We start from the raw sequence: 72,089 nt of genomic DNA on the forward strand, positions 1-72,089 counted from the left end.
ATTGCTATCTACTTAAAAACTATTTAGCAAAAGCGTTTCCTCACCATCATTTTCATGAATAGGAGAGAAACCTTATGACACTTAGATTTTACGGTGTATGTGTTCCTATCCATGTGAATTTTTCATAACCACAAGAGGAGGTTAGTGACAAATCCAAACTCATATGGACTGAACTTGTGCAGTCTTAACTTCTTGCCACCTGGCAGCACAAGGGCCTTCCATTGCTTCCAGGTTGTTATGCAAACAATTGAGAACTCATAGAGCTCACAAGCATATTCAACTTTAACTGGAATGGGCGTAGAAATAAGAAAATGTCAACTAGATAGGTTACAAACCTTAAGTCGTGTGCTAGTGATAAACAATAGGTTTTATTCTTGATTAGTTCTTGAGACCCTTTTCAAGATCATTAAGACTCCCACTAACCTCTTGTCAAGAACCATTCCTTGACAAAACAAATACTTAACACTTCACACAATTGGTGTTAGTTGGTCTTTGTTTTATCCAAAACATCACAACTTACCAATTTCAAATGCACAAGAGTAAGAAAAAAATTTACTCTACATTTGAAAAGTGTTATAAACCTTCTTAGCATTATGTCACTCAAGGCTCGATCTTGGAGTGTTACTCTAAGACTAAATTTTGGAACGAAGTACGATTTATCTTTTGATTTAACCATTTCAACATTTCATGATTCCTCTTCTTAGTCAAACAAATGCACTAAGATGTCCTTAGAGGATCAATTGTGAAATGGTTTTTACTAATCTTTAAGATGATCATAAACATGATACTGAAGTATTCTCCCATATTTTCAGATTGGAGAAACTTTTATCTTTCTGCCTAATTTGATTCTTCTCATTCGTCCTGCCATACATTTAAACAGTTCCAATGTTTCAGAATTATACATAAACTTGTAAGAAGAACCATATTTACTAAACTTTAGTAAATCATGACGAATAGCGTTATCGTTCTTTGTGGTGGACCTGATCAGCGCACATCCAAGTGTACCCGATCTCCTAGTCTTTCACTTGACTCACATATACATGTGAACAAGGAATTACTCTTAATTTCCCAAAGATGAAAATTCTCATTCATCATACAATACAAGTTGAATGATTCCAAGTTTCTATCCAACTGAAACTTGGGTGATGAGAATATTTCCTAATTTGGTGAATTATTCCACTACCACAAACGAAAGAATCAAATCCATTTTCCAATATTGATATCAATGGAATCATATAAACAACAATTTTTCACAAATGCCATTGTAAGGATACTTAAAATAAATAAAATAAAAAACTTTTCTTTTATTTAAAACTTGCGGAAAAAACTTATCCTTACAATGCAAATGCATATGAAAAACATGTTGTTATTTATTCCTAAGCAATATATCATAACTCTTAAGTAGCAGCTCAAAATTCTGATCTTCTGATCTTCAACTCTTCCTTTAAGCTTCCTTTCTTCGATTCTACAAAACATCAAAATGTGACCTACTCACATCATGTAATAAAAATCTCCAAATAAGAACTTAATAGAGTTAGATAGTGGACTTTACCCGAAGCATAGTCAAATTTATTGACTTTTACCATCCTAGTGAACTTTCAGGTAAATAGGGCAGCTTCGCAACCAATGCCCCTTCCTTTGATAATGGACTCTTTAGTAATGGTACACGAGACTGTCTCAGACTTAGCCTTTCTCTTTACCATTTGGTCAACCTGGTTGACTATGGCCAATCCCTTTCCATTGGGAAGAGAAGACTTTTCTGGACTTCCAATGTTTCCATTGTCCATGTCCATGAAAGTTTGGGAAATAGATCTTCCAATCAAATTTGCTTTACCAATGCCCTAAATCATTGCTGATTATGCAGCAACAAGCAAATAGGTAAGATCATTAAGGGTCATGTCATAGTCTGTTACATAGTAGTCCTTAAAGAACTCACTATGTGACTTAGGAAGTGATTGAAGAACCCAGTCAACAGCCAACTTCCTTGAGACTTTGACACCCAACTCTCCCAGCCTGTCAATATGTGACTTCATCTCCAATATGTGAGTGCACATAGACTTGCCAATAAGGCTTGAGTGACCTTGAACTATTCAAGTCTTTAAACTTGTGAGTTAGGGAGAATTATTGGAGGAGATGGAGAAAGATTGTTCCAAGAGATTTGGGAAGATCATAGTTGTCTGAACTGGACATCTATGTGGGAGAAATTCAAGTTAGTTGATCTAAGTCCTTAATATAACACCCAATATGAAATATTAATGCTAGGACCCAACACAATATTTTATAACTTGGAAGAGGGATGCCGTAATCCAAACTATAAAATATTTGAAGGTAAGCGAATGACGATTCGCCAATTTCGACCATGAAAACCTAATAGGGTTTTAATTGGATTGAAACTCCTATATCTTTTGAGATTCATTGAACTTTTCAATGGCATGTTTAAATCTCGGTTGTGCCCTCTCAAGTTTGTGACTGGGATGCCGAGGATCACAAACAAGGTGTGTATAACCATGCAAATTAACTTGGTAACCTTAATCTTTATCACCTAATCAATGTGTCGGTTACCCACACGCGATCCACCGATATATGATAAACATTAAGTCACCCTTTGCCACTCTTACTAGTCCATGTTAGTGTGCCGGTTACCCACACACGCTCCACCAACGACTTGGTAAGGTACAAAGTGTAATTTCCTGGGTTAGCACCAAATTCACATTTTCCTAAAGTAACTAAGATTGGGAATTTAGTAGAGTTTAGTTACTTTATATTTATCATTATACTTTTAATGAAGGAGAATTAATGTCCTGTCAAACCCGTTCGGCTAACGACCCTCCACCTGTCAAGGAAGCGGTGGGTGAGAGTGGACACCCATTAAACTACCATTTTATAGGCAGTAACCTTATACCCCCTTATAGACCGACTTCGTGAATGAGGCCTACTAATGGTAAGACTGACTTTGTTCTTATACATATATATAACTATTAACTATTAATATTATAATAGTATAAGGGTTGAATTTTAACTTTTAAAATTCTAAGGGTTTAACTTGGAATTTTAATATTTATGGGGGTAAACTTTACAAATTCCAAAACTTGAGGGCAAGTTTTGAAAAATTCAAAAAACTTTTGGTTTCCATAATATATGAGTTTAAAGTAGTTTTAATGAAAAACTCTTCAAGTTTCATAACTTGAGGACAAGTTATGGAAGACTTTAAAACATTTAAAAAATGAGACTCTTCATTTTCATAACTTATGGAAATCTTATGAGTTTTAAAAATCATAAATGAGACTTTTCATATAACTTGAGGACAAGTTACAAAAACACATTTTATGCACAACTTTTAGATCAATTTGGATCGAAAACAAATTATTACATAATTTTTCTATCAGTCTAAACTACCTCATAAGAACAAGATAATTCATATCATCAATCTTCAAGAAATTAGCATGAACATATAAACTAATACAAATCTTTAAATTATGACAATTATCTATTGATTTGGATTAGCATGAACATTACCACATCAAAAACAGGCTTATAAGTTCAAAAAAGCTTAGGGTAATGTTCCTAGTCCAATTTCAGGCTTAAAAGTCGAAAAACTGCACTCTGGAGCACCAACTCGTCAAGTACATGAACTAACTCGGCGAGTTGGTTAGATTTGTACTTGGACTCGGCGAGTCCACCAGTGGACTCGGCGATTCCAAGGCAAAATGCATGCTACTCGACGAGTTTGTCAGTGGACTCGGCGAGTCCACTGTCCAGACAGCCAGAAAATCGATTTTTTCAGCAATTTGCATCAAGTATAATTTAAAACAAGCCTTGGCTCTGATACCACTGATGAGTTTTTGTATACTACAACATCCTATGGTGCACATACAACCCTAAATACCTTGGATCTATCTTTTCACAATTTATACATGCAAATGGTTTCCAAGGCATTAAACCTAAAACTAGCATGCATTTGACATAAACCATATAAGATACTAGTTAGGGTAACACACCTTTAATATAGCTTGAAGTCTTGATGCACTTGGCCTTAAGAGCTTAGCCCCAATAGTGTGGAAGGCTCAAAGGAAGTCACAACACATCATGGACAAGGATGAAACTTGAGAGAGAATTCATACACACCAAAACCGTCCATATCCTCCAAGAATACATTAGTGCTAGTTTTGGCTATGAAGTAACATATTTATATGTGGAATTCCAAAGGTCATGGGTTAACCCAAACCCATACCCATGGGTTTATGATCCATGGTTCATGTAGCCCAACTCTTTATGTATCCATACGTAAACTTGGTCCAATATGGATCATAAGCCCGACACATATAAATATAACTAATTACCATAATTAGTCCCCATAGATTTAATTAGTCTCTTTTGATCACTAAATTAATTCCAAATTAATTCTTGATCAATACTACTTAAAACATATGATTTCATATTAATATATTATAACTTATATATATTAATAAATCATATATAAATCCTTCTCTCAAGATTCTATCCTAACAAAGTGTCCTGATGATATGCAACTCAAATGGACCATGCTACTCTCGGGTCAACTACATACCAATAATAGTTATGGGCTTAGACATCTAATCCAACAAAACAACTGTCAAGGACAATTCACGGTTCGCTAAGGATTGGTCGCTTGTGGGCAGTTGGAAGTATAGTATGGAATGGACCATATTGAAATTTTTATGAATAGATAGGATTCTATTAAGAATGAGTTGTCATATGGCAAATACGGAAATGTTTCCATGATGGGAGTTAGATTTTAAGAAATTATGTGTAGGTTAGAAACTTTTATGCAAGAAGGATGTTCAAAGGAATGTACTTTGAATGTGAGACTTCATATCTATGGAGTTGTCTTGTAATAATCTCCAATAGAGCGCTTTGTAGTATCATTGACAAATTCTTTGTGACTTTGGTGCTGTGAACTACAAAAGGATCATTGCGTAAAATGTTAGAATCCAACACATTCTAATAAGTGGCAAGAATTAGGTATTCTTACACTTGTTATAAGGATTGGGAATTGTGAAATGACTATGATTGGGAATGTGTTCAATGATTCTATTTCACAAAGTAAGGACGATAGGTAAACATAGTGTGCATGCTTGGAGCATGGGATAACTATTGTTTTGATTCAAGTATTAAGTTGATTATTCCAAACATTATACAATGAATAATGTGTAATCAATATGGTGGTTAAATTAAAGGTGTTTTATTTATACTCAAAAGTTTTGACACTATATTGGATTCGATTATTCTTGTGTTTCACTTCGCATGTCTTGACTTCCCGAATAATAATATTATTCAACCATCCACAATCGAATATACGTTGGAAGTAAGTATTGAGGCAAAACTGTCATGAATACGATTGTAGATTGGGTGATGTTTTTAGACATAGCAAAAGTCTGCTGCAGTGTTCATGAGTACTCCTGAAATAAGATTTGAGTATTGGATTAAACCCACACTCACGTGAATCACTTCATGGATTTTATCACGAGTGATTGTGAGACGATAATATCTTATATTCTTGAAACAAAGACATATGATTTGTTGTTTGCAAGTCGGTTACACATTGATAATACGTAAACGCATCAGTAACTTGATGTTATAAAACGTATTGTTGTGTGTGATGTGCTGTGTAAATAGTACAAGCATATGAGTCGAAGTTTGTCCGTTCCTGTAACGACCCGAAAATCATGACCAAAAATTTCGTTTTTAATTTAATAATAAAACCACAAGTGTCAACTATTCATTCAAAACATATCACATACCAGAGTAAACATCCCAGGCTAAAACTCCTTTGGTGTGTGTGCCATGCGATCATCCCGAGCTCTTCCCTCCGCTACCGGAAGTACCTGAAACCAAAACTGAAAAACGTAAGCACGAAGCTTAGTGAGTTCCCCAATCTACCACATACCACATACATAACCACATACTGGGCCCCCGCCCGCTGCATCGGGACTTGCCCGGCATCGGGCCCCGTCAGGCATCAGGCCCCACCTGGCATCGAGCCCCGCTCGGTATACATATCTGTTTCTCTTAGGCCCCCCTGTCTCTGGGCCTCGCCCAGTAAACACATACAAACATATCACATAACACTTGACAAATAGATAAACATACTCTATTATACTCCTATTCCAAGGCCTCGCCTAACTTGGGCCTCACCCCTGTCTTGTTACTGATGAGTCATGGAACCCCGTCCACGCTCCTGCTGGTAGTGAGATACGGGCCCCCGCTCACACTCACCCCCCTCCTAACTCGGCCCTCGCCCCCGCTCTGCTACTAATGAGATACAGAAGCCCATCCATACTCGGATAGTGATGAGATACGGGACGTCGCCCACACTCACCTCCCTACCAGGCACATACAAGTATCACACAGACAACAAGTATAACTAGCATACTAATATTCCTCGGGCCTCGCCCGACAACGGATCGTAATTCGGAACATATATCATAATAATGCATAAGGCTAACCCCTGGGTCTTTCTGCTATACACAAACATAATGGGCCGGCATTGTGGGCGTAGACCCATGCACACAGTGAGGAGACTCACCTTGCACTGCTGAAGTACTGCTGATACCCCTCTAGCTGCTATCCGTCAAGTCCCGAACTGCTGCTCCTTCTGCTCCCCGAGCTACCAACACCAAATATCACTTAGTCCAATACATTAATCCATCTTAGGGTAAAATGACCCTTTTACCCTCTAGTCCCACTCGGTCCATATCTAAAGTCCAAACCATAATGAAAAAGGCCCAACACTAGGTAAGCTTCCCAAGCACACTAGTGGTATACTAATGGCCCAATTTGCTATATTGGGCCCAATCCCTTTATTGGTCCTTCCCCTAAGCCCAGACACATATACTTGGCCCATATTAACTTACTCCTGATGGCCTACCGAGGCCCAATTACTCAAAACCCACACTGGCAGAGTACGCGGGGCGTACTCCTAGGTACGCTAAGCGTACTGGCTGATGGCTTATACGTCGTGCGTTCCTTCTTGTACGCCCAACGTATAGCCCTGTTACGCCACTTTTCCATTAAGTGCTTAATACTCCGATCCAAAGGCTACAAACTCAGATCCAAGTCCTCTTCCATGTCTTAATTCATAAAGTCACTAACTTGGTGACTTGCAAACCACCAAATAAGCCCAAACTCAAAAGGTAACAACATACTTTCATTCCAAGGGCAAGATCTCATGCATGAACACAAATGTGTCCAAAAGGTGGGAACTTTACTGCTTATGGGACTCATATGACTCTAATGGAGGCAACCCTGGACTTAGAAACGTGTTGGAGTCTCAAAGATCCATTCTTGGGACTAAAAGAGTCCATAAACTTGTACTAAGAGAAATCTAGGAGATTAATCATCAAGCTCAAAACTTTGTATCTTGAAAAGGTCCGAAATGAAGCAAATATCCAAGATCTATATCTTCTCCTTTGGTCCACCACTTTCCTTGCTCTTCACTTGTTTGAGAAAATGGCTTTACAACACTAGAATCCTTCTTCCAAGGTCTCCAAGCTCCAAAAACACACAAGGGAGGTTTAGGGTTTCGTGAAAACTGTCTAGGGGTGATAAGGAGGCTGGACTTGAGGGTATAATGTTCTTTATATAGTGGCACACCCTAAATTTAGGGCTTTCTGGACTCTGGGCGTACCTCCAGTACGTTGGGCGTACGCTAAACACACCCGCAATCCTTTCCCTCTATATGTTGGGCGTACCCAGCGAAACACGTGCATGCCTTCTTTGCATGCATGGGTCCTCCTTGCCAAACATTTCCTTTAGGGACCATTATTGGCAATAACTTCAAAGTTTCATAACTCCTTCATTCTAGATCCGTTTCCGATGAACTTTAGATCCACGGAAAGGTGGCGAGAAGCCCTACGTTTCTAGCAACACAACCCGGCCTGAAACCTTCTCGGATAAAACTCAAAGCCCATAAATGAACAAAACGCTCCTAACCTTGGCTTCTGAAATCCATAAATGAACCTTTTCAGAACAGGGTGTTACAACTCTCCCCCACTTAAACTAAACTTCGTCCTCGAAGTCTTTCCTTACTAACATCCAACACCCTATCAATTGATCTGCGGAACGCAACCAATGATTCTACACGCGAACAACATCTCTAAGATACTGAAAGTCGACTAGGTCTTCCATTCAGAAGAAGGCGAACTTTAAAACTTCCGCAAACCCCCAAGCTACTTCGCACACAGGAACCATCACGATAGACACTTCTTCCCGAACACTATGTTGCCTGTTGTCTTCCTTCCGAAAGAACGGGGACCTCCTAGGTCTGAACCCTTCCCTCCATCATCCGGAATTCCGGATTCCCTCCAGAACTGAACCTAATCTCAACTCTCAGTCGCTCCCAGCGACCTCTGAAGAAACTTTGGTTGTCTAAGACTGCTCTAACTACCTCGCCACCCTAGCTCCCTAGGTCCTGGGATCCTCGATTGCCTAACTTGACCCTAAGGTCTCTACCAGGTCCCACCTGTCCTGCTACTAACATACGGGCCTCGCCCACGGGTCTCACCCACTAATTCTTAGAGCGGTCTCTCCCAAGGTCTCACCTCTCTAGGGCTAGGCAGGCCAATTCCCTACTAATATCAACGAACTATCCTTTCCTGATTCCTATCATGCTAACTAGGAAACACGGGCCTCGGCCAACTCCGCTAACTAGGAGATACGGGCCCTCGCCCATACTCCTCTGACTGACTATTCACGAATGATGTGGCTATCCCGCAGTCTTACCACACTCTCCATGCTATCTCTTCTACTGACTACTAATCCAGAACCATCCCATGCCAGTCATTCGCACAATCTACATCCCGACTTACTCGAGTCGCGCTGGCGATCCTCCGACCTGGTTTCCCAAGCCAGCCCTCAACTGTCATAATATACGATCTCAATGTTGGGAAGTTTCTCAAACTCCCAACTCATGCACTCCTCTACCTATACAGCCCCTCGGACTGCTTTCCTTTCCTTCTCGAAGGTCACTAATTTCTCTAGGTTTAGCATGCTACTGCTCCTGAATACTCGGAGGGTGCTCTCCCACTTCGAATCAACTAGCTCCTTACAGATCACTTGCTTGGAAAGGATTCCCAATCCTTCCTTCCATCTATTTACAAATCCGCTGGTATTCCAACGCTTACTGCTGCTAGTGATCCAAGACTCAATACTACCAATCCGAACCACTCTTGAAGATTAACATATCACTTCCTAAGATCCAATCATCCTTGCTACAGCAACCGCATCCCGAGAACCCGCTCTAAAAAGGTAACCTCCTTGAGACACTACTCTAAATTTCCCTGGTATGCAGATGGCATATGATCCGAACACGAAAAGAAATAAAATTCTAACATACATTCACTTAACATAGATGTAGTGCCATAACAATATAATCATGAATAAAAGCTGATAGGAAAGCAAAAAATACATACCTGCAATGTCCGGTGCTGCTCGCGTCTCCACTGAAGACAACTGGAAGGCCCTGCTCCCTACTGCAGGTGCCTCTGCTCGGCGCTGATGGCCGTCGGTGATCCTCATGGTCGCAGGGGCAGGTGCCATCACCTGTCCTGCTGAAAGCAAAGTCGGACACTGAGCCTTCTTGTGGCCCCTCTGACTGCAATGAAAACATATCAGGTCTGATCCTTGAGTGGTGGTAGCAGTACAATCCATGCTGAAATGACCAGTCCGGCCGCACTTGAAGCAGCCATAATCACTACCACTACCACTCTTGCACGCCCCTTCGTGCGTCCTGCCACATTTGCCACAACTAATGTGGCCCTGATAATCCCTTGATCTCACATACGACCCCTTGGGTCTCTTGCTTGAACCTGTGGCTACCTGAACCTACTCCGACTTCCTCTTCATAAGGTGCTCCAGATCGATCTCCCTTTCCCTGGCCCGAGCAATCATATCCTCCAGCGTCTTGCAGTTGGACCTGCTCACAAACTTCCTGATGTCACTCCTCATCATCTCGTGATATCTGGCCTTCTTCATCTCCTCGTCCGCAACATACTGAGGCACGAGAAGAGCCCTCTCCCTAAACTTGGCGGTGATCTCTACCACTGTCTCTGTAGTCTGCCACAAATCCTGAAACTCTCGTGCTAACTGCTGCACCTCAATCACTGGTGCACACTCGGCCCTGAACCTGGTCGAGAAATCACTCCATGTCATCGCGTCCAACGCGGCATCATCCCGAATGGCATGACCAACCTCCTCCCAACAATCCCATGCTCTGTCCTTCAAAAGACAGGAGGCAAGTCGGACCTTGTCCCCCTCGGGACATCGTCTCGTACGGAAAGCGTTGGCAACATCAGCCAACCACCTACCGCTAGCGATGGGGTCCTTGGCCCCATGGTAATCCGGAGCTCCACAAGCTCTAAACTCTCGGAAAGTCAGCGAACGCGCCCCCAACAAAGCCATTACCTCAGTATGAAAAGCTCCCAGCTTCTCATTCAAAAGCTCCAAAACACCCTCCTTGACCGAACCAAAGATCACAAGAGTCTAGTCTAGAATAATGCGCGAAACCTCAGCTGAAATAATCGCTCTCATCCGCTCCTCGAGCTGCTCGGCTCCTGAACCTGAGCCTCATCCCTCTTCGGCGCCTGATCCGCCCACTGGTCTCTCACGCAAAGTCACCATGTTGAAAACATGCCATAACAACCATCAGAATCCACATCACTAACGAGGGATCACACACGCACTACTAGTTTCCTGGTTTTATCTCAGCCCTTCTTGAATCGAGTACAGATCCTCTGCTTTTGGTAGTATGGGCCCCTACTACCTTCCACATCTATCCGTACTTTCCTCAATAGTTGCCTCGACTACACCAAGTCCCTCTCACAGCTACTAACACTGCTCCCAACACTATTCTCATCCTAGGTTTGCCCTAGGGTAACCTCCAACCCGAACCCAGTCCTCAGCTACTGAGGGTATCTTAATAATGCCAATTAGCCACTACCTGAATACCATCACATGTGACGAGGCTTAGATAATCCTTTGAATAAAGGTCTTGTCCCTACAACGGTTAGACTCAAACAAGAGCTGCGCAATAGGGCCAAATCCAGCACTCTGAGATTATTCAACCCTGATCACATGTGACTTGACGTATTCACCTAATGGCTAACTCCAATCACTCAGAGTCCCACAAAGCACAAAGCAAGTAGCATTCAGACAAAAAGGAAAATCTAACCAGAACATAATCAAGCAGTCCTATCCACATATCAGGAATTTGTACTAGCATGCAACTCATAAAGCTCATACACATAAAAACAGGCACATAAGGCATCCTCCTAGATCCTTAGTCCTAAACTAGCATGCAGTTCTAATACACATATCATAACATAAACTTGTATGGGTAATTTGGGAGAAATTACTTGAGATCGGCTGACTGCATGCACCACACCCTTTTTCTCCTTTTTCAAAGTTCTTTTCGTTTTTCAAAATCCTTGTTCCTTTTTCTCAAAGCTCTTTATAAAAGTGATTTTCCTTTAAAAACTTTCATACCAAGTCCCCAGTTTGAGTTCAGACACACCCGAGAGTGTGTCCGAATCCCTCAAACCAAGGCTCTGATACCAACTTGTAACGACCCAAAAATTATGACCAAAAATTTCGTTTTTAATTTAATAATAAAACCACAAGTGTCAACTATTCATTCAAAACATATCGCATCAGAGTATCATGTCTAAAACATTATTTTATTTTATAAGAGTAAACATCCCAGGCTAAAACTCCTTTGGTGTGTGTGTCATGCGATCATCCCGAGCTCTTCTCTCCGCTACCGGAAGTACCGCAAACCTAAACTGAAAACCGTAAGCACGAAGCTTAGTGAGTTCCCCAATATACCACATACCACATATTGGGCCCCCTCCCGCTGCATCGGGACTTGCTCGGCATCGGACTAACTCCGACATCAGGTCCCACTCGGCATCAGGCCCTGCCTGGCATCGAGCCCCTCTTGGTTTACATATCTGTTTCTCTTAGGCCCTGCCTGTCTCTGGGCCTCGCCTACTAAACACATAAAAACATATCACATAGCACTTGACAAATAGCTAAACATACTCTACTATAATCATGTTCCAAGGCCTCGCCTAACTTGGGCCTCGCCCCTGTCCTGTTACTGATGAGTCATGGAACCCCGTCCACGCTCCTGCTGGTAGTGATATACGGTCCCCCGCCCACACTCACCCCCCTCCTAACTCGGGCCTCACCCCCACTCTTCTACTAATGAGATACCGAACCCCGTACATACTCGGATAGTTATGAGATGCGGTACCTCGCCCACACTCACCTCCCTACCAGGCACATACAAGTATCACACAGACAACAAGTATAACTAGCATACTAATATTCCTTGGGCCTCGCCCGGCAACGGATCGTAATCCGAAACATATATCATAATAATGCCTAGGGCTAACCCCCGGGTCTTCCTGCTATCAGTCAAGTCCCGAACTGCTGCTCCTTCAGCTACCCGAGCTACCAACACCAAATATCAGTTAGTCCAATACATTAATCCATCTTAGGGAAAATGATCCTTTTACCCTCTAGTCCCACTCGGTCGATATATAAAGCCCAAACCATAATGAAAAAGGTTGAATAGTAGGTAAGCTTCCTAAGCCCACTAGTGGCCCACTAATGGCCCAATTTGCTATATTGGGCCCAATCCCTTTATTGGGCCTTGCCCTAAGCCTAGACACATATACTTGGCCCATATTAACTGACTCCTGATGGCCCACTAAGGCCCAAAGACCCAAAGTCCAAAGCACAGCTCACACCGAGGGCCAATTACTCAAAACCCAAACTGGCAGAGTACACGGGGCGTACTCCTAGGTATGCTCAGCGTACTGGCTGATGGCTTCTAAGCCGTACGTACGTCCTTGTACACCTAGCGTAGAACGCTGTTTAGCCACTTTTCCATTACGTGCTTAATACTCCGATCCAAAGGCTACAAACTCATATCCAAGTCCTCTTCCATGTCATAAATCATAAAGTCACTAACTTGGTGACTTGCAATCCACCAAATAAGCCAAAACTCAAAAGGGGACAACATACTTTCATTCCAAGGGCTAGATCTCATACATGAACACAAATAAGTCCTAAGGGTTGGAACTTTACTACTTATGGGACTCATATGACTCTAAGGGAGGCAACCCTAGACTTAGAAACGTGCTGGAGTCTCAAATATCCATTTTTGGGACCAAAAGAGTCCATAAACTTGTACTAAGAGAGATCTAAGATATTAATAATCAAGCTCAAAATTTTATACCTTGAAAAGGTCCGAAATGAAGCAAATATCCAAGATCTATATCTTCTCCTTTGGTCCACCACTTTCCTTGCTCTTCACTTGTTTGACAAAAATGGCTTTAAAACACTAGAATCCTTCTTCCAAGGCCTCCAAGCTCCAAAAACACACAAGGGAGGTTTAGGGTTTCGTGAAAACTTTCTAGGGGTGATAAAGAGGTTGGCCTTGAGGGTATAATGTTCCTTATATAGTGGCACACCCTAAATTTAGGGCTTTCTAGACTCTAGGTGTACGCTGGGCGTACGCTAAACACACTCGCGATCCTTTCCCTTTATACGTTGGGCATAACCCAGCTTACGCTGGGCGTACCCAGCCAAACACGTGCATGCCTTCTTTGCATGCATGGGTCCTCCTTGCCAAACATTTCCTTTAAGGACCATTATTGTCAATATCTTCAAAGTGTCATAACTCCTTCATTCTAGATCCGTTTCCGATGAAATTTATATCCACGGAAAGGTGGCGAGAAGCCCTACGCTTCTAACAATACACCCCGGCCCGAAACCTTCTCGGATAAAACTCAAAGCCCATAAATAACCAAAACACCCCTAGCCTTGGCTTCTGAAATCCATAAATGAATCTTTTCAGAACAGTGTGTTACAGTTCCTTTTACCCAATGTGGGATAAAAGAGATATATATGGTCCCCTCGATGATTTAGTGATGAAAACTTTAAAGAGCTTGGCCAAGCCTGGACTGATTTGATTTGTTCAATTAGTCAATCGCCATAAATCGGAAATCGGAAAACAACACATGGACAGAGAGAATGATTAAAATGCATGTCTCATGTCCATACGATATCTTGTAGAATGGAGGAATATATGATCCCTTATCGAAAGGATGCGTTACTGATAAGATCAGAGTTTGACAGCGGCTTTTGAAAGCTACGATTGCTAATCAGGTTCTAAAGTCGTACTTGCAATAATAGTTATTAGACTTATCCAAGTGGGAGACTTTTGGATTAGGTGTCTAAGCCCATAACTATTTTTGGTATGTACTTGATTTGATTATGAGCATGGTCCTTTTGGGTTGCCTTCACTCATGCAACTTGATAGGGTGAAAAGAGGAGAGAGAGTAGAATTTATTATATGAATAATAAATTGGTACTCAAAATGGTTTTATTAATATATTACAAGATTAATATATTATTGGGAAATCATATTATTAATTAGTAATTAATCAAAAGTTAATCAAGTATTAGTTTTAGGATTAAAAGAGACTAATTAATAATTGTGGGGACTGTTATGCAAATCATTGATAGTTGCATAAATGGGTTGACGGACTCCATAGAGTGGAGTGGACAAAATCCTATAGGGAAGCCCTATAGATTTCGTCCATGGGCTCTAAGGAAGGAGTTCATGGGCTTCTTGTTGCAAAGTTAGGTATTAGGGTTTTCACCTGAAAACCCTAGCAGCTACAACTATATATATAGGACCCCATATCTAGGGATTTTCGCCCAATGCTTCTGGCAGTAACCCTCGCCGAAAATCTTTCTCTCCTAAGTCATCTTGTTTCATTGGGTGTTTGTGGTGCAACACTTGGGGCACTAGGCTTTTAGAAGTCAAGATCAAGAAGGATTGTTCTTGATATTGCTACATAACAAATAAAGTAAAGATTCTAACCCTAATCATATGTGATTTTCGAATTGTGTATGCTAGTTCATAGGGTTATTGCTTTAGTATTCATTGTTGTATGTTCAATAGAGAAACACCTAGATCCAAAGCAATTAGGGTTGCATGTACACCATAGGAATGATGTTATGCTCAAAATACATTAGTGGTATGAGAGCCAAAGTTGTTTTTCAATTGAATAGTTGCAAAAGTGAACTAACAAAAGTTCAAAAAGTCGAGCATTTTGTTGTCTGACAGGTCTACTCGTCGAGTCAATGTATGGACTCGAAGACTTGCATGAACTTGACGAGTTCCATAGTGGACTAGACGAGTCCAGTGATCTGCTGCCGGATTTTTCGATTTTTGACCAGTTTTTTGATTTGGATAATTACCATAACTCCTTTTTAATGCCTAAAATCGATTTTTCTGATATGGTAATGAATATCCACATCAAATTGAAGGATAATGGTTAAATTTTAAGATAATTACAAGATTATATGACATATTAATTATTTGAAAATTTTGATTTGAATTATCTTTACCAAATAAAACTGGATTAGGTCAAATTTAGATAAAGATAAAATTATATGATTATTTTATGTTACTGTAAATTTGATCTAGAAGTTTTGAAAAGTTCCAAAATTTACCCTCAAGTTTTGGAATTTTATATTTGATTAAAAAGGTTTTAATTTTGGAATAATAAATTCTAAAACCCTAGTAATTTGAAAATCTTTCAAAAGTGCACCTCTTTGTTTTGTAATTTGAAATTTAATTAAATAGCTTTAAATTTGGAATCTTAAATTTAGAACCTCGACCTTTTGAATAATTCAAATTACACCCTTATGGATCTTATTAAATTAATTAAGTGTTTAATTAAAAGAGAATTAATAAATCCATAATTGTATAGTTTAAACCACTTAGTATTTTAAATGTATAAAATACACCCTTATGCTATATAATATTAAAAGTCTAATATATTATATATGTATAAGTAAAATTCAGTCTTACTGTTCGTAAGCATCATTCACGAAGCTGGTCTATAAGGGGTGTTTAAGGAAGCAACTTGTAAAATGACAGCCATTGGGTATCCACTCTTACCCACCGCACCCTTGGCTAGTGGAGGATCGTTAGCCGAACTAGTAGGATAAGACACAAACTCTCATTAATAAGTATAATGAAATACGAAGTAACAAAACACTTTTATGAATTCCCAAATCTTAGTTACTTTAGGAAAAATGTGAATTTGGTGCTAATCCATGAAATTGCACATTTCACCTTGTTGGTCGTTAGTGGAGCGTGTGTGGTTAAACAGCACACTGATATGGGACTAATGAAGGATGGAAATTGGTAGCTTGTAGATTATCATAGATCAATGGAGCGTGTGTGGTTAACAGGCACATTGATTAGGTGATAAACGTCTTCGAGAGTACCAAGCTAATTTGCATGGTTATTCACACGTTGTTTGTGATCCTCGGCATCCCAGTCACAAATTTGAAGGGCATAATTGAGATTAAACATGCCATTGAAAAGTTCAACGAATCTTAAAAATCTAGGAGTTTCAATTCATTTAAAACCTAATGTTCAGTTTTCGTTTTTTATGGTGGAAACTGGTAAATAGTCATTTACCTACCTTCAAATATTTTACAATTGGATAATGGCATCCCCTTTCTGGCTTTTAGAATATCGTGTTGGATCCTAGCCTTGATATTTCATTTGGGTGTTATATAAAGGACTTAAATGAGCTAACTTGAATTTCGACCTTTTGTAGATGTCAAATTCTAACAACTATGGTCTTCTAGAATCCTTGGGAAAAAGCTTTGCACATGAAGATGACGTTCCATGATTGGATCATGGAAATGGAAATCATTCTTCACTTCCTCCACCTCCTCCAATAGTTTTCCCTAACCCACATGTTCAAAGACTTGAAAAGTTCATGGTCACTCAAGCCCTATTGGCAAGCAAACACGAAGATGGAAAGTCTATATGTGCTCACGTCTTAGGGATGAAGTTGCATATTGACAAGTTGGGAATGTTAGGTGTCGATGCCTCAAGGAAGCTGGTTGTTGACTTGGTTCTTCAATCACTTCCTGACTCATATAGTGAGTTCATAAAAGATTACTATATGAAAGACCACGCCGTTACCCTTATCGATCTCACCTATTTGCTAATTGTTGCTGAATCAACAATGATTTGGCGCACTGGTCTTCTAAATTCATCTGGTAGATCAACCTCCCAAAATTACATGGATATTGATAATGGCAACATTGGAAGTCCAAAGAAGTCTTCTCTTCCCAATGGAAAGGGATCGGCTAAGGTCAAACCGTTTGACCAACTGGTAAAGAGAAAGGGTAAGTCTGAGATTGTCATGTGTGCTATTCTGAAAGAGTATGTTTGTTTCTATTGCCAAGAGAAGGGGCATTGGTTACGAAGCTGCCCTGACTACCTGAGAGATCTAAGAGATGGTAAAATCAAATTGTATGGTTCTACTTCAGGTAAAATCCACTATCTAACTCTATCAAGTTCCTATTTGTAGATTCTTAATACATGATGTGATAAGATTTCATTTTGATGTTTTTGTAGGATCGAAGAAAAGAAAGGAAGCTTAAAAGGAAGTATGAGCTGAGTCTGATCGCGAAGAAATGGATTTCGATCGCATGGTTCGATGATCGGATTTTTGAGCTGATGCTTAGGAGTTAGAATAGATTGCTTAGGAATATTTAGTAACATAGTTTTCATTTTAATTGCATTGTAAGGACAAGTTTTTCCACACTTTTATAAATAAAGAAAAATTTTGATTTGTCTTATTTTATATTTCCTTGCAATGGCATTTGTGAAAATTAATGTTTTTATGTTTCTATTATTAGCAATATTGAAAATGGATGTGATTCTCATCACCCTAGTTTCAATTGGACAGAAACTTGGAATCATGCAACTTGTATTGTGTGATGAATGAGAACCTTCATCTTTGGGAATATAAGACTAATTCCTTTTTCACATATTGATGTGAGTCAAGTGAAGGACTAAAGGATCTGGTACGCATTGATGTGAACTGGTCAAGTCCACCACAAAGAGCGATAAGACTATTCGTCATGATTTTACTAAAAGTTTAGTAAATATGGTTATGGTTACAAGATTAAGTGTAATTCTGAATCATTGGAAAAGTTTCAATGTATGGCAGAACGAATAAGAAGAATCAATTAGGTAGAAAGATAAAAGTTTCTCCAATCTGAAAGTAAAGGAGAATACTTAAGTATTGTGTTTTAATGATCATCTTAGTGATTATAAAACCATATCACAATTGATCCTCCAAGGACACCTTAGTGCATTCGTATGGCTAAGTTGAGGAATCAGAATTGTTGAAATGGTTAAATCAAAAGGTGAATCATACTTCGTTCCAAAATCGAGTCTTAGAGTTATAATCCAAGATTGTGACTTAAGTGACATATCTTAAGAAGGTTTATAACACTCATCAAATGTGGAGTAAAAAATGTTTCTTACTCTTGCACATTTGAAATTGGTAAGTTGTGATGTCTTCGATAAGACAAAGAACAACAAAGACCAATGTGCGAAGTTTTTATCTTGATAAGAATCTATACTAAATCTTGAATATTAGTTTGTCAAGGAATGTTTCTTTTCAAGAGAATATTATATGTCAAGAGGTCAATGGGAGTCTTAAAGATCTTGAAAAGCTTTCAAGAACTAATCAAGATTAAACCTATTATTTATCACTAGCACACGGCTTGAGTTTTTTTAACCTATCGTGTTCACATATTCTTGTTTCTATGCCCATTCCAGTTATAGTTGACTATGCATGTGAGTCATATGAGTTATCATTTGAATGCATAAAGGTAAAGCACCTTGATCAATGAAAGTGCATTGACTAGTATAGGTGAGTTACTAAACAACTTGGAAGACATGGTAGACCCTTATGTCACACCACCAATCCAGAACAGCGGAAACATTTGGGTGTAGATGACGTCATATGTAGTATCACAAAAAGTGCACCATAGTAATCAAAGTAAACACAACCATTACATTGATTAAGTAAAATGTTTACATTTGTTTGATTCGTAATTATATACATCAAAAGTATAACAAAAGTAAAAGATGTAACTCTATACGCTCCGTCTTCTCAAAAATCTGTGCGAGGTACCTGTCTACTGATTTCCTGAGAATACAAGTAGTTTTGAAAGAGTATCAGCATAAAGCTGGTGAGTTCATAAGCATGTTTTTGTAATGAAAATCCTATCATTGAATCTGTAAAATGTTTGTATGCTTCCCAAGAAAATACAATATTTTCTAACATATATGTTTATTACTGTGTTCTTTAGTAGTGTCTAATTTATTAGTTTGAACGTTTGGTTACCACCAGTTGTATTGTATAACGTTGTTTTGAATGAAAAACCCTTTGTATGAAAACCCTGACTATCATCGGTAATGTATAAGATGTTCTCTTTGAAAACCCTGGTTACCAGCAGTAATGTATAGTAGTTTCATCACTTAAAATAAAACTATGAGTTGAAATCCCTGGAATCCTCCAGTTGTATTATGAACTAGTTTTATTAATAAAAATAAAACTAAAGAAGAATGAACTCCCGTAAACAATAAGGTTAGTTTATACTATTATGAGTCATATAACCATGCTTGATATGACCTAGGGACCTTTACGACGTTCTTCAAGTGTCGGATAAATGAAATTTGTCACCCCAGGCATGCCCGCCTAACTGTAGCTAGCAGTTCAGGTGTGGGATTGTAGGTCACGAATAGATCTATTCACAAATCTCACGCTCTCCCTCCAGGAGACTCTGGTTATACTATGATAGGATTTAACCTGTACCCCGAAAAGTACAATTGAAGTGTTGTCTCACAATCCTGTATTAACTAGTTTACGTGTAGTTCTGTATTAATCTACTATATTTAATCCCATGTGTATACTGTATAAGGTAATAATTATACTTAAATAATTATTTAATGTTGTACTCTTGTACTAATGTATATCATAAACTAAATCTGTCATAGTTTATATGTTTTGCTATGTAAAACTCTGAATTCATAAAACTGTGTATTGAAAACCCAAACTATACCTATTATAGTTTGTATGTATGATGTGTACTTGGTTAACGTAGTGATCTGAAAACTATGCAATTTTGACTGTAGATTGAAAAAGTCCATTATGCTCAGCACGTTACAAAAAGGGATAAAATATCTAAATATTTTATAAACATGTGAAAACTGTAAAGTTGTATCAATTGCATCAGTTTGAAATGTGTTGAAATTCTTTTATATGAATGCAAAAAATCATTTGTGTTTGGCTTGTACTCACCCCCTAAAAACTTTTAAAACCATAAAAGCATAGGGGTATGAACTCACTGTTAGTCGTGTGAATAGTCGGACAACAAAAACTGGGAGGAAAGACCCTCGAGTTGATGTACGCGGCACTCAATGGGATCCTAATACAATTAGTACATATATGTATTTTATTAGCGAAACCATTATTTATAGTTTTGGAAAAACACTTGCTTTCGGTTTAGGAATGTTACCGGGACTCGATTGAATCCGAAAAGTGGGTCTGCAGCCAAGATTCACGGTGTGAAGGGGTTTGCAGCCGTGAAGGGTTTCCGGCCGTGAACTTTTCTCTGTCGTGAACAGCCCCTTGAAGGGTTTACGGCCGTGAATGGTGTTCTTGAAGAATCTATGAAGATTTGAAGGGTGTACAGTCGTAAACGGTTTGCGGCCTTTGAAGATTTGAAGATTTGAAGGGTGTACGGCCATAAACTCAAGAACAATGATGTTGGATTCGATGAAAAACGCATTTTAGCTGCTCCAAAACAACTTCTAAAGGTGATTCGTGATGATTTTCGGAAGAAAAGAGGGTGTTTTGAGGTTTACGGTTGAGAGGTAGAGAGAGAGAATGAGAGAATTTTCGGCTAAGAAAGTTTAAATGAAGGCGGGAGTCCCGTATATATAGGCTTGGGGTATGGTCGGTGGTGGGGGCCACCTGGCACTAGCCGTAAACGGGTTTACGGTCGTAAATGGATTTACGGCCGTGAACACCTCTCAGGCCGAAAACTATTGATTCTTCAAAGGAAACTCGGGTTTTTTGCGTGATTTTGGTTCCGACTCTTATATAGAATTTAATTATATATAAATAAATAATTTTCCAAAGTAAAGGAATTTGACGGAACTCAATAAAATTCAAATTTTATTAACTAAAATCGGCTGACGGTAATAGAAAAAGGTTCAGGTTGTCACATCATCCCCCCGTTAGAGGGAATTTCGTCCCGAAAATCAAACATAGAATACAAATCATGGACTCGGAAAGAGATGGGGATACTTCTGTTGCATTGAATCTTCGTGCTCCCAAGTGAATTCAGGTCCTCGCTTGGCATTCCAGCGGACCTTCACTATCGGTATGCGACTTTGTTTCGTTCTTTTGACTTCTCGATCCATGATTTCGACTGGTTCTTCCACGAAATTGAGATTCTCGTTGATCTCGATCTCATCAAGAGGAATCATAAGCATTTCGTTGGATAAACACTTTTTAAGATTCGAGACGTGGAAGACGGGATGAATGTTGCTAAGTTCCTGGGGTAGACGAAGTTTGTATGCTACGGGACCAATCCGAGCGAGGATCTCGAATGGTCCTATGTCTTGGATTCAACTTTCCACGCTTTCCAAAGCATATCATGCCTTTCCATGGTGAGACCTTCAAAAGAACACGGTCACCAACCTGGAACTCCAAGGATTTTCGTCTCTTATCGGCATAGCTCTTTTGCCTATCTCTTGAAGCTTTTAGTCGTTCCCGGATTTGTATGATCTTTTTAGTAGTTTCTCGGATGATTTCTGGTCCAGTGAGACTGCTATCGGGGACTTGACCCTTAACTAGCTGCGTGTCACCCACCTCAGCCCAATACAGAGGGGATCTACATTTACGGCCATAGAGGGCTTCGAAGGGCGCAACCTTGATGTTGGTATTGTATCTGTTGTTGTAGGAAAATTCAACCAAGGGAAAATGTGTGTCCCACGATGTGCCAAAGTCGATGACGCGTGCTCTCAACATGTCTTCCAATGTTTGAATGGTTCTCTCACTTTGCCCATCGGTCTGTGGATGATATGTTGTGCTCATATCCAGCTTAGTTCCCAGAGCCTTCTGTAGTGACTGCCAATATATCGAGGTAAACCTGCTATCCCGATCGGAGATAATGGACACAGGCACACCATACAGGCGGGCTATCTCTCGAATGTAGATTCGTGATATTCTCCCCGTCTTCAAGTTTTCTTTGATCGGCAGGAAATTGGCGGATTTAGTCAATCGATCGATAATTACCCAGATGGCATCGTGCCCACTCGGAGACTTGGGCAACTTAGTGATGAAATCCATCGTAATCCTTTCCCACTTCCAATCAAGTATTTCTGGCCGCTGAAGTAGACCTGAGGGCCTTTGATATTCCACCTTCACCTTGGCGCAAGTCAGGCACTTACCCACGAAGGTAGCGATCTTTGCTTTCATATTCGGCCACCAATAGAGTTGTTTGAGATCCAGATACATCTTATCTGAACCTGGGTGAACGGAGTATCTAGTCTTGTAAGCTTCGTTCATGACAACCTCCCTATAACCGCCGTACTTCGGGGTCCAGATCCAGTTTATGAAATAACAGACTCCGTCTCCCTTGACCTCTAAGTTCTTTTCCATTCCTCTCAAGGCTTCATCCGACATGTTCTCTTGTTTTAAGGCTTATAGCTGAGGGCATCCGCTACAACGTTGGCCTTGCCGGGATGGTAGCGTATTTCTCACTCGTAATCACTGAGTAGCTCTACCCATCGTTGTTGCCTCACGTTCAACTCTTTCTGATCGAAGATATGTTGTAGGCTCTTATGGTCGGTGAGGACAGTACACTTGGTTCCATAGAGATAATGTCTCCAAATCCTTAACGCAAAGACCACTGCTCCCAACTCTAGATCGTGAGTTGTGTAATTGACTTCGTCTGTTTTCAGCTGTCTCGAGGCATAGTCAATAACCTTTCCTCGCTGCATGAGCACACAGCCTAGGCCCGTATTGGATGCATCGCAGTAGACAACAAAGTTCTTCGTTCCTTCAGGCAGAGACAAGATAGGTGTGCTGCATAGGGCCTGCTTCAATGTCAGAAACACAGTGTGTTGCTTTTCTACCCAACAAAAGGGTATACCTTTCTAAGTCAAAGAGGTTAAGGGCTTAGCAATTCTGGAGAAGCTCTGGATAAATCTGCAAATAGTAGCTAGCGAGACCCAAGAATTGACGGATTTCTGTTGGCCTCTTTGGTGCTGACCAATTCTCAATTGCTTTCATTTTTAAAGGGTCCACGTGTATTCCTTCCTCGCTAACCACGGAACCAAGGAAAGTCACTTTCCTGATCTAGAATTCACACTTTGAAAATTTTGCATAAAGTTTCTCCAACCTTAGTGTTTCTAACACTAGCCTCAGGTGTTGCTTATGATCTTCCTCACTCTGAGAGTAGACAAGTATATCATCAATGAACACTATTACAAACTTGTCTAGGAAAGGGCGGCACACCCGATTCATCAGGTCCATGAATAATGCAGGTGCGTTGGTTAGACCAAAGGGCATTACTACAAACTCGTAGTGACCATAGCGAGTTCGGAATGCTGTCTTGGGATCATCACTCCCATGAACTCGCAACTGGTGGTATCCTGATCTCAGGTCTATTTTTGAGAAATAACCGGCTCCTTGGAATTGATCGAAGAGGTCGTCGATTTTGGGTAAGGGATAACGGTTCTTGATGGTAAGCTTTTTCAATTCATCATAATCAATGCACATCCGAAAGGATCCATCTTTCTTCTTCACAAACAAGACCGGGGCTCCCCAGGGTGAGGAACTTGGTCTGACGAATCCCTTGCTGAGCAACTCATTGAGCTGGTTGGATAACTCTTGCATTTCTGCCGGTGCTAAACGTTATGGGGATTTAGCTACGTGAGTAGCTCCAGGAATTAAGTCGATACGGAACTCGACTTGATGCTCGGGAGGGATCCCGGGAAGATCTTCGGGGAAGACATCAGGAAAGTTGCAGACTTCGGGGATGCTCTTGAGGTCCTTAATTTCCTGTTTCTCGTTAACAGCATGGGCTAGGAATGCATGGCACTCCTTCCGCAGATATTTCTGGGCTTGGATGCATGAAATGATACGAAGGTTTGTGCTGAGTTTATCACCGTAGACTATGAGGGCTTCGTTCGAGGGCAGATTGAGGAGAATGGCTTTTTCATAACAAAGGATATCAGCATGATTGGGGCTCAACCAATCAATGCCAATGATGATGTCGAAGCTTTTTATGGAAACTGGAATAAGGTCGATTGGAAAGGAATGGTCGTTTAAGGTAAGAGTACAGCCTATGATTATGTCGTTAGTGCTCTCTTTCTTTCCGTTATACATCTCGACGGTAAATGTTTCGGTTAAAGGTTGGGATTTATGTATGAGAAGATGCTTAAATGAATAACTAACAAAACTTCTCTCCGCACCAGTATCGAAAATAATGCATGCACAAGAGTTGTCGAGTAGGAACGTACCCATAACAACGGTGGGATCAGCAACTGCCTCCTCCTGGCCCATCGCTAGCACTCTCCCTGTGGTACCCCATGTTGTTGCCTTCGGGCATCTCTTGAAGTGCCCAACCTCCCTACAGCCATAACAGGTTTGACCAGCGCCAGCTCCAGGAGCCTGATTGGTTGGTTGGGCTGGTGTCTTACAAAATCGAGATGTGTGTCCCTTCTTACCACAACTATTGCACAACATCTCCCGGCACTGCCCTTGATAATGGAAGTTGCACTTGTCACACTTTGGAAGAGTACCAGCATATCTACTGGCAGGTGCTTGACCTGCGGGAACAGCGGCAGGAGTGGTAGCAGCATGAACTTCCACTACTTATTGTTTCTTGGAGGGCTCCTACGAAGACTGGCCCTTTCACTAGTTCCAAACTTCTTCTTCCCACCACTCGCCTTTCGTGGTTCGGGAGCGGCTGCCACTTCATCAAGATTAACCCCGTGATCTATCAGGGTCTACGCCAGGCACTTGGCGCTATCAAAAGTGGAAGGCTTAGCAGCCAAGACATTTCCTTGAGTTGGGGGCGTAATCCCCAAATGTACCTTTCTATCTTCTTGCTTTCCGGGGTGACCATTCCCGGACATAGAAGAGCCAGACCGAAGAATCTAGCTGTGTAAGTGGCAATGTCGAAACCCTTCATCTTCAGGTTCCAAAGCTCGTGCTCTAATTTCTACATCTCGACCCTTGGGTAGTACTCAACAAGCATGAGTTCCTTCAAACTCTCCGAACCCATGGCATTTGCTACTGGCCAGTTAGAGATTTGACCTGGCTATTCCACCAAGTCAATGCTCTGTCGGTGAAGGTGCAGGCGGCAAACTTCACCTTGCTGGCCTCAGAACATGCATAAATCTCGAAAATTGTTTCGATCTTCTCGAACCACCGGATTAGGGCAACGACTCCTCCATTGCCGTCGAAGCATTTGGGCTTCGCATTCATGAAATACTTGTAGGAACACTCCTTTGGGTGTCCCTGACCACCTTCAATATTACGGGGATCGGGTCCACCTCCTGATCCGCCAGAGCCACCCGGATTTATCTGCGACATTGCAGCAGCCACAGCGGCTGTAACTGCTGCCTGGAACAATGCATTATCGAACTGAGGAGGTGGCGGCGGCGGAGGGTCGTTTTTCTGTTTGTAGGGTCTCTTCATGGGAGGCATCTTTCTCTAAAAGATATAAAGGAAAGAATGACGATAAGCCTCCTATATGATCATGAATCGAAAACTTTTGAGCAAGATCTACCTTAATCCTACAACGATAATAAAGACCTATAATGATAGCTACTAACATTAACAAGGAACTGCAGGTATTTCGTTATAAGGATTTGTACTAGTAGTGATGACTCTGTGCAGTGATATAGTACCATAAAATACTCCTATAGTATTTTAACTATGTGTTTTCATTAGTATAGGATTTGGTGAGTTTTAGACTTGTCGCGACACCACAGTCACTCCCAAACACATGTTGCTCATATCTCGGACAAATATTGTTGATCAGGTCATATTGGCCCCACATATGAGTACATAATTGTCCAAGTTTAACCGTAGTGTCCAACTCGTCCTAAATACTTTTATATAGTTCTTTAGTATGTTATGGCTTCTTTTACGTATGTATACTTGTATACTTCTTGTAAAAATACTTGTATTTTTAAAGTATACTTTTAGCTTCAGAGCATTTCGGCCCCTTTAGTGCTTATAGTTGTATACCATGTAAGGTTCGGTATACTTAGTTCACTATAAACAATAGCTCTGATACCAATCTGTCACACCCTCAAACCAGAACGGCGGAAATATTCGGGGGTGGATGACGTCATATGTAGTATCACAACAATTGCATCATACGTATCAAAGTAAACACAACCATTACATTGATTAAGTAAAATGTTTACATCTGTTTGATTCATAATTATATATATCAAAAGTATAACAAAAGTAAAAAATGTGACTCTATACCCTCCGTCTTCTCAAAAATTTGTGCGAGGTACGTGTCTACTGATTTCTGGAGAATACAAGCAGTTTTGAAAGAGTATCAGCATAAAGCTAGTGAGTTCATAAGCATGTTTTTGTAATGAAAATCCTGTCATTGCATCTGTAAAATGTTTGTATGCTTCCCAAGAAAATCCAATATTTTCTAACATATATTTTTATTATTGTGTTCTGTAGTAGTGTAGAATGTATTAGTTTGTACGTCTGGTTACCAGCAGCTGTATTGTATAACGTTGTTTTGAATGAAAAACCCTTTGTATGAAAACCCTCACTATCACCAGTAATGTATAAGATGTTATGTTTGAAAACCCTGGTTACCACCAGTGATGTATAGTAGTTTCATCACTTAAAATAAAACTATGAGTTGAAATCCTTGGAATCCTCCAGTTGTATTATGAACTAGTTTTATTAATAAAAATAAAACTAAAAAAGAATGAAATACCGTAAACAATAAGGTTAGTTTATACTATTGTGAGTCGTATAACCATGCTTGATATGACCTAGTGACCTTTACGACGTTCTTCAAGTGTCGGATAAATGACATTTGTCACCCCAGGCATGCCTTCCTAACTTAGCAAGCAGTTCAGGTGTGGGATTGTCGGTCCCGAATATATCTATTCACAAATCTCACTCTCTCCCTCCAGGAGACTCAGGTTATACTATGATAGGATTTAACCTGTACCCCGGAAGGTACAATTGAAGTGTTGTCTCACAATCCTGTTTTAACTAGTTTACGTGTAGTTATGTATTGATCTACTGTATTTAATCCCGTGTGTATACTGTATAAGGTAATAATTATACTTAAATAATTATTAAATGTTGTACTCTTGTAGTAATGTATATCATAAACTAAATCTGTAATAGTTTATATGTTTTGCTATGTAAAACTCTGAATTCATAAAACTGTGTATTGAAAACCCAAACTATACCTATTATACTTTGTATGTATGATGTGTACTTGGTTTATGTAGTGATTTGAAAACTATGCAATTTCGACTGTAGATTGAAAAAGTCCATTATGCTCAGCACCTTACAAAAGGGATAAAATATCTAAATATTTTATAAACATGTGAAAATTGTAAAGTTGTATCAATTGCATCAGTTTTAAATGTGTTGAAATTCTTTTATATGAATGCACAAAATCATTTCTGTTTGGCTTGTACTCTCCCCCTGAAAACATTTAAAATCATAAAAGCATAGGGGTATGAACTCACCGTTAGTCGTGTGAGTAGTCGGACAGCGAAAACTGGGAGTGAAGACCCTCGAGTTGATGTACGGGACTCGATTGAATCGGAAAAGTGGGTCTGCAACCAAGATTCACAGTGTGAAGGAGTTTGCGGCCGTGAAGGGTTTCCGGCTGTGAACTGTTCTCGGCCGTGAACATCCCCTTGAAGGGTTTACGGTCGTGAACGGTGTTCTTGAAGAATATATGAAGATTTGAAGGGTGTACGGCCGTAAACGGTTTGCGGCCTTTAAATATTTGAAGATTTGAAGGGTGTACGGCCGTAAACTCAAGAACAATGATGTTGGATTCGATGAAAAACGCGTTTTAGCTGCTCCAAAACAACTTCCAAAGGTGATTCTTGATGATTTTCGGAAGAAAGGAGGGTGTTTTGAGGTTTACGATTGAGAGGTAGAGAGAGAAAATGAGAGAGTTTTTGACTAAGAAAGTTCAAATGAAGGTGGGAGTCCCGTATATATAGGCTGGGGGTATGGTCGGTGGTGGGGGCCACCTGGCATTAGCCGTAAACGGGTTTACGGCCGTGAACACCTCTCAGGCCGAAAACTATTGATTCTTCAAAGGAAACTCAGCTTTTTCTTGTGATTTTGGCTCCGACTCTTATATAGAAATTAATTATATATAACTAAATGATTTTCCAAACTAAAGGAATTTGACGGAACTCAATAAAATTCAAATTTTATAAACGGAAATCGGCTAACGGTAACGGAAAAAGGTTCGGGTTGTTACACCTTGTGCTCCAAGGTGGCAAGAAATTAAGATTGAGCAAGTTCAGTCCATATGAGTTTGGATTTGTCACAAACATTGTCTTGTGATTATGGTTATGACAAATTTACATGGATAGAAACACATACACCATAAAATCTAAGCGACAAGGTTTCTCTCCACTTCATGAAAATAAGTGTGAGGAAACGCTTTCACTAACTGGATTTTAAAGAGTTAGCAATTGTGATATTTGCATTCTCAAATTCGATTATGATTACGGAATCCCTCTTCATAAGTTCGAATTGTAAGAAATGGCAAATAGTTTGAACATTCGGAACTTACTGTCGTCAGTTCTGAAAAGGTTTAGACACACATATGGGCTTTCTTATAAAAGTTGTATGGGCTTAGATAAAGGTTTATCGAAGCATCTCGTGTCATAAATCTGAACATTGGTAAGAAAGGCAATAAGTATTGATTTGTAGAGGTTCAGCTGATTTCTGAATACATGTCAAAGCTACTGGAAACATAAGTGTTATGCTAGTAAGGATATAATTATTGTGCTAGTGGGAGCATAATTATTATGGTAAGTATTGCAAGGTAGCAATATTATGTATAGGAGACAAAGTTTTGATTTGCAAAGTTGTAGAGTTTGAAAATTTGTTTCGCTATAGTAAGGGAGAAAAACTCATACTTCATTTTAAATCTAAAAGCTTAGATTGAGATTTTAATCAAATTTAGTCAATGATATATATGAATACCATGTTGGAGTGCTTCAACATTGGAAATTATATATATGGAAATATTATAGCAAGGGATTGGTCAAGTATCATGTCTTTATGTAAGACATTATAAATCGTATCCCATACACTTCTCGTACAGGATCAATTGCATATACAGTAATATTCGACCGTTTTGTCTATTTCAAAATGTCCGGGGCATTAAGAGGGAAAATGACTAGAACAAGACATGACTAAGGTAGTTAAACAACTGTCAAGGACAATCCAAGGTTCGCTAAGGATTGATCACTTGTGGGCAGTTGGAAGTATAGTATGGAATGAACCTTATTGACATTGTTATGAATAGATAGGATTCTATTAAGAATGAGTTCTCATATGGAAAATATGGAAATGTTTCCATGATGGGAGTTGGATATTAAGAATTTATGAATAGATAGGATTCTATTAAGAATGAGTTCTCAAAGGAATGTACTTTGAATGTGAGACTTCATATCTATGGAGTTGTCTTGTAACAATCTCCAATAGAGAGCTTTGTAATATCATTGACAAAGTCTTTGTGACTTTGGTGCTGTGAAATTACAAATGGATCATTGCGTAAAATGTTAGAATCTAACACATTCTAATAAGTGGCAAGAATTAGGTATTCTTACATTTGTGATAAGGATTGGGAATTGTGAAATGAGTATCATTGGGAATGTGTTCAATTGATCTATTTCACAAAGTAAGGACCATAGGTAAACATAGTGTGCATGCTTGGAGCATGGGATAACTATTGTTTTGATTCAAGTATGAAGTTGATTATTCGAAACATTATACAATGAATAATGTGTAATCAATATGGTGATTAAATTAAAGGTGGTTTATTTATATTCAAAAGCTTTGAGACCATATTGGATTCGATTATTCTTATGTTTCACTTCGCATGTTTTGACTTCCCGAATAATAAGATTATTCAACCATCCACAGTCGAATATACGTTGGAAGTAAGTATTGAGGCAAGACTGTCATGAATCTGTCTGTAGATTGTCTGAAGTGTTTAGATATAGCAAAAGTCTGCTGCAGTGTTCATGAGTACTCCTGAAATAAGATTTGAGTATTGGATTAAACCCACACTCATGTGAATCACTTCATGGATTTTATCACGAGTGATTGTGAGATGATAATATCTTATATTCTTGAAACAGAGACATATGATTTGTTATTTATAAGTCGGTTTTGTATTGAGAATACGTAAACGCATCAGTAACTTGATGTTATAAAACGTATTGTTGTGTGTGATTTGATGAGTAAATAGCACAAGCATATGAGTCAAAGTTTATCTGTTCCTTTTACCCAATGTGGGATAAAAGAGATATATGTGGGCCCCTCAATGATTTAGTGATGACAACCTTAAAGCGCTTGGCCAAGCCTGGACTGCTTTGATTTGTTCAATTTGTCAGTCGTCATAAATCGGAAATCGGGAAACAACACATGGACAGAGAGAATGATTAAAATCCATGTCTCATGTCCATACGATATCTTCTAGAATGGAGGAATATATGATCCCTTATCTAAAGGACGCGTTACTGATAAGATCAGAGAATGATTAAAATCCATGTCTCATGTCCATACGATATCTTCTGAAGTCGTACTTGCAATAATAGTTATTAGACTTATCCAAGTGGGTGACTGTTGGATTAGGTGTCTAAGCCCATAACTATTTTTGGTATGTACATGATTTGATTATGAGCATGGTCCTTTTGGGTTGCCTTCACTCATGCAACTTGATAGGATGAGAAGAGGAGAGAGAGTAGAATTTATTATATGAATAATAAATTGGTACTCAAAATGGTTTTATTAATATATTACAAGATTAATATATTATTTGGAAATCATATTATTAATTAGTAATTAATCAGAAATTAATCAAGTATTAGTTTTGAGATTAAATGAGACTAATTACTAATTGGGGGACTGTTATGCAAATCATTGATAGTTGCATAAATGGGCTGATGGACTCCATAAAGTCGAGTGGACAAAATCCTATAGGGAAGCCCTATAGATTTCGTCCATGGCCTCTAAGGAACGAGTTCATGGGCTGCTTGTTGCCTAAGTTAGGTATTAGGGTTTCCACCTGAAAACCCTAGCACCCACAGCTATGTATAGGACCCCATATCAAGGTATTTTCACCCAATGCTTCTGGGAAGTAACCCTAGCCGAAAATCCTTCTCTCCTAAGTCAGCTTGTTGCATTGGGTGTTTGTGAGTCCATTAGAGGTGCAACACTTGGGGGACTAGGCTATCAGAAGTCAAGATCAAGAAGAATTGTTCTTGTTATTGCTACATAACAAGTAAGGTAAAGATTCTAACCCTAATCATATGTGATTTTCGAATTATGTATGCTAGTTCATAGGGTTATTGCTCTAGTATTCATAGTTGTATGTTCAATAGAGAAAACCCAAGATCCAAAGCAATTAGGGTTGCATGAACACCATAGGAATGATGTTATGCTCAAAACCCATCAATGGTATCAGAGCCTAAGTCGTTTTTCAATTGAATAGATGCAAAAGTGAACTGCCAAAAGATCAAAAAGTCGAGAATTTTGTTGTCTAACAGGTCTACTCGACGAGTCCATGTATAGACTCGACGAGTTCCATGAACTTGACGAGTTCCATAGTGGACTCGACGAGTCCAGTGATCTGCTGCCCAATTTTTCGATTTTTGACCAGTTTCTTGATTTGGATAATTACCATAACTCATTTTTAATGCCTAAAATCGATTTTTCTGATATGGTAATGAATATCCTCATCAAATTGAAGGATAATGGTCAAATTTAAAATAATTACAAGATTATATGACATATTAATTATTTATAAAATTTGATTTGAATTATCTTTACCAAATAAAATTGGATTAGATCAAATTTTAGATAAAGATAAAATTATATGATTATTTTAAATTATTGTAAGTTTGATCTAGATGTTTTGAAAAGTTTCAAAATTTGCCCTCAAGTTTTGGTATTTTATATTTGATTAAAAAGGTTTTAATTTTGGAATAATAAATTCTAAAACTCTAGTAATTTGAAAAAGTTTCAAAAGTGCACCTCTTGGTTTTGTAATTTGAAATTAAATTAAATAGCTTTAAATTTGGAATCTTAAATTTAGAACCTTGACCTTTTGAATAGTTCATATTACACCCTTATGGATCTTTTTAAATTAATTAAGTGTTTAAATAAAAGAGAATTAATAAATCCATAATTGTCTAGTTTAAACCACTTAGTATTTTAAATGTATAAAATACACCCTTATACTATATAAAATTAAAAGGCTAACATATTATATATGTATAAGTAAAAGAGAGTCTTACCGTTTGTAGGCCTCATTCACGGTCCTGTAAAATGACAGCCATTGGGTCTCCACTCTTACCCACCGCACCCTGGACTAGTGGAGGGTCGTTAGCCGAACGGGTAGGATATGACACAAACTCTCATTAATAAGTATAATGAAATACGAAGTAACTAAACACTTTTATGAATTCCCAAGTCTTAGTTACTTTAGGAAAAATGTGAATTTGGTGCTAATCCATGAAATTTCACATTGCACCTTGTTGGTCGTTCGTGGAGCGTGTGTGGTTAACCGGCACACTAATATATGACTAATGAAGGATGACAATGGGTAGCTCATAGATTATCATAGATCAATGGAGTGTGTGTGGTTAACTGGCACATTGATTAGGTGATAAAAGTCTTCGAGAGTACCAAGCTAATTTGCATGGTTATTCACACCTTGTTTGTGACCCTCGGCATCCCAGTCACAAACTTGAAGGGCATAATCTAGATTAAACATGCCATTGAAAAGTTCAATGAATCTCAAAATATCTAGGAGTTTCAATTCATTTAAAACCTAATGTTCAGTTTTCGTTTTTCATGGTGGAAATTGGTAAATCGTCATTTACCTACCTTCAAATATTTTACAACTGGATTACGACATCCTTCTTCCGAATTGTAGAATATCGTGTTGGATCCTAGCCTTGATATTTCATTTGGGTGTTATATTAAGGACTTAAATCAAGTGACTTGAATTTCTCCCTTTTGTAGATGTCAAATTCTAACAACTATAGTCTTCTTGAATCACAGGGAAAAAGCTTTCCACATGAAGATGATGTTCCACGATTGGATCATGGAAATGGAAATCATTCTTCACTTCCTCCACCTCGTGAAGTGATTGAAATTGATTTGAGAAATTGTAAACTTATGGGAGAAATAATCTCATAATTAAGTATGAAAAAGGGTCTGGAGAATGATCAGTTAAAATGACCCATTAATATTTGAGTAAATAATTCAAGTAAATGATTAGACTGAATTGAGTGAATGATCTGTGTGATTGAGTGAGATTGAACATAATGATTAATATTGATCAGGGTGATTGATTTGACTGGTTGATTATTCTGAGTAATTTAAGTGATTCAATCGTGTGATTTATAGTGATCGAAGAGATAGATATGAATGATTGATATTGACCGGGGTAATTGAAATTAATCTGAATAATTGTTATCGATCGGAGTGACTGATTACAATAATTAATTTGAGTGGATTATATGAGATATTGACCAATTTATATAAGAAATTAAATTTAACAATAGATCATTAATAAGAATAATTCGAGTGATTAACCCAAATGATTTATAGATATTCGAGTGAATTAACTACATTGTAAGTACCATAGGGGATAACAAGATTAATTTGAGTATTATGAGAACTAGTAGAACAAGTGAAGTGAGTGATAGCACATTAGATGTGATTCGCCATGGATCAATATGTGAACTCTTTAATCGATATTCATTATGTAAAAGACTTAATAAATTTCTAGTTTACATGTCTAATAATTAGCAGTGTTGTAAAAATCCCGACTAGGTCCCGATTAATCCCTAGACGCTACTCGACCGATTAGAGGGAGCCTAGCGATTAATCCCTGCATACACAATGAGTGAAGCAGAAGAAACTGATGAAATTTTAACACTTTGAAGAAATTATATCTGAATAGAAACTATTTAAGGTATGATTAGTCTTTTATTAATCATATTAACCTATTTTGTTATGATATTAGTGGTATTTATGAACTTTTATATGATATTAGTCATATTTAATTTTTAAAAATTTAATAAATTAGCAATTAATGGTCCCCGATTAATCTCCCCTTAGCCGATTAATCCCTTAACCCCAGCCCACTGACTAGCTAACGTCAATCAATTTTTACAACCTTGATAATTAGTAATACACGTGTAGCTTAGAAACGATATATAAGTCGAGTACCAGTCGATAATTGAGAAAATTCTAACAGAAATAGATGACTTTAAATGATAATATATGAACTATTACCGATTGTGAATTAATAGTAGAAATATTGATTGATTTTGATAATTGAGAAAAATGTTAATGATTAAGAGGAGTATCGATTTTTTAATGGTCAGACTATTTTTCCCTAGAAATTGAAATTGATCATTGCCAAAGAGTTAGATAAAAAGGAGAGCAAATTAAAGACAAAAGAAGTGTCGAAATATATGATGAGTTGAGATGAATGAATAATTATAGTTTGAGACTCTGACTAATGAGTAATTGGAGCAGATTTGATAAAAGTATTAATTTAAACGACTTACAAGTATTTTATGATATAAGAAAAAAGACTTAGTTGATATACGCTTACTTAGTGAGATTCCTAGGACGGAATCGTTTAAGAGGAGAGAACTTGTACTTGTCTTTCATGACCAAGTATCATTTCAGAAGATATAAAATGATACGAGGCGAGAAAGAGAAATAGAGTGTGGAGATAGTTTAAATTGAGAAATAATATTTAGCAAAGTATAATTGTGGAATGTTGTAGAGCTTGTTGTGAGGATTTTGTGGTTATAAAGATCGTCGAAAACGGAGTTCGTATGAGAAATTTATGGCCATTTGAAGTTTAGATGAAAGTACACTGCTATTATGAGAAAGTCAACAAAAGTCAAGTCAAAGGTCAACTTTTGATGCCAACGACATGGAATAGAAGGTCACGATGTGGCAATGTGTGAGAGTCACTAAGACACGTGTCAAATGAAGAGTGACATATGGAAATTAATTCCCCCACGGTGTGGCATTGAAGGCCACGACGTGACACCTGATGAGTCAATTATGACACAGGGCAGAAGAGTGTGATACGTGGCAAAATATGAAGGCCACGACGTGGCGATGCCCAGGGTATAAAAACGAGTGTCATGTATCATTTGGGGAGTTTTGGCACGTGATCGTCGATGCTGATTGGGAGCCGTTCTCGGGAGATTATACTAGAGATGTTATATTATTATACGTGTGACACGGGGCCGAGTACGAAATGCATTGAGGTATCTTTTACCCCTTTAATTTATGATTTCGATATGTTATATTTATTAAGGTATATTTGACCCGAAAATAGGTTACAGGTATTCGTGATATGCTGCTGTTACGAACTTGTTAGTAAGATTAGTGAGTAAATCTTACGATTAAAGATTTAGTTGAGACTGTAAGGGTTATAAACCCTAATATTTGTAGAATACATGTTATGATAGATTTAACTAATGGCTTAAAGGTTAAGCATATTATGTTAATAATATGATATTTGATTAGCTTGGGGACAAGAAGTCATTGAGGGTAGCTAGTAGTGAGTTATGACAAGTTTTAAGAAACTCGTTATTTAATGATTAGGTGCTACCACAAGACGAGTTGATAGGCAGCGAAGGATTGAACATGGAACTAGAATAAGTTTGTTGACTAACCAAGTGTGTAACACTACTCTAACATCCATTGATATGTTATACATGATATACATTATATGATTTAAATGATTAATCATTAATAAGTAATTAATTGATAATTAATAGATTAATTATTTCGAGAGAATAATATATGGTTGTAGGATTGATCTTAATTGAGAAACAAATTATTAACAGAAAGATAATTTATAAATGAGAGATAGATATTTGATAAAATAGTTTATAATTGAGAGATGAATTACATTAAAGATAGACCATTTATGAGTAATTGTGATATATGTGATATACGATGTATGAGTTATACAAAGATCTGGATAACTGATTATTGCTAAGAAATTATTCATTATTATGAGTTAAATCATTATTGAGAAATATATTATAAATGATAAATTAATTATGATTAACAAATAGATCATGTTTGTCACACCCCAAAACCGGAACGGCGGAAGCGTTCTGGGACGGAGGACGTCATGTTTAGTATCACAAGACATGCATCATAGTAAGCAAAGTAATAAACAACCATTTCATTAGAAAGAAAGTGTTTACAAAGTATGCGATTCACATAATATAGAATACATAGCAAATAACAAAAAGACATGAAGCTATACTGCTCCATCTTCTAAATCCGAGTGCGCGAACCTGTCTACTGGTCTCCTGAGAATACAAGTTATTTTGGAAGCGTAGATCAGCATTTAAGCTGGTGAGTTCATAAGATTTTAGTGATGTAGTAAGTAGTAAGAAAGTTTGTAGAAAGTTGTAGTAAGTTGTAGTAAGTTCTTTTTGAAAAAGGTTTGCCTGTTCCTCCAGAAAATCATATATTTCCTACTTTGATGAAAGATAAGTAAAAATGACTCTACAGTCCTTTCTATGAGTATTAAATGGATACAAGTTATATAAAACCCAGAGTAAATAAACAATCGGTTGTGTGTATCTGCCCTAATCCCACAACCAAACAAGGAACAGGAAATGAGGCGGAAGACACACATCTCATTGTTTGTTAGATCATCGTTGTATATAACCCCTGCGTATTCACTCGGTACTCACGGAGTTAACTGTAATAGTTCCTTTATATTTGATGAAAAGATTCTTTAAGAAAAAACTTATTTCTTATAATAAAATGATAAGCACAGTAGTTCCTTTTATAATCACTTAGTTTATACTAGTTATATATAATCTAATATCGAACAGATAGTTAATTGTGTGAATCTGCCCTAAACCCACAACCAAACAAGGAACAGGGAATGAGGCGGAAGGCACACATCCAACTACCTATCGGATATTAATTATATATAACCCTAGTGTATAAACTAAGGTATCATAGAATTAACCACCTAAGGTCCTTTAAGTTTTACTGGTTTAATAAAATGGATTAAACCCTTTACTGGTTAAGTTTCTAGTTTTCTATTCCAAAAGTTATTCATTTGAAAAGTATGTTTTGTACTAGAAAACGGTGCATTGAATTAGTGTCCTATGACCTGACCCATACATGGTACCCCTTATGATTACTTGGTGTATACGAAACATATATATAGCTAAGCTCAGATAGATAGTAGGCTGGGTGTATCTGCTTTAAGCCCACAACCAAACAAGGAACAGGAAATGAAGCGGAAAGCACACATCCTACTACCTGTCGGACCCGATTAATATATATCCCTAAATGTATACAATAAGGAATCATAAAGTTAGCATTATAGATCCCTTTCTACTGAATGTACTAGACTCGACTGTTCTGTGTGTCGTTTGTAAAATGTAAGTTTTCCCTAGTTTATAACTATCTTGACTCGAAAATAGTGTGTATTAGCTTTCAAGTGGAACTGTCACTTACTGAAAGTAATGGGAATTTATAAGTACACAGTTGTCTTTTGAATTGACATTCTATAGTACTAATTACCTTAAAACATGTTTGTTTTAGTAAGGTCATAATGTGAAGGCTAGTACCCATACTATACGCTCTCCCTGTCAAGAGATTCTGGGAACCAAACGCGACTGCAGCAAACAATTGCTAGTCGTGTAATTCACATTAAAGTTATGTGATCATGTATACCCAATTTAACTATCACCTTTTGTTAAGAACAATGAGTTAGTGATTCATTGGTATAATTAGATCCTGTAGTGTTCTCATGTTATATCATCTTAGTATATTCGTTCTGTTATAGTGTATAGTGTATAGTATGCCTCTCTGATGTATTGTATCTACCTCCTTGTTTCTCTTTATGTTATCGTGTATTGTATCTACCTCCCTGTTTCTCTTTATGTTATCGTGTATGAACTGAACCTCTAAACTATACCCCTTATAGTTTACTAGTATTTTACTTGAACTGATATTGAAAAGACTCATTTTTCTACTAAGTTATGCTTGTACTTTAAAAACGGAGTTTTGTTAAACTATAAAGTAACATAACTTTAAAAGAGTTTTTGAAATGTTTTGACTACTTATAAATGACATAAGTAATCTTTTGAAAATGTTTATAACAAACAATTACACAATTATCATTGTGTTCAACTTGTATTCCCCCCCTTGAAAGCATTTAAAACAGTTTAAAAGATTCTTTACAGGGTATGAACTCACCTTATATGGGTGATTCAATCGAATATGCGCGTAAGGATGAGAAGTTCCACGAAGGAAGTTCCGAGACACAACAAGTCCTAAATGACATATGATGACATATATTGGCATGAATATAGTGTTTATAAACAACTATATGAAAGGAAACACCCCTAGGGACTGGGAAACACTTGGACCAAGTGTTAGAATCACATGTGATTCATCTAAGGGATGTTCAAGGCCAATGAATGGTGTTTACGGACATGGGTTTATGGCCATGGAGCTTTGGGCCGTAAACTCATGGTAAAAGGTGTATAAGAGGGTGTTTGAATGCTTGGGAAGCTTGAGGGACTATTGCTCTACAAGAAGATGAGCAAAACCAACTTTCTAGAAGGTGTTGAGGTGTTTACGGCCACACTAAAAAGTGTATGGCCGTAAACTCTCCCAATGGTCTCATTTAGGGTCTTAAAGGCAAGGAGTTTCAAAGGCTCAAGTGTCCCAAAGGTTAGCTAGTGTCTAGAAGTGTTTAGGGCTCAAAACTTGGCCATAATTAGGGTTTACGGCCAAGGGAGATGCTCTTTGGCCGTAAACTCTCATTGATGTTGAGTTTTGATGATGTTTCAAGGCTATGATCTAGTGTTTAACAAGGCTAACTAGAAGATAGATGGAATACTCACACTTTTGAGGCCCTTAGATGAGTTTACGGCCACCAAGAACAAGTGGGTGTTCTTGGTGTTCTTGGTGAAAGATGAAGATCTAGCAAAAATTTGATTTCCATGGATGAAATCGAAGGGTGATTCATGAGAAGAAGGATAACAACAAGTAGAGGGAAAGAATCACTTACTTTTTGGAAGATCGGGAATGAAAATCTCGATGATACTTGACAGAGAATGGGAGTGTTCTTGAGGTGGAAGTGTGAGAATGAAGGAAAAGTGAAGGAAATGGAGACTTATAGGGGAGTTTACGGCCAACCATGACTTTATGGCCGTAAACTCATGTACTTTGGCCGTGAACTCCTTTTTGGTGGTGCTAAGTCTTGAATGTTGCACAGTGTCTCTAGCAGGTACATTCTAACACTCATTCCTCAAGTGTACTAGGCTTAAAACCCAATAGAATCACCCTTAACAAGGCTAGAAGGCAAAAATATTTTCGGGTTGTCACAATGTTAGATAAATTATTCATGAACACGTGATAGATTAGGATAAAGAGATTAATTCCTATTGAAAGAGATATATCTTAATAGATAGAATTATTAATATTAGGAAAGATAAATTATGATAGTGTGGGACATTGATAAATATATTGTAGATTGAGAGATAAATCATGAGAGAGAGAGAGAGAGAGAAAAGAGAGAGAGAGAGAGAGAGAGAGAGAAATAAGAGAGAGATAAAGAAAGAAAGAAAGAAAGAAAGAAAGAAAAAGAGAGATCATTGATTGGGGAATGATCACGATTAAGAAATAGATTAATAAGAGAGAGATAGATTATTAACTGAGGAGGAGATTCTGAATAAGAATTAGATTATCACGGAGAGATTAGTTATGATAACACCGCTAATTACATTAATTAATTGTTAACTAAGTGAGAAATAAGTTATAATGTGATTTATATGATATAATTTATTATGTTTTTAGTAGCTATTATTCACTAATCTGTGAGGCTTGTGTTATTATGATGATTTGTTTTGCAAGTTTATATTTGTGACGCCCGGCTCGATCCTATACTTGAGGCCAATGTGATTCTTGTGATAACTACTTGTATTTCAGAGTACTAATGTACACCAAGACTATTGTAAACTTTTAAATGATAAATGAAATTTTTTGGTTATACCTGGTATGGAATCCTAGGCATTACAAATTTGTTCTTGGTGACTTAGTTCGTGGTCTTCTGATACTCAAATTTAAAAAGGGAAAATGACTTAAAAGGTTAACGAAGTTCCAAAAATGTATAAAAAAGGCCACTGTCTTTTTTTAGTACACAAAATACCATTAAAGTATATTTTTTGTACACGGAATACCAACGAAGTATAAATGTTTTCAAATAAAACCTTATGGTAACTGGTTACCTGAGGTAAACAGAAAAATGGCTTAAAAAGGTAACGAAGTTGCCAAAATGTTCAAAAAATACCATTGAAGTATACCGTTTGTACACAGAATACCAGTGAAGTACATATTTTAGTACAAAAAAATACCAATGAAGTTTCCAAAACGTACAAAAAAATATCATTATTGTTTTTACAGAGCACCTTTTGTTAACTTTGTTGTTTCCAAATTGTATAGAACACGATCATCGAAGATTATTCACCATCGTACCTATTCACACCAGTTGTGTACTCTATTTCATTGCTCCACTCGATAGTTTGTATCTAAATACAATTACACAAAAATACATAACTAAGAATACATCAATTAGGATGCAAGTCGTTCAAGCGCTCCAACACATACTCTCTAATTTGACTACAAATCGTCATCAAATCAGCCACATGATGTTGAGTGTTCCTGACCATTCATCTCTCACTGGTCCCAGAGAATTAAACGCAACTCCTACTCTATACATCTACATTTAGGAATTCCCATGACATAATGTCACACTCGTTTCACCTTTGTATCTCTCTTATTTCACAACACTAATGAACGGCTAACCTTGATGTATAATATGTGTATCTATATAATATACATATGTTTTAGGTTTAAGACATATAATGTGACCGGGAAGCAATAATGTTTAACTAAGTTTATTACCCACTAACTTCTGATGTTACCACAAGAATGATCGAGTGAGGGAATGAAAGAGATGGCACAACTATTGTGAACTGATATGACGGTGCATGATCTTCGGTGACTGTGTTCTACATAATCTGACAACAACGAAGTTAACAAAAAGTGTGATATTTTTTGAACATTTTGGAAACTTCGTTATGCTTTTAAGTCATTTTTCCATTTACATGAATTACCTGGTACTTCGTTGGTATTCTGTATACGACGGTTTTATTTGAATGAATGTGTACTTCGTTGGTATTCTGCATACAAATAGTATACTTTAATGGTATTTTTTTGTACTAAAAAAAACAAAGATAATTTTTGAACATTTTAGAAAACGGGTAACCTGATGGTTATCTACAATAGTCGGTTCAATGGTACTTTGTGTACTAAAAAAAGACAATGGTCTTTTTTGTATATTTTTGAAACTTCGTTACCTTTTTAACTAATTTTCCCTTGTTGTATTGATTAAAACCTACTCTCCACCACCTCTGCTACCAAATTATCGCACCACTGTCATCACCACCGCTTCTTTACTCTCTCTCTCTCTCTCTCTCTCTCTCTCTCTCTCTCTCTCTCTCTCTCTCTCTCTCTCTCTCTCTCTCTCTCTCTCTCTCTCTCAATAACTTCCGACAAACACCAAACTGTTTTCCTTTTCTCTTATTTTTTTTGTTTAGGATTCTCATTGGAGCCGTTGGCACCAATGAACAAGGTCATTCTTATGAACACTCTAGATGATGCTAAATAATCAAATCTCACAAAGGTATTAAAGATCTATTAATTTTATCCACTTATTTCTTTATATTTGTGGAAATTTAATCTCAATAGTTTTCAAAACTGATTATACAACTACCTTCATAATTTTCCCCTCGATTATGGTGTACATTGGGAAATTGGTTTAACCTATATGGAGCTGATTTCTGAGATTGACTCATTTGTTAGCTACAAACTAACAACTTGTTGGCTATACGACGAGCTGATGTATCATAAGTTTTGAAACATCGAATGCATGTATAATCTTAAATTAAATGGTTTCTACTCCTTTTTTCCAATATATGGCGCTATATTCGTAAAGGATCTCAACAATTGATTGCCTTTAATGAGTTATTGGACAATTAGAGAAAAAAAATTACAAAAAGAGAGGTGTACAAATGGAGAATGCGTTAATTCTTCATGTATAACTATTTCATACACTTCAAAGCACAAGTTGGTAACTTTAAAGAGACCAGATAGATGTGCATAAATGAACAATTCATTAGCATCGTGGGTAGATGATAATTTTTATCCTAAAAATTAGAATCAAACTATTTGTTTTATCCTTTTTCTTTATCGTTAAGTCCATTTCAATGAATGTTTCCAACCCTATCTAACGTCCCAATAATTACTCTCTCAAAGGGGTTTTCACAACATCTTGATTTACCGTTTATATTCATTCCATCTCTATATTTGGATTTTTCTAGTTGATTGATTGTAAATTGAATGCTGAAAGGTTGTAAGGTGCTAATTTATTTTTAACTTTTAAAAGTTGATAGAGGATCGGGGGAACTAATAAGTCTTGAGATGAATCCAAGCAAGCTGTAAGAAGCTCTTTGTCATTCTGAAACAACACAAGCAAGGGAAGTAGAAAAGGTAGCAAAACAAGCTTATAAAGAGAAATAACATGTTGTGAAGCTTATCTTTAAACAAACATCTCAATTAGTATATAATTACTATATGAGAACATATGAATTAAAAATTAAATAAAAAAATTGTGCTAACTTCGTTTGGAATCTGTGGACATCTTCTCATCATAAATCCCTCCTAGTAGGGGTGGTGGGTTCATATAATTGGAAACACTCCATTTAAAATGTAGTAATAAAATAATAAATTCGGAACCCCAAGATGTAAATTTATATTTTATATTATTTTAAAATGGCCCTAAAATCCATAATATTGAGCGGGGTGTTTGTTTCGGAGAGCCAAACGATATAATTTAGAATTTCAGGGGTTAAATTGTAAGTTCCAGATTGGCTTTGTAAAGATTTTCAGAAGTCAAGGGGTGTTTGGTAAGTATTGGACCTGAATTTAAATGGATTTTGTATTTGAGGGTTAAAAAGGTAAATTATAGAATTACTTTGAAAGAAAAAGGAAAGGTGGGACTATTTTCGTCATTATGGAAATAAGTTTAAGGAGACCGGGTATATAAACCTGTCACCCCGGTAAACCTAACCCTAGGAACCTTACTCCAGCCGCCACCTTCACCTTTCACTCCCTCCGGCACCGCCACCTTATAACCCCTAACCACTGCCTGCCGCCACAAGGGTGGCTGGGTGTGTGTATGTGATATTTGTGTGTGTGTTCATTTGGTTAATTCGTTGTAATATTGTATTTTGATTGGAATAATTAAGAAAAACCCGTCACTACCGCCGTGAGGTGGTGGCCGCCGCCGTGAGCCGCCATTGACCACCACTACCCGAGGTAGTAGTGGGTGGTGCCTAACTTAATTAATAATTAATTAACCTAAAAACTTAACAAATGGGCAAGTTTGATCGCGACTGGGATGGAGACCCTAATTAGGGTTTAGAAAACCCTAATATTGGATATATGGGTTTTGGATTGTCGGGACCCGCATTTTGGATGACTGGATTGGGATTATGAATTAATGCCGACCACATTGTATGTATGGACTAGTGGAGTGGTGGACTTAATGGATTAAGTCATTAACGGGTTAAGTAGGAACACTTAACCCTAATCTTCATTTTATATAAGTCCCGAATTCGCTTGTGTATCAATCAGATCCGCTTGATGGTGGGGAATCCCGATCAAACGGATGATGCAAGAGCAGATGAAGAAGAAGGAGAAGAATAATAATATGAATCCCAATGTATTGATGAATAGAATGATGCTCCTTTACATGAGATTCACACACACTAACACACACTTAAGCTCTTTTCTCTCTCTTAGCCGTGAACTCTCCTAACCCCCTATGACCTCACTACTAACACTTATATATATGGCACATGGGCCGTGAACCACTTCACAGCCGTAAACACCCATCATGGTCGTAAACACAACTGCAAAAACATATTACATGACCAAAAACTAATAACCCCTAGAAAAGTAAAGTATAAACCATATTTTTGACCCAACAATCTCTCCCTTGGTTTATAGCTTTCTTTTCTAACTGACCCAACAAACTCCCCCTAAAAAGGTAGCTGACTTTTCTTTTTAATCTTCATTGTGAGCTTGGCTTCAACATTAATCTTCAAATTCTTCACAACTTCAAGATGAACGTTATGAATCTTCACTGAATGACTTCATGTTGAGTAGTTGGGCTTTTCTTCAAAATTTGACTATGAACGCACTTTGGGTGAGGAGGCTTGATGTATTGATTCTTCAAAGATAGCGTTTTCAGCTTGAGAATCTTCAGAGAGAATATCAGAGAGAAATAATCTTCTGGATCACTTCAGTAGGTACAAGATAGCAGCAAATTGATTGAGGAGGCTTCAATGCAACTTGTCACATAATCTCAAAGTCAGCTTGACCTTGCTTCTGGGGTTAAAAGATTGAAAGTTGAAAGAATAGTCTTCATTTCTTGCTCATTCAAATGAGAATTCTTTGATGATCACGGATGAAGCCTTGACTCAGAAAATCTCGATACAGTCTCCATGAGTCTCATCTACATCTGAATTCACTTTTCAAGACAAAACAAAACTAAAATAAAACTTAGCACACAATATTTTTGTATTTTTCATATTTTCTGAAAATTAAAACAGAAACAAAAATATTTTTGGATTTTTGTTTTTTTCTGAACAATAAATAAAACAGAAATAACACTATTTTTGGATTTTTAATTTTCTGATTTTTGTGAGATTTTTTAATTTTCTGATTTTTTGTTTGATTTTTGAATTTTTTTTTCTTTTTAATTCTCCCCCTAAATTTGTGCATAGAGGAAAACAATGAACAAATTTAACAAAAACAAAAATATTTGGGATCAAAGTTGTGAGACAGTCTTAACTTTGTTTATCGGTACCTTCACCTTCATGAATAGATCTGGTCAATTGCTGGTATTGTGGTCCACTTAAACACGAAGAATATTACCAAACTTTTCTAAATAAACCATTTAGTTGACGACGACCACGGGTATTGTTGTCCACTTAAATTAAGCAGCGAGATCTACAGACAACCTCTTAAGGGTTCAATTTTAGTTGCACTATAACGTGTTCCCCACTTCCCGATATACCCTGATTATCAAGAACTTCTAAAGAACTCCTTACTTTAGGTGAATAGACTATTCTTAAGAAGGCAGTCAGATTTAGAAATAGGTGTATATGTTGTGTCCCAGGTTGGATCTCTTTCAATCACGCAGAGGGGACAACATATGGCTAACTAGGATAGAGGGATTGAGAGGTAGAATATTGCATATGCTGTGTTCCAGGTCAGATCATTTCACTCACGCAGAGGAGACAACATATGACTAACAGATAAAAAGAATTGCATAGATAAAGAGGTGTATAGAAATGAGTTGCATATGTTGCATTCCAGGTCAAATCTCTTCCAATCATGCAGAGGAAGCAATATATGACTGACAGATAGAAAGCAAGAAAATAATTTCCTACAGACCTACTTTATCAGAACCCCCCAGTCGCCCTATCAGAACCAGAATTAAGGACAAAATTTCGTACATCAAGGAAAACTTAAGCCACAGTTCTAGATGCGTATTAATTTAGTGTATCCCATGGGTTCCCATGTTTATATCACTGCTCAATCTACCTGAGCGTCGTATGGTCAGTCCAAACGATCATATCTAAATCCTCACTGTCAAATCCTTCGTACGTACCAGCACATTAAACACAGAGTCTAGACAATTCAGATTCAGTCCCTTACACATGTTTAGACTGCCCGTTATCACTTTCTTGATATCACTTCCCAATCAACACCTACCAAAGAAAAACTATAAGAAAGAAAAAAAATGATTTCAAAATGAATCAGTTTAAGATAAACTCAGGAGTATCGAGAAGAAAACTCAAACCGTAAGTCACCGATTGAATTTGTATCCAGAAGGTCTGAGAACAGCACGCATAATCTCATAACAGATCCGAAAATTCTTCACATCTTTAAGCACAAAACCCATGAGTGATGCTTTCCTTTCTTTCTTTCCCGCAAAGGACACATACTCTCAAACAAAGTTCTGAATGTTGTAAAGTTGAGAGATGCCTCCTATCATGTGCCTGGAACAACCACTATCAACAAACTGAAGTCTGATGATATTGTTGGATTAGGTGTCTAAGTTCCTAACTATTTCTCGAATGTACTTGACCCAATTAGCATGGTCCATTTGAGTTGCATGGCATCATGCATTTGGATAGACTAAAAAAGAGAGAAATAACACTTAAGGTTTATTAATATATTATAAGTTCTAAGATATTAATAATATTATTTAATTAGTATTGATCAAGAATTAATTTGGAATTAATTAAGTGATTAAAAGAAGACTAATTAAATATATCGGTTGATTATGTAAATCACCTATACTTGTATAGTGGGCTAATGCTCCATGGATTATCAAGTTGGGCTAAAACCCATAGGATGCTCCATGGTGGTTATAGAACCCATGGGTCATGGAAATGAAAAGTCATGACAATTAGGGTTTACATGGTGTAACCCTAATTGTAACACACTATATAAGCCTCATGTTATTCACCAAAATCGGTCACTAAGCATACAAGTGAGGGCTAGCCGATTTCTAAGTGTTCTTCATTTCTCTCTAAGTTATTCCAAGTGCATTTGGTGTTGTGTGAGACATTTGAGGCATCACACTTGAGGTGCTAGGCTCACAAGGTTTATCAAGGAATCCAAACTACTACAAGGTATGATTTCTTAATATCTTTTATGATTAGAAGTTACCCATGTATGCTAGATAGGTTATGAACCTTGGAAAATCAATTTTGCATGTACCATAGATAAAACATAGATCCAAGGTTTCTAGGGTTGCATGTACACCATAGGAGTGTTAGAATGCTCAAAACCCTTCAGTGGTAGCAGAGACTAGGCTTGTTTGTTTGATACTTGATGCAAAATTGTGAAAAAACTCAGTTTTTCTGCACTCTGCAGCATGAACTCGCCGAGTCCATGGGGGGACTCGACGAGTCCATGAGGAAACTCATCCTACTCGTCGAGTAGGTTAATTCACTCAACGAGTAGGAGCCCCTAAATGCAGATTTTCGAGTTTTGCTGCTGGAAATGGACTAGAAACATTACCCTAAATTGTTTTGGTGTTTTAAAACTTGTTTTAGATGGTGTAATGATTGTTCTAATCCATTTACAATGGCTAATATCAAAATTTCATGTTTATATGTGTTCATTTGTTCTTGAAATTTTGATAGGAATATTCATGTTCTTATGAGTTCTTGATAGATCATAGGAATTACTTGTTAAAATTATTTAATGTTTAATTCATGATCATTATGTGTTTTAATGGAATCCATAATTTGTCCTCAAGTTATGGATTACCAAAAGTCTTTCTTTTAAAGTCCATTAAAGAAACACATAGGTTACATAAAATAAAAAGTCACTCATTTTATTAAACCATTAACTCATAAGTTATGAAAGATGAAAAGTTTTGAAAGTTACAAAACTTTCCCTCAAGTTTTGGAACATGTAAAGTTAGTCTAAAAAAATTTAGTTCCAACCCCTAGAAATTTAAAAGTTAAAATTCAAACCTTATACTTTATAATATTATGAGTTTAATAATAATTATATATGTATAAGATCAAGTCGTTTTACCGTTAGTAGGCCTCATTGACGAAGTCGGTCTATAAGGGGGTATAAGGTTGTTGCCTATAAAATGGCAGCTTAATGGGTGTCCACTCTCACCCACCGCTTCCTTGATCGGTGGAGGGTCGTTAGCCGAACGGGTAAGACAAGGACTTTAAATCTTCATTAAAAGTATGATGAATATAAAGTAACTAATTTTTTTTTATAAATTCCCAATATTAGTTACTTTAGGAAAATGTGAATAAGGTGCTAACCCATGAAATTACACTTTGCACTTTGATTAAGTCGTTAGTGGAGCGTGTGTGGTTAACCGGCACACTAACATGGACTTAACAAGGTAGGCAAAGGGTAACTTAATATTTATCATAGTATCGGTGGAGCGCGTGTGGTTAACCGGCACATCGATTGAGGGGTAAATATTAAGTGTACCAAGTAATTTGCATGGTTACTTCACACCTTGTTTTGTGATCCTCGGCATCCCAGTCACAAAACCTGAAGGGCACACTCGAGATTGAAACATGCCATTGAAAAGTACAATGAATCTCAAAGAATCTAGGAGTTTCAAAACCAATTAAAACCTAATAATTTATTTCGTTTTTCATGGTGGAAATTGGTGAATCGTCATTCACCTACCTTCAAATATTTTATAGCTTGGATTACGGCATCCCTCTTCTAAGTTATAAAATATTGTGTTGGGTCCTAGCCTTAATATTACATTTGGGTGTTTTATTAAGGACTATCTTTATATCTAATCTAAACTTGTCTTTCTTCTTTTCAGATGTCTTCCAACAATGTTGCTTCTGGATCAAACCCTACCGGCTCCTTCTCTCTCATGAACCTTTGTGGGAGAGTTATCTTTGATGGATCCAACTTTATGGATTGGATCAGGAACATCAGGATGGTCACTCGGTATGAGGACAAAGAATATGTCCTCGACAAGGAGCTTAAAGAACTCGAGTCGTCTGCTACTCCTGAGGAGATCGCTGAATATCAGGCCCATGAAAGAGATGCTACTAAAGTGGCATACGTCATGTTGGCCAATGTGACAGCCGAGCTCCAAAAGTCCTATGAGGACTACTATCCTTTTGATATGCACCAAGATTTGATGGACCGATACCATCAGAGTGCTCGTCAAGAGCGATGTGAAATCATCTCCTCCATGATAACAACCAGCATGAAGGATGGTGAACCCATCACAGGCCACATGCAGAAAATACAAATGTATGTGGACCGTTTGCTGAAATTGAATGTGAACTTCCCCGAGGAGTTGGCAATAGATATCATTTTTCACTCCTTACCTTCGTGTTATGATCAATTCCGCATGACATACCACATGAACAAGGAGGAAGTTAGCCTCAGCAAACTTCAAGGACTCTTGAAGACCCGCGAAAGTGGTCTTAAGGGTAAATCGGTTGTTACCACTCCTACTCCAAACTCCACCCCTGTCTTGGCAATCGGGAAAGGTAGAGTAAAGAAGAGGAAGAACCCTTTGAATGGTACCAAGGGAAAGTCCCTTGATGACTCCTCTTCAAGTGGAACCAAGAAAGGTTCGTCACTCTTTGTGACAACCCGAAATTTTTTGCTTTAAAGCCATTCAATTCAATCAAAGTCAGACTCACTCCTGCTATCTTTTAGCACTGTTTGGAGTCTGTTTGAGTTTTTGGAGCCCAATACACTCAAGGAATGAGTGTTAGGAAGTACCTGCTAGAGCCAATGAACAACATACAAGCCTTAACCATCACCACCAAGAGTTCACGGCCACAACACTTAGAGTTTACGGCCGTAAACTCCAAGTGGGCCGTAAACTCACCCCTATACATAAAAGTCTTGGCCATTTCTTCCATTCTTTCCTACCTTGGCCGATTTTCTTCCATTCTCTCTCAAGTATCATCCAACTTTTCATCTTAGATCTTCAAAAGTGTAAGTGTTCTATCCCTTGATTATTTGATACACCTTCTTAACTAGCTTCATTCATTGATTTCATCCATGGAAATCAACTTTTGACTACATCTTCAACTTTCACCAATAACACCAAGAACACAGACTAGTGTTTTGGCCCGAAATCAACTCTTTTAGCTTCCATATCGTAAGTATCCCTTCATTATACTTCATATCTACTAGGAAGCCTTGAAATACACCATCGAAACATGCTTTCCCCATGAAGATCATGAGTTTACGGCCCAAGATCTCCCTTGGACGTAAACTCCATATTGATGCATGTTTGGACCTTAAACTCTTGTAATGACCAATCCTTAGACCTTCGACCCTCATTGGATGTTGTAGGATCTTAAAACACACACATATGTATAATTGACCATGAGTTTACGACCGTAAACTCCCTTGGCCGTAAACCCATGGCCGTAAACTCCAAGTTAGTGCCATTCACTTTCCTTTGATGAATCACATGTGATTCAACACTTCAAGCCAATGTTCCTTAGTCCCTTAGGTTGTTTTCCCTTCATGATTAGTTGTATTATAGACTAATTATATACATATATGTAAAAATATATGTCATTTAGGAATCACTTGTGTATCGGAACTTCATTCGTGGAACTTCTCATCCCTACTAGAATCATTTGGATCACCAATAATAAGGTGAGTTCATACCCCTACATTTTATCACTTTTCACTATTTTAAGGGGGGGAATACAAGTCTAAACACAAGTAATTGTGTTTATTATAAATAAAACTCTTTTAAATGTTGTAAATGACATCAAGTCATCAAAAATACTTTTAAACTCTTTTAAATGTTGTAGATGACATCAAGTCATCAAAATGCTGTTAAACACTTTTAAATATTATAAAATGCTTTTAAATGTTTTATAAAATCTTTTAACTTATATTGTGTATAATTGATGTCTATGTAGATATAGTTATATAAGTAGTGTTTAAAGGACTTAGGACTGACTACCAGCTCTATTTCCTTTTCCTTGTTTGGATGTGGGCTTAGAGTATGGTTGTTTGTCCGAATGTCGTTTAAATATTAATTATATATTATGTATATGTATGTAGATATAAAAGTTCTAGAAGTAAGTTTAATACCTTGGGTAGCAATGGTATTCTTTCGTGTTAAGTCAGTTTAGTTCAGTTCGGTTCAGTCAGTCAGTTACACAGAACTTACTAGTAAACTATAGGGAGTATAGTTTAGAGAGTCAATGCCCCTTACTTGGTAGATCAATTCTTATCACTTGGTAGCTCATTGAAGTCATAGCAATACATAGAGATATAATACTTGTTAGTCTTATCTATTCAGAAAATACCAACAGGATTACGAACTAAATCTAAGGAACTCAAAAAGGTACATCTTTCGATGTACCACAAACCAGATGTAAAAGGGGTACCCGGGCACGGTCCTGTACCTTCAGTTAACATGGGTATGCGAGCATAGTACCACGACACCAATCATAGGTGGGTACGCGCGCATAGTACCAACACCTAAGTATAACAAGAACATAGGTAGTAGTTCCTGTGATTGCTTAGTATATGCACATATGATATGTACAATGAGAAACTGAGAGACGGTTGAATGTGTGAACTCTGTTTTGCTTTCCTTTTCCTTGTTTGGATGTGGGGGTAGGACAGGATCGCACAATCAACTGTCCGCCCGTTTCTGATTATGTATAATAAGTATGTACTAAGTGAATCACAGGATAATTTTTTCAAAGAGTATTCAAAATACTATTTAGAGGAAGAAAACGATCGTACTATAGTCTTTTCATAGTATACTTATTATACTATGAAGTGAGACTGAACTTGCTATTTTAATAGCATAATATCCAACACAAGAATGGTTTTATGAGATATAAAACTAAGTATGCTATTCCATAGTATATTTATACATTCGTTAAGTCGTAATTTTGGAGAGTTACAAGCTAACTATTCCATAAGACAGTACGCCAACCTTCAGTATAACGGTTTTCGGAGATAAAACCACAGTTCGATAACAGTTAGGGAATATGGGTTTTCCTAGGATCAATGGTAACATTTTCTAGGTATTCTAGTAACACTTACTAGGTATTCTAGTTCATTATAAAGGATTCGTAAGAAGGTTAATATTATGATTTCCTCGCTTATACATTCCCGAGTTATATATAATGAAGATCTGATAGACAATAGAATGTGAGATTTCTAACTTAGTTTCTTTTCCTTGTTTGGATGTGAAACTAGGGTAGAACCCCACAATTTATTATCCGCCCAATCTTGATTATATCATAACGTGTATAAGCTATGTTTTCATGGATATTAACTCATCACTTAGTCAGAATCAGTATAACATAGATTACTTTTAATTGGAACTATAATCCTTTAGTTTATACGCTAGGGTTATATATAATGAAGACTAGATAGATTGGAGAATGTGTGAACTCAGTTTTACTTTCCTTTTCCTTGTTTGGATGTGGGGGTACGATCGAATCACACAATCGACTATCCGTCTCGTATTGATTATATGTAATTAGTATAAACTAAATGATTATAGAGGGAATTGTTTCAGTATCACTTTACTTTAAGAAAATATAGGTTTTTCTTGTCGATCTTTCAAACTTGTTCAATTATCAAAGAAGTTTCTTACTTTAAACTAAACCTTATGCACTCACCAGCTTTATAGCTGATACTCGCTTTCAAAATACTTGTATTCACAGGAATATATTATGACAGGTACCCACACCGGAGTTCATGAAGACAGAGCTGTAGTTTCTTGTCTTAGCTTTTGATACTATTATACTATAACAACATGTAATGTTTTGAACCCGATGTAATCACTTTTACATTTATACTAAAAAATGTTGTTGCTTTACTTACTATTATTCAATTGTTGTGATACTATATATGTTGTCCTCCACCCCCGAACGTTTCCGCCGTTCCGGTTTTGGGGTGTGACAGATTGGTATCAAAGCATTGTTTATAGTGAACTAAGTATATCAACCTATAAAAGATATACAACTATAAATACAATGGGGCTGAAGTGCTCTATCTAAAAGTATACTTATAAATATATCAATATTATCCAGAAGTATACATGCTCACATATATACATACTAGAACAAGTATCACAATTAGAAAAGAACAAAAGTATTTAATTGTTGGACACAACAGTCAAACCTGGGCAGTTATGTAATCATATATGGGATGAATATAGCCTGATCAACTATATTTATTAGAGATATGGTGAACGTGTGTTCAGGAATGATAGTGGTGTTGCGACAAACCTAAAACTTACCAAATTCTAGGTCCAAAGATTTCTTTAGAAGAAAACGTAAAGTAAAATACTATAGGGGTATTTTAAGATACTATCCAATAACAATACTAAGAGTGTACAATAACAAGAAACTTAAGAAACAAACACAAAACAGAGATACTATATGAGTATCTTAAATAAATATAATTAATTACGTGAGAATTAAAAGACCCTTACTGATCGGTCTATAATTGCAGAGTGTATACATCATAGAGTTATATATAATAAAGATCTCATAGACTTAGAATGTGTGGTTTCGCTTCACTTCCTTTTCCTTGTTTGGATGTGGATTTAGAGTAGTATCACATATCCGAATGTCTATTCGATCCGAGTTATATATAATTTGTATACCCTAGGTGATTATAGAAAGATTCAATAAGGATCTCAAGTTAAAAATTAGTACTAGAAATAGATTAAGTATTCTCATAGATACTTTAGACATTCCCATTCTCGCACCGACAACTTAGCTAGAGACACCACCTCACTAGGACAGTCAACAGAGGAGTCAAGGAGGAACAAGGAGGAAACCACTCGCGAGTCATGCGAGGTGGCAGAAAACCTTACGCGTCGCCCTAATAGCTAATGGACCAATACAACCTAGTGAGTAAGTGAATACACTACTCACACTATATGGTAGGCTTAAAGTCTTTATAATTACAACTCGTAAGTTTCAGTGAATCAGTTCATAGGATTTCAGTTAGGGATAACCACAACCATAAATTCATAAGTCTATCGACCTCTGTTATGAATTGTTTGCATGCCACTCAAAAAATCTAGTGCAGTTAACATTTGACTGGACTTCGTTCCTGAAAACTTATCCCTATTTTATCTTTTCATCTATTTAGATAAAAGATGGCTCCCAGAAGAAATCCTAGACGCTTTAACACCCCTACTGCACCAACTCCACCACCACAATTCGATGCTGCAATATTACAAGCAGCAGTCACTGCTACAGTATCCGCAGCCATGGAATGCTACAACGCGACAGTTATCAACGAGTCGGGTGACGGTGTTATCACCCATAACCATGTGCATAAGAGGGGATGTTCCTATAAGGAATTTTGGAATTGCAAACCTAAAGCTTTCGATGGGACGAAAGGAGTCCTTACTATGATGCAGTGGTTTGAGAAGACAGAATCAGTCTTCGAAATCTGCGAATGCCCAGAAAGGATCAGAGTGAAGTTTGCTGCTTGCACTTTCACGGAAAGAGCCCTCACATGGTGGAACAGCCATGTGCAGTCACTGGGTCTTACAGTGGCAAATTCAATGGGTTGGGAGAACATGAAAGAACTGATGAGGGAAGAATATTGCCCCAGAGGCGAGATACAAAAGCTAGAGGAAGAGCTTTGGAATCTCTCAATGGTTGGGTCTGAAATAGTGACCTACACTAATAGATTTAGTGAGCTAGCGGCACTATGCCCAGAGATGGTTACTCCCGAGAGCAAGAAAATAGAGAGATATATCTGGGGATTATCTCCTCCAACGCAGGGAGATGTTTTATCATCGAATCCCATCACTTTTGATAGTGCCAAACGCTTGGCACAGAGGCTTGTTGACCATGATGCCGGTGAAAGCATGATTACCCCGATTTCTGAATCTTCAAAGGGGAATGCCTGCAAGCGAAAGTCTGGGAATGATAAGAAAAGGGAATGAACACAAAAGGTGAAGATTTATGCTGCTACAACTCCTGTCAACCCAGCAACTGCCAATAATTATGCTGGAACACTTCCGAAGTGTGACAGGTGCCCATTTCATCACACCGGAGCGTGCCGTGAGATGCATTGTAAAAATTGCAACAGAAAGGGGCACACTGCTCGTTTCTGTAGAGCACCGGCACAGCCTATCTCCCAAGTCCCTGCCGCCGGATTTAGCCAGGCTTGCTATGGGTGTGGCGAAACGCGACACATGAAGAGGGATTGCCCAATAACAAGGAACTCTGGCGCAGACGGAAGGATACCGATGATCACCGCCGCAGGAGAGACTACTCCGGATCCACGTTGAAATTCTGGTATGTTCCGTAGCGAAAATGTTAGACTTATGAACTTTTAAAAACTAGTGCAACTCGAGTCATATCTTTTGCGAGATCCCATCAGTGTTAGGGACTCTCGTGCTGCTTGTACTTGCTTTTTGCAGTATACTTTGTTCGCAGCTGTAGTATCATAGATAAAACTAATGTACTAAAACTCTTTCATGGGTTGCACTGTTGTGTTTTTGGTAATACCTTTCTGAAATAGTCTAACGCCAGCTATTCCGAGTAGTCCGACATTGTCATTTGACCTGAGTCGATTCGATCCTCACAGTGCCAGTTTCGTGCAAAAATTCTTTTCCCCGTAATCGACTTTCTAGCGAAGCCATCGTTCCAGAACTCCGAGGTACTCATTCGTAGAGTGCCTTATGTTTCGTAACTTTCCTGAAGTAACCACAACAAACCTCCCCAGAATAACACTCGTACAGTACGTCAAGTTCAATACCAAGGACCCATACGGCTAATCTATCGCTGAAGAATGTATACACAAGGGTGGTACATAATCAAGGTTCTACAGGCTTAGAATTGATGATTCCGCTTTAACTTCTTTTCCTTGTTTGGATGTGAGCTTAGAGAAGAATCATTTATTCGATTGCCTTTTCAATCTTAGTTATATACGACTCATATACATGAGGCTGCGATTTATGAACCCAGTGTGAGTTCTATTATGAACTTTAGGACGGAGACTGCTCAAGACTACGAGTGATCGTGATGCCATGCGAATAAACTCAGAAGCCAATCTTAGACCTTCCCACCAATCAGGACAAGGGATGCAGATGGAACGGAAGTACCTATCCTTTTCATGATTCATGAGTATTCACTTTCGAATCTGAATTGCGGGACGAAATTCCCACTAACAGGGGGATGATGTGACAACCCGAAAATTTTTGCTTTAAAAGCCATTCAATTCAATCAAAGTCAGACTCACTCCTACTATCTTTTAGCACTGTTTAGTGTCTGTTTGAGTGTTCGGAGCCCAATACACTCAAGGAATGAGTGTTAGGAAGTACCTGCTAGAGCCAATGAACAACATACAAGCCTTAACCATCACCACCAAGAGTTCACGGCCACAACACTTAGAGTTTACGGCCGTAAACACCAAGTGGGCCGTAAACTCACCCCTATACATAAAAGTATTGGCCATTTCTTCCATTCTTTCCTTCCTTGGCCGATTTTCTTCCATTCTCTCTCAAGTAACATCCAACTTTTCATCTTAGATCTTCAAAAGTGTAAGTGTTCTATCCCTTAATTATTTGATACACCTTCTTAACTAGCTTCATTCATTGATTTCATCCATGGAAATCAACTTTTGACTAGATCTTCAACTTTCACCAAGAACACCAAGAACACACACTAGTGTTTTGGCCCGAAATCAACTCTTTTAGCTTCCATATCGTAAGTATCCCTTCATTATACTTCATATCTACTAGGAAGCCTTGAAATACACCATCTAAACATGCTTTCCCCATGAAGATCATGAGTTTACCGCCCGAGATCTTCCTTGGCCGTAAACTCCATATTGATGCATGTTTGGACCTTAAACTCTTGTAATGACCAAGCCTTAGACCTTGGACCCTCATTGGATGTTGTAGGATCTTAAAACACACACATATGTATAATTGACCATGAGTTTACGACCGTAAACTCCCTTGGCCGTAAACCCATGGCCGTAAACTCCAAGTTAGTGCCATTCACTTTCCTTTGATGAATCACATGTGATTCAACACTTCAAGCCAATGTTCCTTAGTCCCTTAGGTTGTTTTCCCTTCATGATTAGTTGTATTATAGACTAATTATATACATATATGTAAAAATATATGTCATTTAGGAATCAATTGTGTATCGAAACTTCATTCGTGGAACTTCTCATCCCTACTAGAATCATTTGGATCACCAATCATAACGTGAGTTCATACCCCTACATTTTATCACTTTTCACTGTTTTAAGGGGGGAATACAAGTCTAAACACAAGTAATTGTGTTTATTATAAATAAAACTCTTTTAAATGTTGTAAATGACATCAAGTCATCAAAAATACTTTTAAACTCTTTTAAATGTTGTAGATGACATCAAGTCATCAAAATGCTGTTAAACACTTTTAAATATTGTAAAATGCTTTTAAATGTTTTATAAAATCTTTTAACTTATATTGTGTATAATTGATGTCTATGTAGATATAGTTGTATAAGTAGTGTTTAAAGGACTTAGGACTGACTACCAGCTCTATTTCCTTTTCCTTGTTTGGATGTGGGCTTAGAGTAAGGTTGTTTGTCCGAATGTCGTTTAAATATTAATTATATATTATGTATATGTATGTAGATATAAAAGTTCTAGAAGTCAGTTTAATACCTTGGGTAGCAATGGTATTCTTTCGTGTTAAGTCAGTTCAGTTCAGTTCGGTTCAGTCAGTCAGTTACACAGAACTTACTAGTAAACTATAGGGAGTATAGTTTAGAGAGTCAATGCTCCTTACTTGGTAGATCAATTCTTATCACTTGGTAGCTCATTGAAGTCATAGCAATACATAGAGATATAATACTTGTTAGGCTTATCTATTCAGAAAATACGAACAGGATTACGAACTAAATCTAAGGAACTCAAAAAGGTACATCTTTCGATGTACCATAAACCAGATGTAAAAGGGGTACACGGGCACGGTCCTGTACCTTCAGTTAACATGGGTATGCGAGCATAGTACCACGACACCAATCATAGGTGGGTACGCGCGCATAGTACCAACACCCAAACATAACAAGAACATAGGTAGTAGTTCCTGTGATTGCTTAGTATATGCACATAAGATATGTACAATGAGAAACTGATAGATGGTTGAATGTGTGAACTCTGTTTTGCTTTCCTTTTCCTTGTTTGGATGTGGCGGTAGGACCGGATCGCACACCAACTGTCCGCCCATTTCTGATTATGTATAATAAGTATGTACTAAGTGAATCACAGGATAATCTTTTCAAAGAGTATTCAAAATACTATTCAGAGGAACATAACGATCGTACTATAGTCTTTTCATAGTATACTTATTATACTATGAAGTGAGACTGAACTTGCTATTTTAATAGCATAATATCCAACACAAGAATGGTTTTATGAGATATAAAACTAAGTATGCTATTCCATAGTATATTTATACATTCGTTAAGTCGTAATTTTGGAGAGTTACAAGCTAACTATTCCATAACACAGTACGCCAACCTTCAGTATAACGGTTTTCGGAGATAAAACCACAGTTCGATAACAGTTAGGGAATATGAGTTTTCCTAGGATCAATGGTAACATTTTCTAGGTATTCTAGTAACACTTACTAGGTATTCTAGTTCATTATAAAGGATTCGTAAGAAGGTTAATATTATGATTTCCTCGCTTATACATTCCCGAGTTATATATAATGAAGATCTGGTAGACAATAGAATGTGAGATTTCTAACTTAGTTTCTTTTCCTTGTTTGGATGTGAAACTAGGGTACAACCCCACAATTTATTATCCGCCCAATCTTGATTATATCATAACGTGTATAAGCTAAGTTTTCATGGATATTAACTCATCACTTGGTCAGAATCAGTATAACATAGATTACTTTTAATTGGAACTATAATCCTTTAGTTTATACGCTAGGGTTATATATAATGAAGACTAGATAGATTGGAAAATGTGTGAACTCAGTTTTAGTTTCCTTTTCCTTGTTTCGATGTGGGGGTACGACCGAATCACACAATCGACTATCCGTCTCGTATTGATTATATGTAATTAGTATAAACTAAATGATTATAGAGGGAATTGTTTTAGTATCACTTTACTTTAAGAAAATATAGGTTTTTCTTGTCGATCTTTCAAACTTGTTCAAATATCAAAGAAGTTTCTTACTTTAAACTAAACCTTATTCACTCACCAGCTTTATAGCTGATACTCGCTTTCAAAATACTTGTATTCTCATGAATATATTAAGACAGGTACCCACACCGGAGTTCATGAAGACGGAGCTGTAGTTTCTCGTCTTATCTTTTGATACTATTATACTATAACAACATGTAATGTTTTGAACCCGATGTAATCACTTTTACATTTATACTAAAGAATGTTGTTGCTTTGCTTACTATTATTCAATTGTTGTGATACTACATATGATGTCCACCACCCCCGAACGTTTCCGCCGTTCTAGTTTTGGGGTGTGACACTCTTTCTTCCGAACCAAAAGAGGCTGAATGCTTCTATTGCCATGAAAAGTCGCACTGGAAGCGAAACTGCCCAAAGTACCAACAAGATGTTAAGGATGGGAAAGTAAAACCCAACCATGCAGGTATTTACACTATATTGTCTAATCACTCACCCTATTCTAATTCTTGGGTCCTTGATACAGGTTGTGGTATTCACATATGTTGTGATTTGCAGGGACTAAGAAGAAGTGAGAATATGGAGCATGGAAAGATAAAATTGATCATGGGAAATAGGAAAGTTACACCTGTCACCAAGATTGGCGTTTATTCTTTGTTGCTAAGTAGTGGGTTAACATTAGATTTGAATAAATGTTCTTACTCGTCTGAAATGGCGAGAAATATTATTTCCTTTCATGGTTTGTACAAACAAGGTTTTACCTTTTCATGTGATAATGATAGTGGTGGTATTAATGCTTTCTTTAATAATGTCTTTTATTTTAAAGCATTACCTTGTGATGGTGTATATGAAACTGTGTCGGTTGTGGATAACCTAGGAAATAATGTATTGTGCATCGATTCATCCACTAGCTTGGATAAAGCGTCTTTATGGCACTGTCGTCTTAGACATGTAAGCAAGAAACTCCAAAAGGATGGAGTCTTGGAGTCATTTGACCTAAAGTTAGATGATAGTTGTGAATCTTGTTTGCTTGGGAAAATGACAAAGTCACCCATCAGTGGTACTTGTGCTAGGGGTGAGGGTTTGTTGGACCTCATACATACTGATGTGTGTGGACCCTTCAGAACCGCCACAAGAGATGCTAACCGCGTCTATGTGACTTTTACTGATGATTTGAGTAGATATGGATATGTCTACTTAATCAAGCATAAGTCAGAGACCTTTGAAAGATTCAAAGAGTTGAAGCAGGAAGTGGAGAATCAGTTGGGCAGGAACATTAAGATGCTTTGATCCGATCGAGGTGGTGAGTACCTTAGTACAGAGTTCCTTGACTATCTTAAGGAATGTGGGATTATCTCACAATTGACACCTCCCAGGACACCACAGCTAAATGGTGTGGCTGAAAGGTGCAATCGAACCTTGTTGGATATGGTTCGTTCCATGATGAGTCGAGCTCCGCTACCAATCTCATTCTGGGGGTATGCCTTAGAGACTGCCGCCCATATCCTTAATCAAGTCCCTACAAAGAAGGTTGCCAAACACCTCACGAGATGTGGACTGGAAAACTTCCCAATCTAGACCACATCAAGATTTGGGGTTGCGAGGCTTTTGTGAGACGCGAGTCTCACGATAAGCTCAAACCTCGAAGTAAGAGGTGTGTTTTCATCGGCTACCCACATAGATCCTTTGGTTACCTCTTCTACAGACCTAGTGATAATGTGGTCTTTGTAGCAAGGAGAGGAGTCTTTCGCGAGAGAGAATTCTTGAGCCAAAGAAACAGTGGGAGGCAAATTGACCTTGAAGAAATTCAAGAGTCAAGTGGTGAAGGAACCTCAAACCCTAGCAATCAACCTGAGGAGGAAACGCATGTTGATCCGACAGAAGACTCTGTACCTCTGAGGCGTTCCACGAGAGTTAGGAATACACATGAGCATTACTATGGTTTCCATATTACTGCGGAAGGTGATACACTTATCAGTGTAGCACACTGGTGAGTTTGGATGAACCTAACGGCTACACGGAAGCCATGGCAGTCCCTGAGGCTGCTAAATGGAAAGAGGCTATGGACAGCGAGGTACAATCCATGTATAAAAATCAAGTTTGGAACTTGGTTGACAATCTACCAGGTCGCGAGACAGTCGGGTGCAAATGGATCTTCAAGAAGAAAACCGACATGGATGGTAATTTACACACTTATAAGGCGCGACTGGTTGCAAAGGGCTTTTCTCAAACTCCGAGAGTTGATTATGATGAGACCTTTTCACCAGTAGCGAAGATTAAGTCTATTAGGGTTATGTTAGCCATTACTGCATTTCATGATTATGAAATATGGCAAATGGATGTAAAAACCGCTTTCCTTATTAGAAAGTTGGCTAAGGATGTTTACATGAGTCAGCCAGAGGGTTTTGTCAGTACAGAGTACCCTAATAGAGTGTGTAAGTTTGAGAAATCCATTTATGGATTAAAGCAAGCACCTCGCAGATGAATCTTGTGTATATGTCAAGGCTAGTGGGAGTGTTGTCAGCTTTTTGGTATTGTATGTGGATGACATACTACTCATAGGAAATGACATCCCAACTCTGCAGGAAGTTAAATCCTGGCTTGGGAAGTGTTTCGCTATGAAGGACCTTAGAGAAGCTGCCTATATCCTAGGGATAAGGATTCTGAGAGACCGGAGTAAAAGACTAATTGGACTTAGTCAGAGTGCCAACTTGGATAAAGTGTTGAATAGGTTCAGCATGCAGAATTCCAAGAAAGGAGAGTTACCAATCCAGAGTAACGCCAGATTGAGTAAGACTCAGAGCCCGAGTACAGAGGCTGAGATAGCATAAATGAGTCGAGTACCTTATGCTTCCGCTGTAGGCTCGATCATATATGCTATGACTTGTACTCATCCTAATGTGGCCTTTGCGTTGAGCATGGTCAGCAGATATCAGGGGAACCCTGGCAAGCCTCACTCGACTGCGGTAAAGAACATTCTCAAGTACCTGCGAAGGACTAAGGATTGGGTCCTTACCCTCGGTGGGAGTGATGACTTGAGAGTATTGGGGTATAGTGATGCTAGCTTTCAGACTGATAGGGATAATTTCCGCTCTCAGTCAGGCTGTGTCTTTACCTTAAACGGAGGAGCAATTTCTAGGAAAAGTTCCAAGCAGGAGACAATAGCTGATTCAACTTGCGAATCAGAGTATATAGCGGCAAGCGAGGCAGCGAAGGAGCCTATATGGCTAAAGAACTTCATTGGAGACCTTGGATTTGTACCAGCTATAAAAGAGCCTATCGAGATTTTCTGTGATAGTGAAAGTGCAGTTGCCTTAGCCAAGGAACCAAGGGATCACGGGAGATCCAGACACATCGACAGAAAATACCATTTCATCAGACATCGAATAGAAGAAGGACTCCTCATGGCAAAGAGGGTATCATCGGATGAGAACCCGGCAGATCCCCTCACGAAGGGACTGGGTAGGGTTAAGCATCTCCAGCATGCTAGGCGCATAGTGCTGAAGGATGATATTAGTTTTAGTAGTTAGATAGCTTTGAAATGTTTAAAGTGTAATTGACATTTTATGATGAATAAAAATTGTATTTATTTAAGAGTAAAGTGTTGCTATCTTTTGTCGATCGTTTACTATCGTTTTATTTTGCATGTTTTGACTTCCAGTTAATTATGTTATGTTATTTCTGTTGGATTAATGTCTAAGTCCATAACTATAATTGGTAAGACTTGACCCGACCCGGCATGGTCCATTTGGGTTGCATGGCATCATGCATTTGGATAGACTATAATGAGAGAAATAACACTTAAGGTTGGTTAATATATTATAAGTTCTAATATATTAATAAGGTTATTTAATTAGTATTGATCAAGAATTAATTTGGAATTAATTAAGTGATCAAAAGGAGACTAATTAAATATATGGGTTGATTGTGTAAATCATTCATTCTTATATATGTGGGCTTATGATCCAAGATTCCTTATGTTGGACTAAGTCCATGGGGTGACCCATGGATACTCCATGGAGGTTAAAATCCATGGAGCATAACGAATGGGTAAAGTTATGAGTTACATGGTGTAACCCTAATAGCCACCATATAAAAGAATCCCATGGCTCAAGAAATCGTGCACTAATGTGTGAGTGTGAGGGCTAGACGATTTTAAGGAGTGTTCAAGTTTCTCTCAAGTTATTCCAAGTGTATTTGGTGTTGTGTGAACCATTTGAGGTGTCACACTTGGGGCACTAGGCACTCAAGCTTCATGAAGACATTCTACATCAAAGAGTTATGTATTCTATCTTGTTATATTTATTATTTTGTATGCTAGATTAGGATAATACCTTGGATGTTCATAATTGTATGTATAATAGAGAAAACATAGATCCAAGGTATTTAGGGTTGCATGTACACTTAGGAGTGTTAGAATGCTCATAACCCAACAGTGGTATCAGAGCCTAGGCTTGTTTTCTTGTTATACTTGCAAAAGTAGCTGAAAAATCGAGTTGGATGCATATATTCGATTGTTTTGGCTGGAATTGGACTAGGAACATTACCCTAAGATGTTTTTGGACTTATAAACTTGTTTTTGATGTGGTAATGTTCATGCTAATCCAATTTCTAAGATAATTGTCATAATTTCAAGATTTGTATTAGTTTGTATGTTCATGCTAATTTCTTGAAGATTGATGATTTGAATTATCTTGTTCTTATGAGGTTCTTAGATTAATAGAAAAGTTGTGTGAAATAGTTGTTTTCAATCCATTTTAATCTAAGAGTTGATTCCAAAGTGTGTTTTTGTAACTTGTCCTCAAGTTATATGAAAAGTCACATTTAAGAATCATAAAACTCATAAAAGTTGGCAAAGGTTACAAAATGAAGAGTCTAGTTCTAATTAAATGGTTTTATGACTCCATAACTTGTCCTCAAGTTATGGAGGTTCAAGAGTCTCTTCATTAAATTAAAAAAAAAAGTGTAACCTTAATTAGTTTCATAAGTTACAATAAAAAAAAGTTATTTTTTTTTTATTAATTAGTTTAAAGTTTTCCATAACTTGTCCTCAAGATATGGAACTTGAAGAGTGTTTTTTTTTTTTTTTTTTTTTTTTTTTTTTTTTTTTTTTATTAAAACTACTTTAAACTCATAAGTTATGGAATTAATTAGTTTTGAATAGTTTCAAAACTTGCCCTCAAGTTTTGGAATTTGAAAAGTTTTCACTTATGAATACTTTAATTCCAAGTTAGCCCTTAGAATTTTAAAAGTTAAAATTCAACCCTTATACTTTATAATATTATAAGTTAATAATATTTATATATATGTATAAGAGTAAAGTCAGTCTTACCGTTACTAGGCCTCATTCACGAAGCCGGTCTATAAGGGGGGTATAAGGTTACTGCCTATAAAATGGCAGTTTAATGGGTGTCCACTCTCACCCACCGCTTCCTTGACTGGTGGAGGGTCGTTAGCCGAACGGGTAGGACAAGGACTATAATTCTCCTTTCATTAAAAGTATTAATGATAAATACTAAGTAACTAAACTCTTATTAATACCCAATCTTAGTTACTTAGGAAAATGTGAATTTGGTGCTAACCCATGAAATTACACTTTGCACTTTGCTTAAGTCGTTAGTGGAGCGTGTGTGGTTAACCGGCACACTAATCTGGACTTAACAAGGTAGGCAAAGGGTAACTTAATATTTATCATAGTATCGGTGGAGCGTGTGTGGTTAACCGGCACACTGATTAAGGGGTAAATATTAAGGGTACCAAGTATATTTGTATGGTTATTCACACCTTGTTTTGTGATCCTCGGCATCCCAGTCACAAAACCTGAAGGGCACACTCGAGATTGAAACATGCCTTTGAACAGTTCAATGAATCTCAAAGATCTAGGACTTTCAAATCCAATTAAAACCTAATAAATTATTTCGTTTTTCATGGTGGAAATTGGTGAATCGTCATTCACCTACCTTCAAATATTTTATAGCTTGGATTACGGCATCCCTCTTCTAAGTTATAAAATAGTTTGTTGGGTCCTAGCCTTAATATTTCATATTGGGTGTCATATTAAGGACTTTAAATCAACTATCTTGAATATCTCCCAAAAAGATGTCTGGTCTAGACATTTATGATCTTCCCAAATCTCTTGAAACAAGCTTTCCTAAATGAAGATGATGTCCCATGGATATCATACTTCTTTCACCTCCTCCAATTATTCTCCCTAACCCACAAGTTCCTAAAAAGTTGAAGGTCACTCAAGCCCTATTGGCAAGGCAAGGTCTAGGTGTGATCACATCTTGGAGATGTAGTCACATGTTGACAAGTCGGGAGAGTTGGGTGTCAAAGTCTTGAGAAAGTTGGTGGCTCAACTACTTTCTAAGTCACATAGTGAGTTCTTTTGGGAATCCTATGAAACAGACTAACACAAGACCCTTAATGATCTTATCTATTTGCTAAGATCAACTTCCTAAAACGCTATGGACATTGACAATGACGACATTGGATATCCAGTAAAGCTCTCTCTTCCCAATGGAAAGGGATCGGCCATAGTCAACTCGATTGACCCAATGGTAAAGAGAGAGGCGAAGTCTGAGATAGTCCCATTATCAAGGGTCCATAGGTAACTATTGCCAAAGGAAGGGGCATTGGTTACGAAGCTTCCAAATTTACCTAAGGATGTTAAAGTCAATAAGTTTGGCTCTACTTCAGGTAAAGTCCATTGTCTAACTCTATTAAGTACATGCTGATTCTGATCGCGAAGATGGATTTCAATCGCATGGTTCGGTGATCAGAATTTTGGGCTATTACTTAAGAGTTATGATATTTATATTGCTTAGGAATAGATAACAACAAGGTTTTCATATGGATTGTAAGGATAAGTTTTTCCGTAAAGTTTTAAAATAAAAGAAAAAGGTTTTGATTTTATTTATTTTAAGTATCCTTACAATGGCATTTGTGAAAAGTTGTTGCTTATAAGATTCCATTGATAGCAATATTGGAAAAATGGATTTGATTCTTTCGGTTGTGGTAGTGTCTAATATTACCAAATAAGGAAAGATTCTCATCACCCAAGGTTCAATTGGACCGAAACTTGGAATCATGCAAGTTGTATAGTATGATGAATGAGAACTTTCAGCTTGGAAAATTAAGACTAATTCCTTATGTGAATAAGGAAAGGACTAAAGGTTCGAGTACACATTCTTGTGCACTGGTCAAGTCCGCCACAAAAGATCAAGAAGACTATTTGTCATGATTTACTTAAGTTCAGTAAATATGGTTATACTTATAAGTTTAAGTATAAGTCTGTAGCATTGGAGAAGTTTCAATGTGAGACAGAACGAATAAGAAGAATCAAAGTATGGCAGAAAGATAAAAGTTTCTCAAATCTGAAAAGATGGGAGAGTACTTTAGTATCATGTTTATGATCATCTTAATGATTAAGATACCATATCACAATTGGTCCTCTAAAGTCATCTTAGTGCATTCTTATGACTAAGAAGAGGAGTCATGAATTGTTGAAATGGTTAAATCAAAAAGACGAGTCATACTTCGTTCCAAAACAATTCTTAGAGTCATACTCCAAGATTGTAACTTGAGTGACATATCTTAAAGAGGGTTTGTTAACACTAGTCAAATGTAAGAGTAAAAGGTTATCTGCTCTTGTACATTTGAAATTGGTAAGTTGTGATGTTTTGGATAAAACAGAGACCAACTTAGGCCAATTGTGTAAAGTGTTAGTCTTGATAAAGAATCCGCACTATCTCTTGAATATTTGACAAGGGAGTCTTATATGTCAAGAGGACAGTGGGAGTCTTAAAGCTCTTGAAAGTTTCAAGACTTAATCAAGAATAAAACCTAAAGTCCTTCACTAGCACACGACTTGAGGTTTATAACCTATCGTGTTGAAATTTTTGTGCCTATTCAAGTTGGCTTTGCATAGGAGTTCTGAGAGTTCTCAATTGGTTGCACAACTACTTGGAAGCAATGGCAGGCCTTGTACTGCCAGGTGGCAAGAAGTTAAGATTGCATAAGTTCAGTCCATATGAGTTTGGATTTGTCATTATCCTTGTCTTGTGACTATGGTTTTGACGATTCACATGGATAAGAACACATACACCATAAAATCTAAGGGTCATAAGGTTTCTCTCCGATTCATGAAAATGATGGTGAGGAAACACTTCCACCAAGTAGATTTGAAGCAGATGGCAAAAGGTCTAAACAATTGAGACTATGATTACGGCATCCCTTTTCATAGTTCTGAAATTGTTTAGACACACATGCATGCTATCTAAGGAAAGGTGTATGATTTTGATAAAGTTTTATCAAAGCATCTCGTATCAGAAATCTGAACTTTGGTAAGGAAGTCAATAAAGTATTGATTTCTAGAAGTCCAGCTGATTTCTGAGTACATGTCAAAGCTAGTGGGAGCATAAGTATTATGCTAATAATCATCATGTTAGTGGGAGCATGATAATTATTGTTAGTGTTGCAAGTTAGCAATGTTAATTATAGAAAACAAAAGTTTCAATTCGTGTGGCTGCAGGGATTGAAAAAGTTGTTTTGCTATAATTAAGGGAGAGGAAATTATACTTCATTTCAATTCTAAAAGCTTAGATTGAGATTTTAATCGTATTTAATCAAGGATATATATATATATGAATTTCATGTTGGAATGGCTCAACATAAGGAAATTCTATATATGGGTCCATTATTTGCGTTCTAAAATTCGATTATGATTACAGCATCCTTTTTCATAATCTAAATTTTGAGAACTTGGCAAATTGAAATGGAAATATTATAGCAAAAGACTGGTTTAGTCTTTATGTGAGACATCATGAATCGTGTCCCATATACTTCGGATATAGGATCGATTACATGTGCTATATTCATCCTTTCTAAAATTTTCCAAATGCCTAGGGCATTATGAAGGGAAAAGGTCTAGAATTGGATATGACTAAAATGATTAAGCAATTGTCGAGGACAATCTAAGGTTTACCAAAGATTGGTTGCTCAAGGACAGTTGGAAGTATAATGTTAATTCTGGAAGGACCATATTGACATAATCTGTAAGGAGGTAACTCTTGTTCAGAAGTGATAGTCAAAATAGAATATGGAAATGTTTCAAAGTTAGAAATTATTCAATCTGTGTAAGATTAGGAAACTTAATGAAAGAAGGATGTTTCCAAGGAGCTGATCTCCTTTGGAATGCTCTGTAATGATTGTTGTCAAGTCTTTCTGACTTCGTGCATAATCATTAAGAGGATCAATGCATATAAGTTTAGAATCTAACAGATTTCAGTAAATGGCATGAATTTGGAATTCTTGCATTTGCAGTAAGGATTTGGGACTGTGAAAAGAGGATCATTGGAGTGATGTTCAATTGATCTATTTTACAAAGTAAAGATCATAGACAAACATAGTATGCATACTTGGTGTATGGCATGACTAGTGTTTAGAAAACATAGTGTACATGCTTGGAGCATGGGACAACTATTGTTTTAAATTCAAGTATAAAGTTGATAAAACCGAAACAATGAATAATGAGTAATCAGTATGGTGATAAATAAAAGTGTTTATTTATATTCATAGGGTTTGATACCATATTTGATTCATTTATTCTTGTGTTTCACTTTGCATGTTTTGACTTCCAGAATAACTAAGTCGCTCTTCCTGAATGATTAAGTTATTCAAACCATCCACAGTCGGTCATATGTTGGAAGTAGATATGAATCAAGACTGTCATGGGTTGGTTTGTAGAGGTCCAAGTTGGTGGACAAAGTGGTGCTACAACACTCATGAGTGCTCATAAGTTCTGAGTATTGAATTCAACCCGCGCTCATTTGAATCACTTCATGGATTTTATCACGAGTGATCATGAGACGATAATATCTTATATTCTTCAAACCTAGAGATATGAGTTGTTACTATGAGTTGGTTATACATTGATTGCACGAAAACGCATTGGTAACTCGATGTTATAAAACGTGCCTTTGTGTATGATTCAACAAGTAGTTGAACAAGCCATATGAGTCGAAGTTTATCCATTCCTTTTACCTTCGGGATAAAAGCGATATATGTGGGCCCCTCGATGATTTAAAGATGATACATGTGAGTGCTTGGCCAAGCCAGGACTGATTTGATTTGTTCAATCAGTCAGTCATCATGAATCGGAAATCGGGAAACAACAAATGGACAGAGAGAATGATTGATAATCCATGTCTTAGTCCATATGATATCTAGAATGGAGGAATATATGATCCCTTATCTAATAGACAAGTCATTGACAAAGGTCAGAGTTCATCGACAAGGTCAGAGTTCGACAGAAGCTTTTGAGAGCTACGATTGCTGATCGGTTCCTGAAGTCATACGCAATAATAGTTTTAGACTTATCCAAGTGGGAGACTGTTGGATTAATGTCTAAGTCCATAACGATAATTGGTAAGACTTGACCCGACCCGGCATGGTCCATTTGGGTTGCATGGCATCATGAATTTGGATAGACTATAATGAGAGAAATAACACTTAAGGTTGGTTAATATATTATAAGTTCTAATATATTAATAAGGTTATTTAATTAGTATTGATCAAGAATTAATTTGGAATTAATTAAGTGATCAAAAGGAGACTAATTAAATATATGGGTTGATTGTGTAAATCATTCATTCTTATATATGTGGGCTTGTGATCCAAGATTCCTTATGTTGGACTAAGTCCATGGGGTGACCCATGGATACTCCATGGAGGTTAAAATCCATGGAGCATAACGAATGGGTAAAGTTATGAGTTACATGGTGTAACCCTAATAGCCACCATATAAAAGAATCCCATGGCTCAAGAAATCGTGCACTAATGTGTGAGTGTGAGGGCTAGACGATTTTAAGGAGTGTTCAAGTTTCTCTCAAGTTATTCCAAGTGTATTTGGTGTTGTGTGAACCATTTGAGGTGTCACACTTGGGGCACTAGGCACTCAAGCTTCATGAAGACATTCTACATCAAAGAGTTATGTATTCTATCTTGTTATATTTATTATTTTGTATGCTAGATTAGGATAATACCTTGGATGTTCATAATTGTATGTATAATAGAGAAAACATAGATCCAAGGTATTTAGGGTTGCATGTACACTTAGGAGTGTTAGAATGCTCATAACCCAACAATTTCATATTATTCAAATTCTCCACAGTCGGTCATATGTTGGAAGTAGATATGAATTAAGACTGTTATGAGTTGGCTTGTAGAGGTCTAAGATGTTGGACATAGCTACAACACTCATGAGTGTTCATAAGTTCTGAGTATTGGATTCAACCCACGCTCACTGGCATCACTTCATGGAATTTATCTCGATTGATCGCGAGACGGTAATATCATATAAGTCTTCAAACCTAGAGATATGACTTGTTGCCTATGAGTTGGTTATGCATTGATTCTACGAAAACGCATCGGTAACTCGTTGTTATATAACGTGCCTTTATGTATGATTCAACAAGTAGTAGAACATGCATATGAGTCGAAGTTTATCTGTTCCTTCTTGGATTAGAAGCGATATCTGGGCCACTCGATGATTTTGTGTTGACCCATGTACCGGGCCCAGTCAGAACTAAGTTGATGTGTTCAATTAAGTTCTATGTCAAACAAATCGGAAATTGGGAAACAAATCGGAAATTGGGCAATAAGTAAGACATTATTCCATGTATTTGTCCGGCTGATATCTAGAACAGAGGATTATATGATCACTTATCTTAAATGGCGTATCATCATCATCTCAGTTCCACGAGACCTTGAAAGAGCTACGATTGCTGGTCGGTTCCTGAAGTCATTCTTGGAGTTATAGTTATTAGACTTATCCAAGTGGCAGACTGTTGGATTAGGTGTCTAAGTTCATAACTATTTCTAGAATGTACTTGACCCGATTAGCATGGTCCATTTGGGTTGCATGGCATCATGCATTTGGATAGACTAAAAAAGAGAGAAATAACACTTAAGGTTTATTAATATATTATAAGTTCTAATATATTAATAATATTATTTAATTAGTATTGATCAAGAATTAAGTTGGGTTGATTGTGTAAATCACCCATACTTGTATAGTGGACTAATGCTCCATGGATTATCAAGTTGGGCTAAAACCCATAGGATGCTCCATGGTGGTTATAGAACCCATGGGTCATGGAAATGAAAAGTCATGATAATTAGGGTTTACATGGTTTTACCCTAATTGTAACACACTATATAAGCCTCATGTTATTCACCAAAATCGGTCACTAAGCATACAAGTGAGGGCTAGCCGATTTCTAAGTGTTCTTCATTTCTCTCTAAGTTATTCCAAGTGCATTTGGTGTTGTGTGAGACATTTGAGGCATCACACTTAAGGTGCTAGGCTCACAAGGTTTATCAACGAATCCAAACTACTACAAGGTATGATTTCTTACTATCTTTTATGATTAGAAGTTCCCCATGTATGCTAGATAGGTTATGAACCTTGGAAAATCAATTTTGCATGTATCATAGATAAAACATAGATCCAAGGTTTCTAGGGTTGCATGTACACCATAGCAGTGTTAGAATGCTCAAAACCCTTCTGATATGCCTCCATAGTTGCTCCGACACAGAGCGGGATTAGTTGGTCTTTGGAACCCAGTCCATTTTGAAATTGGGTTGACCTTTGTCATCTGTGCAAGGAAGTCTCTCGCATGACATATCCTGTTTATCATAAACAGAAGATGAAGAAATATTAGAGTCCTTAGAAGATTTGGGAGATTTAACCTTCGGAACCCATCTGTAGTCGGGTTTGACCCATTTCTTGTTTGATCGGATGGGTGCCTTAGCAATGGCTTTAGAACTTGAAGTCGGCCGCCGAGATGACTTTGACCTAACCGGTCTTTGTTTCACTGGAGCATCTTTTGAGCTTGGCTTCTTGGCTGACATTCCCTTCTTGTCCTTGGGATTTGGATTCTTGGCCTTGGGAGTTGAATTCTTGGCCTTCTTGGCCTTCTTGGC

Source organism: Lactuca virosa, chromosome 8, assembly GCF_052849685.1.
Source record: "Lactuca virosa cultivar CGN04683 chromosome 8, Lactuca_virosa_CGN04683_v6, whole genome shotgun sequence".
In the NCBI taxonomy this organism is placed as follows: Eukaryota; Viridiplantae; Streptophyta; class Magnoliopsida; order Asterales; family Asteraceae; genus Lactuca; species Lactuca virosa.